Source organism: Salmo trutta, chromosome 16, assembly GCF_901001165.1.
Source record: "Salmo trutta chromosome 16, fSalTru1.1, whole genome shotgun sequence".
Classification (NCBI taxonomy): Eukaryota; Metazoa; Chordata; class Actinopteri; order Salmoniformes; family Salmonidae; genus Salmo; species Salmo trutta.
The window spans coordinates 42462065-42534153 of record NC_042972.1 but is presented as its reverse complement, the minus strand read 5'-3'; the positions used below and the strand labels follow the sequence as shown (position 1 = coordinate 42534153).

Here is a 72089-nt window from a genome sequence, read left to right as displayed (position 1 = left end):
TTTTTTACAACCAGCACTGTAGGTGCGCGATACAACTTCACCAGCATTATAGCATACGTATCGATGAATTGTTGTGACATATGAAAAGACGAGTGATAGTGTAATCAATAATCAATGTGTAATAACTATGTAAAAATTGTATGAACTCGTTAAATTATTATGTGACGTGCAGTCATATTCAGGTCCTGATTGGTCAACAAGCTTATTTGACATGTCAAATAGTGTTATTTGATGTGTATCTTTTTTGACATGCAAAGACCCAAATTACGTTCCATAGAATTCCTGGTTGAGAATGAAATGAACAACGAAACAGCACATCAAGTAAGTGAAAGAAATAGGTTTTGATTATGTTTTACTGGTAATTGGGACATACGTAAATGTCAACAAAATAACTTTTTGGTCAGTGTGTAACCTTTATTTAACTAGGCAAGTCAGTTAAGAACAAATACTCATTTATAATGACGGCCTACCCCGGCCAAACCCGGACGATGCTGGGCCAATTGTGCGCCGCCCTATGGGACTCCCAATCACGGCCGGATGTGATACAGCCTGGATTCGAACCAGGGACTGTAGTTATGTCTCTTGCACTGAGATGCAGTGCATTAGACCGCTGCGTCCATGTGTGTTTTAACTATTTAACTGTACTAGAATGCTTAAAAGGCCACTAAAATGTTTAATATCGGTTATTGGTATCGTTTTTTTTGGCAAGGAAAATATTGGATATCGGTATCGGCCAAAAATGTCACATCGGTGCATCACTACTAGTTCATTTAGCAGAAAAGATTCCGTGGCATTATTTTAAAGTATGAAGAATACAATTGAATAAAATAGAAAGGATATTTTCTCCAAACAATGAGGGAGTGCGCACATGCGGCACATGAGCAGTTAACAAAGAAATAGGTACTCCTATATGCTTAATTTATAGTTATTAATGTAACTTTAGTTGATCTACAAACATTGGGATAAATGTTTAGATTTTTAATACACTGAAAGGCTGCATGATGCGACTCTAATGATGATTTGAAAAAAGTTGCTTGAAAGGCATGAGCTCTGCTTTGGTTTTTTTTTGCGCAGGCTGTACACACTACATCAGTCACAATTTGACAAGCATTTGATAATGCCAAGAATTTCACGGTGGCATCCCCTTTGTGTGGTCGTAATGCACCCTAAACAAATCCATGCCGTTTTCGGCCAGTGGCCGTTGTGCAATTCTCCCTGAGTGCTGCGCGCTCCATCACGTGATCGGGTCTTTCTCACAGGCTACAAGTGAAGACAAACACATCGGAGACACAACTGTGCACGTCCTTATCCAATTCCGAGGTATATGTATATTTAACTGTGCACATTTACTTTTCGTTAGCCAACAAGATGAGTAGGCCTAACGAACAGCAAAAGCACTAGCCTATGTCAATCTACTATCCCCCATAGTACAAAGGTCCACCTATTCTATTGTGCGCGAGAAATAAATATTCCAAACATAGTCTGGGATAGTTGTGGGATGCGATAGATCCCAAATTAATACAACCACTAGCATCAAAAATCCTTTTTTATGCAATGTGGCTGACGCAACAGATCAGAATGTTTAGCTTAAAATGTTAATAAACTATTAGGCTATTTCTTCACATTATTAGCGCAGCAATGCACACATGGTAATGTTCCCATAGCAAAGAACACCATTATCAAGTGACCGCAAAGGCAATTATGGATGTAATGCTTTTATTATAAAGATGCATTTTTATGGTGAAAGTTATTTCCCCAAACTTGAAACTCACGTGCTGCTTATGTATGCCAGCTAGGCACTACACCCCTTGTAAAGCGGATTAATGTGTTTAATTTTAAGAAGTTATTTGGCCACTTTAGTTGTGATTCAAACCTTATTAAAACATATAGGCCTATGGGCTAGGCTACATGAGGTGGGCGACTATGCTTAGAAAAAGGTTGCAAAAAAAGGCATTGTATCTTATGCTGGGCATCATTCACACACAAGTGATAATATATAATTCACAAGTGATAAGCTAATATTGTCAATATAGACTATTCTTGATTTAATCTTGTCTTTACATATACTAAATAATATGTGTGAAATTTGTTTGGATTTAGAATGGACCTGTATCGAAACAGGGGTAGCGGGTAAAAAATACATGTCTTCTATATACTTCAATAGCGAATGGAGAACACTTTTCCATGTGGTTATTTTCATGTCAGCCAGGTAGGCTATACTCCTGTTGTAAATTTAAGCAATATGCTTAATATTAGGAAAGTTGAGAAATAAATATAGCGGGCCTTGCCTATAGAAAGCTGATCCTCCTCTTCCTAGTAGAGGCCATCACTCTGTTTTGCATTGATATCAGAGTGATTAGAGGGAGAATAGAGTGCTGAGTACCAGGCAGTTAGCAAGTTTGGTAGGCTACTAATGATCATCAGCAGCATCAGAGCTTGGAGAAGCCTAATTACCATGACTAAACGCTCACTGTACAATGTTAATTAAATATCTGCCGTTGATATAGACCATTCCAAGACCAATTCCTGTTAGTCTATGTCAACTCAGAGCCTAATGCTTGTGTGTATATTTTAATTATCTTTATGGAGTCCGATAAACATTTGAATAGGCTAAATGCTTAGTCTTATTACGAGTCACATGTAAGGTATTTATAATATTATACAGTGTAGTCGGAAAGTATTCAGACCTCTTCCCCTTTTCCACATTTTATTAAATTACAGCCTTATTATAAAATCTATTACGTAATTTTTTTTCAGAATGACATTTTTTTCAGTATTCAGACCCTTTGCTGTGAAACTAGAAACTGAGCTCAGGTGCATGCTGTTTTCATTGATCATCCTTGAGATGTTTCTACAACTTGATTGGAGTTCAACTGTGGTAAATTGAAATGACTGGACATGATTTGGAAAAGGCACACACCTGTCTATATAAGGTCACATAGTTCACAGTGCATGTCAGAGCAAAAACCAACCAATGAGGTCGAAGGAATTGTCCGTAGAGCTCTGAAACAGGATTGTGTCGAGGCAGAGATCTGGGGAAGTGTACCAAAACATTTCTGCAGCATTGAAGGTCCCCAAGAACACAGCGGCCTCCATCATTCTTAAATGGAAGAAGTTTGGAACCAACAAGACTCTTCCTAGAGCTGGCCACCTGGCCAAAATGAGCAATCGGGGGAGAAGGGCCTTGGTCAGGGAGATGACCAAGAACCCGATGGTCACTCTGACATAGCTCCAGAATTCCTCTGTGGAGATGGGAGAACCTTTCAGAAGGAGAACCATCTCTGCAGCACTCCACCAATCAGGCCTTTATGGTAGTGGGGCCAGACTGATGCCACTCCTCAGTAAAAGGCACAACAGCCCACTTGGAATATGCCAAAAGGCACCTAAAGGACTCTGACCATGAGAAACAAGATTTTCTGGTCTGATGAAACCAAGACTAAACTATTTGGCCTGAATGTCAAGTGTCACATCTGGAGGAAACCTAGCATCATTCCTAAGGTGAAGCATGGTGGTGGCAACATCATGCTGTGGGGATATTTTTCAGTGGCAGTGACTGGGAGTCTAGACAGGATCAAGGGAAAGATGAACGGAGCAAAGTACAGAGAGATCCTTGATGAAAACCTGCTCCAGAGCGCTCAAGACCTCAGACTGGGGCGAAGGTTCAACTTCCAACAGGACAACAATATTAAGCACACAACCAAGACAACACAGGAGTGGCTTTGTGACAAGTCTCTGAATGTCCTTGAGTGGCCCAGCCAGAGGCCGGACTTGAATCCAATCGAACATCTCTGCACAGTCAAGACCAGCCTTACTGCTAGAATGAATACATGCACTTATTGCAACTTCTTCACAGTTAATGATACACTTAAAACAATGTAATGATATCAGATGAATTGCTTGTAAAAATATGACACACACTGAGGGAGAGGCCATATTATCCTTTGTGGAGGTAAACAGAGATCATGTTACTTCAAATAAATGGAATTTTCCACTTCTGGCCTATACCCAGCCTTCCCTGTGGCTCAGTTGGTAGAGCATGGTGTTTGCAACGCCAGCATGGTGTGTGCAATGCCAGGGTTGTGGGTTCGATTCCCACGGGGGGCCGGTACAAAAAAGACGCATGAAATTAAATGTATGCATTCACTACTGTAAGTTGCTCTGGATAAGAGTGTCTGCTAAATGACTAAAATGTACTTTCATTGAGCACATTTGAAGGCATTGAATTTAAAACCAGGGGTCATTCTGATTTAGCTGGCTTATTAAACTACTCAGTGGATTTGTAAATGCTCTATCCATGTGCAGTCAATGCTTACGCACAATTAGAATATACACTGAGTGTACAAGACATTAGAAACACCTTATCTTTCCATGACATAGACTGACCAGGTGAAAGCTATGATCCATTATTGATGTCACTTGTTTAATCTACCTGAATCACTGTACATGAAGGGGAGGAGACAGATTAATGAAGGATTTTTAAGCCTTGAGACATGGATTGTGTATGTGTGCCATTCAGAGGTTGAATGGGCAAGACAAAAGATTTAAGTGCCTTTGACCGGGGGGTATGGTAGTAGGTGCCAGGCACACCGGTTTGAGTGTGTCAAGAACTGCAACGCTGCTGAGTTTTTCATGTTCAACAGTTTCCCTTGTGTATAAAGAATGGTCCACCACCCAAAGGACATCCAGCCAACTTGACACAACTGTGGGAAGCATTGGAGTCAACATGGGCCAGCATCCATGTGGAGCGCTTTTGACACCTTGTAGAGTCCATGCCCCGACGAATTGAAACTGTTTTGAGGGAAAAGGGGGTGCAACTCAATATTAGGAAGGTGTTCTTAATGTTTGTACGCTCAGTGTACACTTATTCTTATGTGTTTACTGTATAAATGTATTACTATCTCTACTTATAGAAGGCTAGTGCAGAGGTACCTGCACTCTATCGAACCTAGCTTTAACATAAAACACCTATAGATGTTGAGGTAAAAATATATTGCCCTGATAAACAACATGTTTTACACAAAATACTGGCTAAATCCTTTCTTGGGGCCAATGAAGTGGAAAAGGAGAGGGATAGGAAAAGAGAAGGAGAGTCTTGGCACTAATTCATTCACACTAAAAACACAGAACAAAGAATGCTGCCAGACAAAAGCTTGTTCACCAATGTGGCCACGAAACACAGAAGTCACCTTTCAAAGCTCTAACACGTTGCATTCCTATCCTGAGGCAGAACGAAAACTTTTCCAGGCCATCGCTTCTTTTATGAAATATTCTATAGTCAAGGCGTATTAAAACAATCACAGCCAAATAAACAAAGAAGTCCCCGTTCTCATCCCAACTGAAGGCTTGACTCAACCAGCACAGTGTTCAACTTTGTCTTAGAGGGTGAGGACATGAAAGATGTAAGACATAGGTAAACACCTGTTGAAAAGAAATGGAAACAAACTGTAGACACGGCCCTGTTTTCAACAATGCATGCCTTCACTGTAGTTGACATTGACTGAGGTACATGCGCAATATACAATGTTGGAATTGTATGCCACGCCCACCCTTCAGCAGAGCAGTTCGGGAGGAGGATGCATCTCTCATCACCCTGCGTTGGGCCACTGAGCAGCAACCCCTGGCCAATGACAGCAACTTGGCAGAACTGGGCGAGATTCACTCACTTCATTAAACAAACAATGGTGAGAAATGTAAATGTTAGTACACACTTTCAATAATATCTAAAAAAGAAAATCCAGGCCATCTTGTTTGGACACCTGGGTGGGGAGAGGTTGGTTGTGTGGAACTCAACAGGCACATTGCACCACACTAAAGCCTTCTTTATTCAGCACACTCTTTGTTTTCACCCTCCTCCAGCAACAGGTGTTTAGTTCATGACCTGTGTAGAATAATTGTTCCTGGTTTTCTACAAACGGGTTTTCATGGCCCACAAATCTCAATCTTTCTCAGAAATGGTGACAGTGCAGAGTTCTCAATACAATGACCCAAATTGGACAAGTTTAGAGTGTATACAAGAGATTAAAAGGGATAAGTGAAAGATATAATAGTCCCCTCAGCAGAGAGCTCAGAAGAGTGTACAAGTGGAACTTGGACTCCTTCCCAAGAGGGCTTTACTCTACCAGAACACCGTCTACCTACATCAGTATGCCTTTGCTTTCCCCCCTGTTGTCTCTCAGATCACGCATAACACCACTTAGCAAACAGCCTTGTATCTCAGGAGATGTCCAACTGTCTCTGCTTCCCATTAGCAAGGCATTTCCACGCTCGCGCACACCCGTTAGCCATCCAGTGAGAGTTTGACGGGTTGGCCTTGTTTCACGCCTCTCCGTTTTATTGTTGATGAATGGCTCAAGCAGATGGCTCGTTATCTTTGAAGATTCTAAGTAAGACAAGCATGATAAATTGTTCTGGGCCTCACAATCCCCTCTTCCAGCCTCAATCCCTCAATAAACCGACAATGTGAAAAATAGTTATTTAACACACCAACACAATTCACCTCAGCACCATCCCCTCCTTACCAAGTCCAAACGTCTTTATGCATTGCACCTTCCTTTTAACTGCCTGCACTTCCCGCTTTCATCCTGTTCCAGCTGTACAAACGCATGGTATGGTTGGTGTTAAAAATATCCATGCACAGAGAGAGGGGAGCTTCACTCATCTGGTGCACTCATTACCCCCTTTACAGGACACTCTCATGACAAACTCTCGTCCATTCTCCCATCAGTCAAACTTCACACAGACCAGAGTCAGGCATGGATGGGGGCCACAGGGTAATCAGAGGTCCAGTTGTGGTAGCCATAGCTGTTAATGCCTTCTTCACACTGTGGATCCTCTCTCCCTCAGACCGTGCAGCCACATTCATAAATCAACCGTCCATGCAGGAGAAAAAAAACCTTCAAAGCTGTTGAAATATGTCTAACGTCTGCATGTGTCTTCAGTGCCAGCCAGGAATCAGGCTACATACACATAATGCACACACGTGGTGCAGGATGGTGCAATTGACTTGTGATGTGATGGAGTGACTTTCACATTCCTTTCTTCACAGCATTTAGTAGTCATTCAGCACACCCTTATCCAGTGGTGGAAAAAGTACCCAATATTCATACTTGAGTAAAAAAAGACTCAAGTAAAGATAACTTAAAAGACTCAAGTAAAAGTCACCCAGTGAAATATTACTTGAGTAACAGTCTAAAGGTATTCGCTTTTAAATATACTTTAAATAAGTATCAAAAGAAAATGTAATCGCTAAAGTATACTTAAGTATCAAAAGTAAAAGTATAAATCATTTCAAATTCCTTACATTAAGCAAACCAGAAGGCACAATTTTTTGGTTTTAGAAATGTACGGATAGCCAGGGGAACTCTCCAACACTCAGACATAATTTACAAATGAAGCATTCATGTTTAGTGAATCCGTCAGACCAGAGGCATTAGGAATGACCAGGGGTGTTCTCTTGATAAGTGTGTGAATTGGACCGTTTTCCTGTCCTGCTTAAGCATTCAAAATATAACAAATACTTTTGGGTGTCAGGGAAAACGTATGGAGTAAAAAGTATATTATTTTCTTTAGGAATGTAGTGAAGTAAAAGTTGTCAAAAATATAAATAGTAAAGTACAGATACCCTAAAAAACTACTTAAGTAGTACTTTAAAGTATGTTTACCTATGTACTTTACACCACTGCCCTTATCCAGAGAAGCTTCCAGTATGAATATTCATGGTTATTCAAGCGTAAAACTTTGTATTATAGGTAAGAAAGACCCTTTGCATGTAAATTTGGTGAGCTATCTTTCTCTATCCTAAGTAAGAGTTTAACGACATGGTCCAGAACTTTGGTGACTAATGAATATATTTTTTAAACCTCCCGCTTTTGGGCTGGATGTGTCAATGTGAAGTTCATACACGCATAATCTATGAGCAGAATTACTATCTTAACTGAATTAGCCACGGAATCCCTAGTTTGCAATCAACTGTTTTCTGGAAGCTGTGCTGTGCCATTTTCTCTACATTTTCCTCCATGTAGGCCAGCCCCCTAGCAATTTGAGTTGTAGACAATGAGCTTCAGCCCCTCGCCATTTGAGTGACAGTTTGCAACATGCACACAGCAGAGCGAGAGAGAGCAATGATGCAGTGTACATGCCTGCACATATGTGATGTAGCACGCAAAGTTCGGGGACCACCTTTGGCTCGAGAGAGCTACTTTCAGAACTACTGTCTAAAACGTATACAAAAGTGCTGGAGAATCTCTTTAACATTAAGGTCGTGGACAAAAATTATTGGCACCCTTACACTTTTTTTCAAGTAACTCACAATTTTCCCCAAAACATTTTTTTTGTCACTGTTAATGTTAGAGAATCTTTATTTTTAATTCAGAACTTAATAGATCAATTTAAATCAGAAAATAAACAATTGGCATTGACAAAATTATTGACACCCTAGACTTAATATTTGGTTGCACAGCCTTTGGTCAAAATAATTGCAATCAAGTGCTTCCTATAGCCATCAATGAGCTTCCTGCACCTCTGTACTGGCAGTTTGGCCCACTCCCCCAGTTCTCCCAGATTTTAAGGGTGCCTTCTCCCAACTGCTGCTTTCAGATTTCTCCACAAGTTTTCAATGGGAATTAGATCTGGACTCATTGCAGGCCACTTCAGAACAGTCCAGCGTTTTGTCTTGAACCATTCCTGGGTGCTTTTTGAAGTGTGTTTGGGGTCATTGTCCTGCTAAAAGACCCATCAACTTCGACGGAGACCCAGCTTTCTGGACACTGGGTCCAACACCGCACTCCAAAATGCCTTGGTATTCTCCTGATTTCATGAAAACATGCACACATTTAAGTCACCCAGTGCCAGAGGTCGCGAAGTGACCCCAAAACATCACTGAACCTTCTCAATGTTTGACTGTAGGGAAGGTGTTCTTTTCTTTGTAGGCTTCATTTTGTTGTTTTTTGTAAACATAGAGATGGTGTACTTTACCAAAAAGCTCTAATTTGGTCTCATCTGTCCACAGGAGATTCTCCCAGAATGATTTTGGCATGTTCAGTTGTGTTTTGGTAAATTACAGCCAGGCTTTCTTATCTCTCTCTCAGCAGTGGGGACCTCTGGGGTCTCGTACCATATAACCCCCTTTCAATGAGTTGGCTACAGATGGAGTGAGTTGAAACTGTCATACCTTGTGTCTGAAGGTCTGCTTGAATCTGTGTGGCAGTTGAATGAGGTGCTTTCTCCACCATTCAAACAATCCTTCGCTGAAATCTTTCATCAAGTTTTCTCCCGCGGACACGTCCAGGGAGGTTGGCTACAGTAGCATGGGCTTTAAACTTCTAGATAACATTACGTATGTTATCTCCTCAGATAATTCTCTGGTTTACTTTATTTTCTCCATGCTCATTGCGGTACACACAATGACACAAAACAGCGGAATGAGTCCTTTTCTCTATACAAACTGGTTGAATTAGAATTTTTCTCTTCCTTTGATATTGAGGTGCCTGAAATATAAAAATCACAAATTCAACCAGTGATTTTGACAAGCTTGACATCTAATTATTTCTAACAACTTCTAGAAGGTGCCAACAATACTGTCCAGGACGTTTTTCTCTCCGTTTTTAACTAGGCAAGTCAGTTAAGAACAAATTCTTATTTTCAATGATGGCCTAGGAACAGTGGGTTAACTGCCTTGTTCAGGGGCAGAACGACAGATTTTTATCTTGTCAGCTCAGGGATTTGATCTTGCAACCTTCCGGTTACAAGTCCAACGCTCTAACGCTCTAACCACTAGGCTACCCTGCTGCCCCATTTCTTTGTGGAATAAACTAACATTTAGTAAATTATTCAGATTTTTTTGTTTTGTTCAACTGCAAACTAAAGCAATACATACAGTACCAGTCAAAAGTTTGGACACACCTACTCATTCAAGAGTTTCTCTAAATGTTTTACTATTTTCTACATTGTAGAATAATAGTGAAGAAAGAAAAACTATGAAATAACACATATGGAATCAAGTAGTAACCAAAAAAGTGTTAAACGAATCAAAATATATTTTAGATTCTTCAAAGTAGCCACCCTTTGCCTTGATGACAGCTTTGCACACTCTTGGCATTCTCTCAACCAGCTTCATGGGGAATACTTTTCCAACAGTCTTGAAGGGGTTCCCACATATGCTGAGTACTTGTTGGCTGCTTTACCTTCACTCTGCGGTCCAACTCATCACAAACCATCTCAATTAGGTTGAGGTCGGGTGATTGTGGAGGCCATGAAGGCCTGATTCATGCAGTCTCCTCATCTGTGGATCTGTTTTGGCGGTATGCAAATTGGAGTGGGTCTAGGGATTCTGGGATAATGGTGTTGATGTGAGCCATTACCAGCCTTTCAAAGCACTTCATGGCTACAGAAGTGAGTGCTACGGGTCTGTAGTCATTTAGGCAGGTGGCCTTCGTGTTCTTGGGCACAGGGACTATGGTGGTCTGCTTGAAACATGTTGGTATTACAGACTCAATCAGGGACATGTTGAAAACGTCAGTGAAGACACCTGCCAGTTGGTCAGCACATGCCCGGAGCACACGTCCTGGTAATCCGTCTGGCCCCGCAGCCTTGTGAATGTTGGCCTGTTTAAAGGTCTTACTCATGTCGGCTACGGAGAGCGTGATCACACAGTCGTCCAGAACAGCTGAAGCTCTCATGCATGCCTCAGTATTGCTTGCCTCGAGGAGAGCATAGAAGTGATTTAGCTTGTCTGGTAGGCTCATGTCACTGGGCAGCTCGCGGCTGTGTTTCGCTTTGTAGCCTGTAATAGTTTGCAAGCCATGCCACATAAGACGAGCGTTGGAGCCGGTGTAGTACAATTCAATCTTAGCCCTGTATTGACGCTTTGCCTGTTTCATGGTTTGTCGGAGGGCATAGCAGGATTTCTTATAAGCTTCCGGGTTAGAGTCTCGCACCTTGAAAGCGGCAGCTCTACCCTTTAGCTCAGTGCAAATGTTGCCTGTAATCCATGGCTTCTGGTTGGGGTATGTGTGTACAGTCACTGTGGGGACGACGTCCTCAATGCACTTATTGATAAATGTCATCGGAAGAATCCCGGAACATTTTCCAGTCTGTGATAGCAAAACAGTCCTGTAGTTTAGCATCTGCTTCATCTGACCACTTTTTTTTATAGACCGAGTCACTGGTGCTTCCTGCTTTAATTTTTGCTTGTAAGCAGGAAGATAGAATTGTGGTCTGATTTACCAAATGGAGAGCTTTGTACATGTCTCTGTGTGTGGAGTACAGGGGGTCTAGAGTTTTGTTTTCCTTCTGGTTGCACATTTAACATGTTGATAGAAATTAGGTAGCACTGATTTAAGCACTAGAAGTGCCGCCTCTGGGTGAACGGTTTCCTGTTTGCTTATTTCCTTATACAGCTGACTGAGTGCAGTCTTAGTGCCAGCATCCGTCTGTGTTGGTAAATAAACAGCCACGAAAAGTATAGCTGAAAACTCTCTAAGCAAATAGTGTGGTCTGCATTTTATCACAAGATACTCCACTTCAGGCAAGCAAAATCTAGAGACTTCCTTAGATTTTGTGCACCAGCTGTTGTTTACAAATATGCACAGACCGCCCCCCCTCGTATTACCGGAGCGTGCTGTTCTATCTTGCCGGTGGTGCGTATATCCTGCTAGCTGAATATCCATGTCATCATTCAGCCACGATTCCGTGAAACATAAGATATTACAGTTTTTGATGTCCCGTTGGTAGGATATTCGTGATCGTACCTCGTCTAATTTATTGTCCAATGATTGCACGGTGGTGAGTAATATTGACGGTAATGGCAGCTTTGCCACTCGCCTTCTGCGGATCCTTACGAGGCACCCCTCTCTGTGTCCTCTTTACCTGCGTCTCTTCCTCTTGCAAATAACTGGGATGTTGGCCTTGTCGGGTGTTCGGAGAATGTCCTGTTACTTGAACTCTGTGAGGCATTTATTTGGGCTACAATCTGAGGTGCAGTTAACTCTAATGAACATATCCTCTGCAGCAGAGGTAACTCTGGGTCTTCCTTTCCTTTGGTGGTCCTCATCAGAGGCAGTTTCATCATAGCGCTTGATGGTTTTTGTGACTGCACTTGAAGAAACTTTCAAAGTTCTTGAAATGTTCCGTATTGACTGACCTTTAGGTCTTAAAGGAATGATGGACTGTTGTTTCTCTTTGCTTATTTGAGGTGTTCTTGCCATAATATGGATTGGTCTTTTACCAAATAGGGCTATCTTCTGTATACCACCCCTACCTTGTCACAACACAACTGATTGGCTCAAAAAATGTTGATTTGTTTAACACCTTTTTGGTTACTACACGATTCCATATTAGGTTATTTTATAGTTTTGATATCTTGATATCTATTCTACTATGTAGAAAATAGTAAAAATAAAGAAAGACTTGAATGAGTAGGTGAGTCCAAACTTTTGACTGGTACTGTATGTGGATACCAAAATGATTAAGAGGTGTTGGGTTAAATGCGGAAGACACATTTCAGTTGAATGTATTCAGTTGTACAACTGACTAGGTATCCCCCTTCCCCTTTCCCTTATTAAAAAAAGTGCAAGGGTGCCAATATTTTTGGCCACGACTATCTATTGAGTGTTACATTCTTTGTAATATAAATAACATTTCATTTGATGACATGTCGTCCTTCATTGGACAAAGGTAAATTATAATTCTGTGAATGAATTCACCTTATACTTGTTATCAACTTGATTCATTTGAGCGTTTCTTTTGACAGATCCTCATGCACATTCACAGCAGCATCTGACTCCACAAGTCACACAAAAGTAATTTGCGCAACAAATCATTGAAAGAAGCCGCAGCACCAGATAACTGACTTGCAGTTGATAGGCTGTTTAATAGAGCATAGACGGTCCATAAGGGACTATCCATATACAGTGGGGCCTAACATTAAAATCAAATGTATTAATGTCTCACCCCACCTGTGGGCTACTGTTTATGCTTAGGCCAACACTTCTGATGCAATGCAAAGCAATGTAAAACCTAGAACTATTTATTCCAAAAGGAAGGAGGAACTCACAGAACTGCCTGCGGTGCTGCAGGTGTGAATATCCATGTCCCCAGTGTAGTGATTAATTGCATGAAAATTCAGGACTTATCCTAACACGAAGCGATTACAATAGGTCATACTGAGTCAATCAATAGGACCTGTCATAGCCACACAAAAATGTGAAGGGAAAAAAACTGTTCACAGGGCCAAAAGGGTCCACCAATTTATTGCAGATGTGCATTTTGTGACAAGGGGTGGACATGACTTCACCATTTGGGGAGAATTATGTGCTATCATGACACCCATTATAGGGAACCCCTAATTTGCGTAAAGATCATTCTGAATACACAGTCACTCAACTCAACTTCAAATAAGATACTTTTTTGTGTTTAAACTAGGAAAATATCAACATCTTTGCATCTAATGGATACAAATGTTAGTTTGTAAACTAAAATTGTAGCAGTACTTATGTGTATAATAACAAGTAATTACTATAGAACAATCCTTATGCCACTTGTTAATAACAAACAAAGCTCAAATCAAATTGTATTTGTCACATGCACCGAATACAACACGTGTAGACCATAGAGTCAAATGCTTACTTGCAAGCCCTTAACCAACAATGCAGTTTTAAGACAAATAAGTTAAGTAAAAAACAGAGAAGTCAAAAATGTAAATAACAAATAATTAAAGAGCAGCAATAAAATAACAGTAGCGAGGCTATATACAAAGGGTACCGGTACAGAGCCAATGTGTTAGTCTACTATGTAAGTTTGCATACTGAATGCAACAACCCAGGTTACTTGGGTACGAAAACATCAGATTTACTTTCACTTTTTTAGGGTTGAAAACTACATTATTCATAGTATTCGAATTATATATTTACAGAAATCTCACTCTGGGAAAGGAGATACAACTAAATGCTTCAAACCGAAATGTGAATCAGAGAGGTGCAGGGAAGCCTTAATCAATGTCCACAGCACCTGGGGAGCAGTGGTTGTTGGGGGTTAATCATTTCCTCAAGGGCAGGCAGATTTTTCCACCTTGTCTGCTCTGGGATCCGACCTACGTCCTTTCGGTTACTGACCCAACACTCTTAACCGCTAGGCTACCAGCTATCTTTTCTGGATGGCTATCATTAACCGATTATAGAGCTTTAACCTGGTCATTGTCCCTTTAAAACGCGGTGAGAGTGAAGGGAGGTGGTGCGGTTTCACACCCGGGGTGGGAAACATGGGTGGGGTCAACGACTGGTTGACTGGCAGTCAGAGTTTGCGACGCCTGTAGAATCCACAACAACCAGTGAGATTAGGAGTTTACCCTTTCTTCAAATTTGAGCCAATTGCAAGGGAAAATGGGAGGTTCCCAAGTGCTGTTGTGCATCCAACGTGGGACTGTGGAACTAAGACTGAAAAAAATAAAGTAAAAAAAAATAACTCATGGTGGATAGGGTCTGAAGTTGGGACTGAACCAGGCTCCGAACGCCGAGGTCTTCTGACCATAGACTGCATCTGATAAGCATTTACTAGGAACTACACTAACCCATCGAGTGTGCGCCGGAATTGGGATCAATCGGCACAAAGTGTATACTTTTTTGGGGTGTTTTGTAGCGCCATAAACGAGAAGTCAACGATAACTCGTTTTCGGCACCGATCTCACCTCTTTCGAGTGCTTCATTTGCGTAACAGAGTAACGCCGTCAAAGTTTTAGCCAACATTCCAAGCGTGCGATGAAGAGAAGATACATTTTAAAGTTTGTTTTGAGTGCCACTGCCGATGCAATCCGCATAGTATTTGGAAAATGTGTCTCACATGTATATTTGACATGAAGGTAATCTTAAATTAAGAGCCCCTGTTGATGTTTGCCATATTTTTCTCTCTGGCATTATTTTTAGGCTATTGATGTTTCCCCAAAACGAATCGCTTTGCCAAGAAAGGATCCTCATTTCAACCTTTTTATTGACAAGTTCAATTTACTTGTATGCTATTTAATTCTGGCTGCTTGACAAGTTTATTGTAGCCTTCTTGCTTCGTAAACCGCGATTCACCTTTGATTTCAGCCCACATTGGACAAAAGTTGGACGGAATTTGCGTCTAAACGACTCGGTTATTTGGAAGAGTAGACCAGTTGTACACGCCACAAGTGTTCGTTTTTTCTTCATTTTACCACAACGCAATTTGTGATATAATAGACTGCACTCTCTCTAAAACTGTACCAGATTTCCAATTTGTGGATACGACGAGAGATCAGTGGCCAGCGCGCGATTAAACTTGATACAAAATGGCGGCGACCCTGGGACGAATTGGATCGGTTTCTCACTATGGTTTTTATTTAGTTTTGTCGCTGGAACTGTTAATCAATTACGGCTTGAGTTCAGCTTTACCATGTGCTCAGAACTGTACCTGCACTGGAGATTCTGTGGACTGTAGTCATTTGGATTTGACAGAAACACCGCTGGACCTGCCCATTCAGACAGTTGCCCTGTAAGTAGCCTCGAGCCGCCTTATTAATTGACCACCCCATATGAGGATGAGATTCAATCCATAGCAGGATAAGAGACAATGTTGCCGAAGTAGCCCACACCAACTCGCGGAGCCTTTGTTGCAAGGTCATAAGCGAATGTATCAATTTGCTTTTATGTTGTTGTAATTTTCTTGATTGCATGGTTGTCTTATTATTTTGTAGCCTATGCCTCACATGTAAAGCATTGCAGAACACCAGAACCTAATAGGCTATTTATTCGTGGACTACAGGGGCGGACTGGGACCACACCTGTCCAATTTCTTCCTTGAGGCCCCCACAACGGCCCAATATTTTCATTGGGGCCCACATTTTGTGCCCGGATGATAACGATAATTGTGCTGCAAAAAAGCCCACTGTAGGCAGCTGGGCTAAAAATGGACTTGTCCATCTGGCAATTGGCCAAAATGCCAGACGTCCAGTCCATCCTGAGGGACAACTATGGATAATGTCAAAACGCGCGCAATAATTACTGTTTGACCATTATCACACTATGGTATAGAATTACAGCCTACTAAATGTCTCTATAGATTTTTGTCATTTACAAGGAATCTGAAACTGCTTAACAAGTTGCTTTAATTTGTTAAAACTCTTTCAATAATAGACTTACTGTTACTCCCAACCTGTGTACACAACTTCAAAGGTGACCAGAAATATATTAATTTGAGAGGAAATAGCCCAAATCACCTTCATAACCTAAACTATAACTAGGCCTACATCATGTCAATTAGAAATATATGATTAAAGAGTAGATACAAATTCAGATGGGAACTTTTTCAACTACCAAAACAGTCAATCAAAATGATCTCCTTAGTTATATGGGCAAAACATTTTTCAGAGAAATTGACTGACTAAATCTCATTGGATTTAAACTCTTCATTGTGTCTAAACATCACTTCATTCAATTAGATCTATGACACATATTAGCCCTTAATCTTCTATTTGGTTCTGTGGCCGTGGCCCACAAATTGGATTTCTTGTAAATTAGGCATGGATTCTCAAGAGAGTGTTAGCCACAATGGGGACACTGTCTGAACGTTCGTTTAGGAAGTGAGCCAGTTGAGATTTTTTTTAAAACTGAGAACATTTCAGTCCTCATCCCATTGAAGGATCATGTTTTTTTTATAGACAAGACAGCTTTCTTTTTCTCAATCATCATTTTGGCTCAACCAGCAGTGTGACCACAGTTTCAATGGCAATTGTTTTATTTAACCTTTATTTAACCAGGTTAGACTCCAGAGATGAACGTCTATTTTTCAAGAGAGACCTGGACAAATGTGAATCCTCAAGGACAATTCAACTGTTTCATTAACAGGAATGTTTTACCTAAATGACCAAATGGTCCATTTTAGAGTGAGGGGAAGGGGGGACTCTTTGTACAACAGGCTTTTTTTCTGCTGGGGGGGTTAAAGAGTGAAGGCCTCTGGACTTCTCAGGTTCCTGTGTGCGGCAGTTTGATTTCCCCTGGGAAGTGACGAATGCTACTTTTTTTAAAGTCCTTGACTTTAATAATGATGCCTGTGTACAGGGTGCCTTATTGCCCTTAAACACCCATTTGCCATGTGCAAGTGCTGTTTATGGCTAAACGTAACACTCATATGTAGGTAATGGTATTGGGTGCTTAAACAGAAACACAAAAAACACAGCTGGGCAGTGGGGACAAGTTACTCATCTGAAATGTCTAAATGCAAACATTGTTGTGTGATACCTGGTGCCTGTTTACTGCACACATTGTGTCGGGAGAGGGGTGGCGATCGCTTGTCGGCTGGAGCTACCTCTATATTTTAGGATCAAACGAATATATGCCCCATGGTTTGGTCTGGAGGAAGGTACGCAGAGACTCGTTGAATGAATCACATAAGGATGAAGAGGATTAAATGTTAACATTTGATCAACAAATAACTTCATCCTCAATCTTAATCCTTTTGCAATGGCGTGAGCCATAAGGCATAATGATTGTTTAAAAAATAGTTAGGCCTACATTTTTTGGTTTGTTCATTTGAGACAGTGGACTATATATATATTTATTATTATGACATGATTTTTAAAATGAAAGCTTACTAAGATGAATTAAGAATCTTGTTCTGCATCTATGTGTGAGTGTCCTGTCCAGTTTGGCGATGCTGGGTTTCACACCAAATGTGTTTGTCTCTCTGAACCTCCGGGACCCTGTGCCAAGTGAATTAGTGGGGGGAATAAAGTGTCCCTGTTATGTTTAGCCCTTGCTTGTGTGGAAGCTAGCAGCAGTAGCGGTCGGTCATCAGGCAATGTGGAGGCTGAGCGGACATTACTGTTGGATGTCTATAAAAACAGGCTTGGTCCACTCTCACCATGAGCTGCTGTAGCTCTGAACTGGCTCTTCTGTAAAAGAACGCTAAAATCCCCTCAGTGTTGGTTAGGACATGATGGACAAGTGTCAGCTTGTCATGGTGGCTTGAGTTTTCAAAATTGCTGAGACCCCAGATAGCAGTATCAGTAAGAAATCTATAGGCTATTATTTAAAATATCTTGAAATGTATAAAAGAACTAAGATAATTATGTTTTTCTCACATTTTCTTCATGTACTGCTAATGAAAAAAATGGTGACCTCGTGTTGCTGTGGTCGTTCTCTTTATATGTGCTTATATATTGTGAGTATAGTGCTGACAACTCCTACAGTAGCTTGGTTTTGTAAGGGGGAGACAGGGCAGAGACTGGGTGCTTGTCTGCAGTATATCCGTCAGTAAGAGGGAGTTTTCTGAGGAAACTCTGGACACGGCCTGTGTGAAAAATCAAGCCTTAATGCCTTCCAGTTGTCAAAATAGTTTCCATGTTCTGCCCTGTTTTTACAGCTCCCCTGTGACATTCAACCTTGATGGGGATAGTAGGAAACAAGCGGGTGTTGGCATATTCAGCTAGAGCAGGGATGGACAATTGGCGGCCCCCCTTTTGTAGGCTTGTGGATCAATTTACAAAAATGAAAAAAAAAAAAAATAACTCTGTCGCAGGCTCCACTTACTTCAGAGTTCGAATAGTAGAATACACAAGGTGAAATTTAGAAATTTGGTTGTGCATCAGCAATTTTCTCATTATGTCTGTCACTGACAGTCACTCAATTAGCCCATGCCAGCTAACAATTTTGTTAGATTGGTAAATTAGTCAAGTCATGTATCTAAACTTGTAGTAATCATGGTTGAATTACCGACCGAGGGGGGACCCATTGATTTTGTTATTCACCTTCACTCAGATATATTAAAACTGCAAACATTTCTCTCCACCCCAAGGCAAAATTGCAGAAAACTTATTTAAAACGTCAACATTTTCTCTACGCCTCAAAGAAAATGTGTGCAAAATGTGTAGAATTGCAGGAAACTAACTCTAAAATGTATTTTTTTCCCCTTTCATCTGTCAAGAGGGTGGCCGCTAAAATCTTTTGCTCGCAAGGTTGGGGGCCAACAAATTTTTCACTTTGGGCACCAAAAAGGCTAGTGCATGCTCTGACTGCATGTGTGGGTATGGATGTGGGTACGCAGACTGGGGAGCCACTGCGGCCCCTCATGATGGGTTGAGATATTTTGAGGAGATTGAGGGATTGAGAGAATTAGATGGGGGGGGGGGGGGAATTGGAGTATGTGACCATCCAGGATATTTTGATATGTTAAATGGCAATATGGGGCAGGTAGCGTTCTCCTGGCATCCTCCAAACCCAGATTATTCCGTCAGACTGCAAGATGGTGAAGCTTGGGGGTTTCCCCTGCTCCAGAGTCCAATGGCGTCGAGCTTTACATCACCAGCCGATGCGTATCAAGCATTGCTAAGAGCTGCTGGCAAACGCAGAAAAGTGCTGTTTGAATGAATGCTTACGAGCCTGCTGCTGCCTACCACCACTCAGTCAGACTGCTCTATCATAGACTTAATTATAATAAACACAGACATACGAGCCTTTGGTCATTAATATGGTCAAATCCGGAAACTATCATTTTGAAAACAAAATGTTTATTCTTTCAGTGAAATACAGAACAATTCTGTATTTTATAGAATGGGTGGCAACCCTAAGTTTAAATATTGCTGTTACATTGCACAACCTTCAATGTTATTTCATAATTACGTCAAATTCTGGCAAATTAATTACGGTCACACAGTTCGCAACAAGCCAGGCGGCGCAAACTGTTGCATATACCCTGACTCTGCTTGCACTGAACTCAAGAGAATTGACACAATTTCCCTAGTTAATATTGCCTGCTAACATGAATTTTTTTAATGAATTATGCAGCTTTAAAAAAATATACTTTTGTGTATTGATTTTAAGAAAGGCATTGATGTTTATGGTTAGGTACATTTGTACAACAATTGTGCCTTTTTCGCGAATGCACTTTTGTTGAATCGTGACCCGTTTGCCGAAGTTGAAGTAGGCTGTGATTCGATGATAAATGAACAGGCACCGCATGGATTATATGCAATGCAGGACAAGCTAGTTAACCTAGTATTATTATCAACCATGTGTAGTTAACTAGTGACTATTGATTGATTTTTTATAAGATGGGTTTAATGCTAGCTAGCAACTTACAGCTCCTTGCAGCCACAAGGTCCTTTTGACGCTGCACTCACGTAACAGGTGGTCAGCCTGCCACGCAGTTTCCTTGTGGATCGCAATGTAATCGGCCATAATCAGCATCCCAAAAGGCCGATTACCGATTTTGTTATGAAAACTCGAAATCGGCCCCAATTAATCGGCCATGCCGATTAATCGGTCGACATCTGGTCCACATAGTTGTGTGTGTGTGTGTGTGTGTGTGTGTGTGTGTGTGTGTGTGTGTGTGTGTGTGTGTGTGTGTGTGTGTGTGTGTGTGTGTGTGTATATATATATATATATATATATATATATATATATATATATATATATATATATATATATATATCTCAGTTGAAGTCTGAAGTTTACATACACTTATGATGGAGTCATTAAAACTCATTTTCCAACCACTCCACAAATTACTTATTAACAAATTATAGTTTTGGCAAGTCGGTTAGGACATGTACTTTGTGCATGACACAAGTAATTTGTCCAACAAATGTTTACAGACCAGATTATTTCACTTAAAATTCACTGTATCACAATTCTAGTGGGTCAGAAGTTTACATACACTAAGTTGACTGTGCCTTTTTAAACCGCTTTTAAAATTTTAGAAAATGATGTCATGGCTTTAGAAGCTTCAGATAGGCTAATTGACATCATTTGAGTCAATTGGAGGTGTACCTGTGGATGGATTTCAAGGCCCACCTTCAAACTCAGTGCATCATTGCTTGACATCATGGGAAACTCAAAAGAAATCAGCCAAGACCTCAGAAAAAAATTGTAGACCTCCACAAGTCAGGTTCATCCTTAGGAGCAATTTCCAAACGACTGAAGGTACCACGTTCATCTATACAAACAATAGTACGCAAGTATAAACACCATGGGACCACGCAGCCGTCATACTGCTCAGGAAGGAGACGCGTTCTGTCTCCTGGAGATGAGCGTACTTTGGTGCGAAAAGTGCAAATCAATCCCAGAACAACAGCAAAGGACCTTGTGAAGATGCTAGAAGAAACAGGTACTAAAGTATCTATATCCAAGCCGAAGAACACTATCCCAAATGTGAAGCACGAGGGTGTTAGCATCATGTTGTCGGGGTTCTTTGCTGCAGGAGGGACTGGTGCACTTCACAAAATAGATGGCATCATGAGGGAGGAAAATTATGTGGATATATTGAAGCAACATCTCAAGACATCAGTCAGGAAGTTAAAGCTTGGTTGCAAATGGGTCTTCCTAATGGACAATGACCCCAAGCATACTTCCAAAGTTGTGGCAAAATGGCTTAAGGACAAGAAAGTCAAGGTATTGGAGAGACCATCACAAAGCCCCGACCTCAATCCTGTAGAAAATGTGTGGGCAGAACTGAAAAAGCATGTGTGCGAACAAGGAGGCCTACAAACCTGACTCAGTTACACCAGCTTTGTCAGGAGGAATGGGCCAAAATTCACCCAACTTATTGTGGGAAGCTTGTGGAAGGCTAACCCGACACGTTTGACCAAAGGTAAACAATTTAAAGGCAATCCTACCAAATACTAATTGAGTGTATGTAAACTTCTGACCCACTGGGAATGTGATGAAATAAATTAAAGCTGAAATAAATAATTCTCTCTACTATTATTCCAACATTTCACATTCTTAAAATAAAGTGGTGATCCTAACTGACCTAAGACAGGGATTTTTACTAGGATTAAATGTCAGGAATGGTGAAAAACTGAGTTTAAATGTATTTGGCTGAGGTGTATGTAAACTTCCGACTTCAACTGGATTGATAGATATAATAGAGTAATTCTAAACAAATGGAGATTTTCAAAGGTATTCTGTATTTTTGCTGTTGCCTTTTATTAAACATTGGTGATTTTTCATGCTCATAAGGCTGTTAACGGATCACATGGATGGGTCCCTATGTTAGTACTTTCGTAGTCTTCTGATTTGAAGACTGGCCTAATGATATCCAGTGCAAGCTATCTCTCACTCAGTCAGATAATCTCTCTGTGGTGGTTTATCGTGTTTGTGGTCACCCTAATGTGTGTAAAGAGTGTCTTTGCCTGCAGTGCCATCCATGTAATTGGTTTTCCAAGTAAATAAAAGCATAAACATTATTAATGTTGGCTTTGATCGATGTGGTTGGATATAGAGAGAAAGCAGAGACCCTGTGTCTGAAATAAATATTTTCTGCTTCATCCGTCATTTCCCCTGCTGTGGTCTACAGTGTCACCTAGCTAGATTCACTCTAATAGGGATCCAGTCTCTGGATTGATCCCTTTACAAGAAAGCTTTTCCTAAGTGGTTTCCTATATGGGAAAGAAATGTCAAGCCTGACCGACAACCAACCACGCACTGCCTCTCTTTGATTTTGACAAACGTTCTGTTACTGCATTATACACCTCCGCACGTAATCCAGTGGTATTGGAAAACACCCCCAGAGGTTGGTTTTGGCTTTTGCCCACAGGAATGGGTTTGTTTTGGTAGTTTCATGACAGGCTCTGGTCAGGTGGTTCCTCTGGTCCTGGGTGCAGATCATCTGGCCTGAGGGGGTATACTGAGGGGGTGTTGGGGTGGAAATGTTTTGTCACGGTCGGGTTCCATTGGGTAAAACTTCAGTGGTCTGACCGAAACAAACCACAATTAACATGCAAATAAACACTAATAAAACGTTGAGGAGCGTGGTGTTTTCTGGTAATCAACATTGTTGCCATTGTGTGTCTATCCACGGTTACCATGCATTATCAGCCATGTGGTAGGAATGACTGATAACGGATGAAACTGCCCTAATGAAATGAAACAAAAGTAAAAATCGAACTGGTTTCCTCCATTTCCTTCACCCAATGTAGACATATCCACAGTGTACACTGACCATAGGACTGAGGCCCTTGTGGTTTCAATGGCAGTTCTTACAAAGCAGTCTTGTAATCTTTTGGTATTGAGAATGGTTTTGCTGAATTAGTTTATTGTCATGTATTCTTGAGCCTTGTGACTATAATGTCCCTAGGCTGAGTTTTATAAAGCAACAGGATTGCCATTATTTCCTGGGTTTAAGATTATATCGATAGTGCTCTGATTTTATCATTGCCCCCAAAAATAATGATTTCCCCCTTTATGCGAATGTTTGATATTGATGGTAGATGCACAATAAATCATCAGTGCTTGCTTGGGAAAGTATCTCATTCATTTATTGTACATGTCAACTTTTAGACTACGGTTTACATTTTAGCAAACACTGTTATCCAGAGCGATTTACCGGAGTAATTACGGTTAAGTGTCTTGCTCAAGTGCACATCGACACATTTTTCACCTAGTCGGCTTGGGGATTCGAACCAGACACTTTTCAGTTACTGGCCCAACGCTCTCAACCACTAGGCTACCTGCCTCCGGTATGCATGTCTACATAGCTTTAGACAGAAAAGAATTAGCAGCAATAAGCGAGTAAAGATGGAAGTTTACATCTACATGAAGTTATGTAGTGAGCTCATCGCAGTGTTCACTGTAATGACAATTGAACGGCTACTGCCAGAAGTCATTCCACACAAATCGAGTCAACAGAATAGATGGCCTTTTTGTTAAGACACACTGGGGCGCCAAGTTCTTTTTTTCTTTTTGTTTAAGCCGCTGTCTACAAAGTGGGTTTGATAGATGAATCATCTGTGAATTCTGTACATCTGGTAAGAGTTAGGACATTTGGAGAAGACATTAGGAAAAAAAGAGAGTTACTTGGAGAGGTACTGCGAAGTGGAGAACCCCCAAAACTGGCTGTCTGGCAACCAAGAGCATTCTTACCTTTCAAAAAACCTGCAATGGCCTGTGTCCACTGATTTAGTAGGAAACAGAGGGGTTCAATACCTGCACATACATCCGCACACACATAGGCCTACATAACCTTATTTATTAAGTTTGGCCCAGTATTTGGCCCTATTCTCTTTCCATGGATGATGGTGTAATTATTGCAGATAGTTTCTGTTTGCAAGAATAAAAAACATTTAGGCAGGGGAAGTCCGTATTCTAATGATCAGTCATTTTCTTCACTTTGAAGTACAGTACATACAATCAGCGGCCTGTGGAAAGGGAACTGAAACAATACCCCCTCCAAAATATGACTTATGTTCTTTCAGATTAATTGGTAAGGCTAATTTCCTTTTTTAGTCTGGCGACCATATAACAAATTAGGATTTGCTATCAAACTCCAGTGTGTTTGTGTGCATGAGACTATGTATGTGTGCTCCCCCCTCATGCGTCTTGGCTGGCGTCTTCGGGCCTGAGTTCATGCTAGTGTGGACTGTGCTGCAGCCCCATACCCCCTCTGTTTGGACTGACCACTCCGTACTGAACCAGGAGCACCCTGGGAAAGGCCCTGCATGGCTCCAAGATGTGTGCCTGCCTCAGAGACTTCAGAAAACAGAGACATTCTCCCTCTGGCTTAACTTTGCTCACAGGCCGTAGCCTAGCTAGCAGACCTTTTTTGTTGCCTGGAATTGCTGCCGGAAAATGTGCAACGCAAGCCGTGCTGTTGAAATATCCTGATCCCACCAGCCCACATATCTGCTGCTCTCAAATGTGCTCTGTAGAGATGTGCCGACTACAGCACATTTAGCACATCTAGTAGGTGTTTGCACCAGGCTGAATTGTGATCATAGATACTACTCAGGCATATTGTGCCACTTTTTAAATCAACTTTTTAAATGTTTGTTTGTTTGGCTGCTTTCACTGTCTTGTCCCTCTCTCTCTTGCCTATGTTTTGCTGAAGTCTAAAATGGTGGGGTGGTGTTGGTATTACACCTGTGTACACGGGGGTGCTCTCTACGCCTCTGTCTGGCTTTCCCTCTGTTTGGCCTATGGGAGCTCTCTTCTAGCTGCTCCACACACACAAGGTTATTCTTTAACTATTTTATGGCTGTTTGAAAACGGACCACATTAAAGCTCCACTGTTTCCCAGCTGCACCACAAAGGCCCTATCGCTGACATCACTTCACACTTCCAAAGAGCGAAGTTCACACTCATCTTATCAGCAATAGAGATGGGTAGATAAAGACGATTCCAGTCTACAAACCCAACCCCCCTTCACTTCCGCATTCTGCCCTGGATTATGAGGGCATTGTCATAAGAAATGATATCATTCTCTTGCTTTTTATTTCATTTAACCTTTATTTATTCTTTGACGGCATACAAAATAAGGAGATTTTTCTATATATTTTTTTAAGTAGTAATGATGGGTTTATGTTGCTCCAACAGTGTAGTAGTGTAACGGTTTAAGTCTAGTGCGGTGGGAGTCTTAAAGTATTTTCAGAGGTTTTCGAGGCAGGTCAGTGTACTTCATCACACAGGTTTTATAGTTTTATCGCTGCTTTTAATGGTGTCTCAAAGTGGCTAAGCTAATGTTGCTATAGCTGACCTCTACCCTTCCGAGCTCTGCCAAACTGTGTTGCTATTGATTGATCTGAGCTCTCTAGAGTAGACTGCTTCAGGGCAACAGGTGGACTGGGAAGTGGCAGTGGCTAAATTGGCCAGGCCCAGTATGTATTATGCATTCAAAAACTATTCAGACCCCTTGACTTTTTTCACATTGTTACATTACAGCCTTATTCTAAAATTGATTTTATTCATCAATCTACACATGATACCCCATAATGACAAAGGGAAAACAGGTTTTTGGAAATATTTGCAAATGTATATAAAACAAAAAACATACCTTATTTAAATAAGTATTCAGACCCTTTGCTATGAGACTAAATTGAGCTTAGGGACATCCTGTTTCCATTGATCATTCTTGAGATGTTTCTACAACTTGATTGGAGTCCACCTGAGGTAAATTCAACTGATCGGACATGATTTGGAAAGGCACACACCTGTCTATATAAGGTCCCACAGATGACAGTGCATATCAGAGCAAAAACCAAGCCATGAGGTCGAAGGAATTGTCCGTAGAGCTCCGAGACAGGATTGTGTAGAAGCACAGATCTGAGGAAGGGTACCAAACAATGTCTGCAGCATTGAAGGTCCCCAAGAACACAGTAGCCTCCATCATTCTTAAGTGGAAGAAGTTTGGAACCACCAAGATTTACTAGAGCTGGCTGCCCGGCCAAACAGCAATCAGGGGAGAAGGGCCTTGGTCAGGGAGGTGAACAAGAACCCAATGGTCACTCTGACATAGCTCCAGAATTCCTCTGTGGAGATGTGAGAACCTTTCCAGAAGGACAACCATTTCTACAGCAGTCCACAAAACGGGTCATTATGGTAGAATGGCCAGACGGAAGCCACTACTCAGTAAAAGGCACATGACAGCCCGCTTGGAGTTTGCCAAAAGGCACCTAAAGGACTCTCAGACCATGATGAACAAGATTCTCTGGTCTGATGAAGCCAAGATTGAACTCTTTGGCCTGAATGCTGAGCGTCACTTCTGGAGGAAACCTGGCAACATCCCTACAGTGAAGCATGGTGGTGGCAGCATCACGCTGTGGGGATGTTTTTCAGCGTCAGGGACTGGGAGACTAGTCAGGATTGAGGGAAAGATGAAAGGAGCAAAGTACAGAGAGAGCCGGAGTGCTCAGGTCCTCAGACTTCGGTGAAGGTTCACCTTCCAACAGGACAACGATCCTTAGCACACAGCCAAGACAGGAGTGGCTTCAGGACAAGTCTCTGAATGTCCTTGAGTGGCCCAGCCCTATCGAACATCTCTGCAGACCTGAAAATAGCTGTGCAGCAACACTCGCCATCCAACCTGACACAGCTTGAGAGGATCTGCAGAGAAGAATGGGAGAAAGTCCCCAAATACAGGTGTGTCAAGCTTGTAGCATCATACCCAGGAAGACTCAAGGCTGTAATTGCTGGCAAAGGTGCTTCAAATAAGTACTGAGTAAAGGGTCTGAATACTTATGCAAATGTGATATTTCAGTTTTTATACATTTGCAAAAAAATTTTTTTTACTTTGTCATTATGGGGTATTGTGTGTAGATTGATGAGGGGGGAAAAAAACGATTTTAATACTTTTCAGAATAAGGCTGTAACGTAACAATATGTGGAAAAAGTCAATGGATCTGAGTGATTTCCAAATTCACTGTATATTTTGTTATACGTTTTTATTTTATTTAACTAGGCAAGTCAGTTAAGAAAAAAATTCTTATTTACAATGACGGCCTACCACGGCCAAACATGGACGACGCTGGGCCAATCGTGCACCGCCCTATGGGACTCCCAATCACGGCCGGATGTGATACAGCCTGGATTCGATCCAGGGACTGTAGTGACACCTCTTGCACTGAGATGCAGTGCCTTAGACCGCTGGCACGCTCGGGAGCCCCACTGTAATTCTTAGACAAGTCCGTTTTAAAACTTCAGGGCCTGGCCATCGTCCACTCCCACCTTCACCTCAGTTGATCCTGGTTGTAGAAGTCGTTAAATGCTTTAGGAGGATAGGAGCTGGGTCATGTTTAACGCCGGGGTCGTTGGCTGACTTGTGGCTTTGAGGGTGAGAACCTCAAAGTCCTAAGGCCAGGACTTGGCTACACTAGACTAGAGCAGGCCAAGTCTTTCAGTATTTTGTTGAAAGCCAGGCATGAATTACCTTGCTAAGTACATTGGGCTGTGGTCTTGATCATGCTGACTAATGTTAAACAAGCCTGCTCATTTAGATAAACAGTGCCATGCAGTGGAATGCACCATTCCCGAGTTTCAGCAGAGGAATATATTTATAGCGTTCGCCACACTCAGATTTATCCTAGCTTTCAAAATGTGTTTTTGGACTGTTAAATTGACCACGCAGATAATTGAGCATATTTCTTAAAAAAAAAAAATTCTAAAAGAAAATCAGCCCTTACACACGCTTACTTTTTAATCTCTAGATCTGTTTGCTGAGTTGGACTTTTTTTCTGCCCCCTAGCCTTCCACTCTGCTTCGCTGCTATGGTATGGCAGGCTCTGGAGAGCATTAGCTCCTGTCATTGGGGCGTAACCCCACCCCCTCTACTCGTGACTGTAGAGGAGAAGGAAATGGTGGCATTATCACCGGCTGCTCATACAGTAGGTGTTAAAACACAGTGAAAGTTATCTGATCAGATAACAAGAAAATGAAGCACAGTAAAGAGAACACAATTCTGAAGTTGCGTAAACACTCCCTTCCCCTTGGCCTATCGGTATACTGGGAATAGACACACACACAGTTTGTTTGTTATTGTGGCCCCCCCGGCACCAGTAAGGCAGGTTTTGTTCTCAAATGTGACCTTCTTTCTTCACTCTACTCTAAATGGACAACAGCAAACAATGACATGCTTTACATTTCTGTAGTATCATATACCACTATAGCACGAGCCTGTTCTTACTCATGGAACCTGTTTCAGGGGGCATGACAGCAGCCTTCCTCTCTGAGTTGTTGTTTTATTGGTTATTTGTAATGAGGAGCCCTCCAGTTAGGCCTAAGCTTCATTATCCTCCGTTTGTACCAACCGGGGCCTTGTTAAAGGCTGGCGCTGTTTTTCTGTGGAAGATTACTGCTGCGGTCGGTGTTGCTCGCTGCCCTGCGGCGGTGTTCTCAGCTATATTCGTAGCCTCGGCCCAGCCTGGCGGAGAAAACCCTGGGATTTTTCACTTTGCTTCAGTATAATGAGGTAATTGCCTCCTGTAGCAGGGACAGCAATTTTGCAATCTGGCACAATGGTGGCAGGAGGCCCCAGCCAATGATCAGCCCACCGCCCTGTCAGAGCTCTGCCTGCGGGGCACACGCTACCATTTATCTCCTCACACACACCTACTGTAGAGAGAGAAACTTATCTCCACAGACACTGGGAGAGGGAGCTAGAGAGCAGGATATGTGTTGGAATAGAGAGGTAAAAGGGGAGGTAGAAAGCTGGAAAGAGAGGAAGATGTGCAACACGTGGGACCTGGGACTGTTTGAAGAACGCCTTTTTTATTATCATTCCAATTTTCTCTCAAGTCTGATGGGTTCGTTTAACCTCGTACCCTGTGGCAACCTGTAGTGAAAGTGTGTTGGAAAGAGCAGTTCACCCAGACCCAGTTTAGAGCAAAGCGGTCTGCTGAGGCTGTGCAGGCTGCCTGCCACCAAAGGAAGCAGCAGGAATGTGGTGCGTCAGGTGAATCTGTCCCCAGACTCTGGGAACAAGCAGCCATCTCTCCACAGGCTAGTGAAACATTCCTAGCCCATCTCTCATGTCTGGAGGCAGCTAGGGCTGTGGGCTCCTTTTGTCTCAGAGCAGACCTCACTAAAACACTGCTTTCCTTAGTAGACTGCAGTCCCCACTGTCTTTTGACAAGAAGTAGGAGGTTAAACGTGTGTGTGTGTGTGTGTGTGTGTGTGTGTGTGTGTGTGTGTGTGTGTGTGTGTGTGTACGCCCATTTGTTTGTGAGAGACATTTTGTTTATGAGTGTATTTGGCTCACAGGGTTTTCTACAGTTTGATGAACTCTGTCTGGCTATTAGTAATCTCTCGTGGACAGATCTATGTAAACATAACTGATAGGCTACCGTAGAATCTGTCACCATCCTTTGTGAGGGTGAAGACTTCGCAAACCAGAAATCTCCATCTCTAACACGCTTATCACCAGAACCCTAATCAAGCGTCTGACCAAATTACGCACAATTTTATTTCTGGATTAACCGAGAATAGGCTACTAGTAACACTATCTCTGAACAAATCACTATTTAATGTTAATCACCGTGCCAGTGAAGTGGTGGCTATTTAATGCATGGTCACTCTAAACTGAAAATTGACTTGTACACAGATTGATGGCTGTGGGCTACATTGAAGGGGGTGGGGGCCACAAAATATCTGAAGTCATCATGAGGCCGCAGTTGCTTGCGGGTCTGCATACCCACATGTGCAAAGTTAATTGTGTGTAATTCTACACATTTTGCCATGGGGCATAGAGAAAATGTTGCAGTTTTAAAGCAGGTTTGTTGCAATTGTACACATTTTGCCATAGGGTGGCAAGAAATGTTTGCAGTTTTAAATATATCTGAGTGAGACTGACTAACAAAATCAATGGGGGCCCCCCGGCCGGTAATTCGACAGCTGCCCGCTAGACTAATTTACCAATGTAAAAAATGTTAGCTGACATGGTCTAATTGAGTGTCTATCAGACACTTAGATAACAAAAACTGCTGCGCACAACCACATTTTGAAGTTGCACCTTGTATTCTATTTTAACTTGCCACAGTGAGTTGGGACCCAGACTGAGTTTCAAATATTATTATTTAGATTTTTTTGATTATTATTTTTGTTGATCTGAGAGCCGGCAGTTGCGTGTCCCTGGTGTAAACCAAGCCAGACACAATATTGATTGGGAACCCCTGAAACAGAACTAAAATGTGAATACAGGGTTGTCACAATGTTATAGGGAGGTGGCGCAGTTGAAAAAACACATGAAATGGAGGTTCTGCTGGTGAGTGTGTCAACAAGACTAATCAGCTTGTTTTGTTCCTCAGAAATCTTGGCCACAACAAGTTGACAGCCATTGATGTCGAAGTCTTCTCAAATCTCCAAAACCTACGAGAGCTGTAAGTACCTCAGACCTCTCTGTCTCTGTCTATGTGTGTGTTCATCTTTTCTCAACCAGGAGTTCCCCTTGGCTGTGTGTGTGGGGACTGGGCTCAGCCTTTTCAATGGCTGTCATTCAGAACAGAATAGGATCGATTGGCAAGCAGACAACTAATCTATGAATGCATTGGGGCGGCAGATAGCCTAGTGGTTAGAGCGTTGGGCCAGTAACCGAAAGGTTTCTGGATCGAATTCCCGAGCTGACAAGGTAAAAATCTGTCGTTCTGCCCCTGAACAAGGAAGTTAGCCCACTGTTCCCCGGTAGGCCGTCATTTTAAATAAGAATTTGTTCTTAACTGACTTGCCTAGTTAAAGTTAAATAAAGGTAAAAAAAATAAAATGCATCTCCTCACAATGTGCTTCACCTTCACTTCCTATTGTGTGTGTGTGTGTGTGTGTGTGTGCGCATGTCTGTCTGGCTGTGTGTCTATGCAGTGTTGTGTGTTGTGTGTTTAGGCTAATAAAATGCTTTCTTTTAGCGATAGACCTTACTGGACAGTACCCTGAACAAACTCTGCAGTAGATCGGCATCTCACACAATCACTTACACTCACCGTATTAGTCAGGCCCCTTACTGATATACGGTACAGCAGTCTTCATTGACATTTATTCTCAGTCACATGCACTATACATTATCTTATCCTTGGATGTATTGTTTTGAAATTAGTCCAATTGAGGATGTTAAGCTTTCTCCATCACCTGACACCACGCAGGCTGAAACCTGTCTTGTGAATATCTGATACGCTCAAGAGGGTCTATCTCAACCCAGGCATGGAGGGCACAGACACTGACACCTGTCAGAGCCCAAGCACACACACTAGCCTGACACCGCTTCACCCATCCATGTTTTTACCCGCAAGCAATTCAGTTGTTTATGAATGATTCAGATGCACTCTGACACCATGTGGATCCGCTTCCTTATTAGTCTACGACACTATGAGGAAACCTCATGTCCTCAAGTTCACTTCCAAATACAACTTGGTCAGCCAATTCACTGCAGTGTTCTCTCAATACAGTGTTCTGTTACTTTCTCCTTTCCATCCATTCTGTCCTCTTAACATCACTGCTTCTATGTTTCCCTCAGGCGCCTGGACCATAATGAGCTGACGTCCATCCCTGATCTAGGACCGGCTGTGTCTAAGATCGCTTCCCTCTACCTGTGAGTACACATTTAATTTACCACCATGGGGATGTCAAGCTGGCATCACACTGTGCCTCACCGAATTGTCAATGTTTGTTTGAGTGCAAGTTTAGTTATGACCAAGGATACTAGTGAGACACTGTTTCTAGTTGAATTGCTGTGCTATGACGGCAGTATGGTGTAACGTTGACCGTGCAGAGCATTAAGAAGGTGCTCCAGAGTTCTATCCTGGTTAAAGTTGTGAAACTCTGCCTGGGGGGACTGCCTAAGCTGGCATCTCACAGGAGATTTACTGCCCTATTTGGGAAGAGCTGCTGTGTGTGTGTGCTATGTGTCACAGCTGTGAGCCTAGTGCCCCCTTGACAGACAGACACACAATTGTGACACTGTCCTGCTTGCTTGGCCTACAGAGTAAGTAAGTACTTGTTGTTTTCCCGACAGTTCACCTCTCATGGTGGCTAAGGAACATTCAATCATCTCACTCAACCTCAAACAGGAGAGAAAGCCCATAGGTTCTGTCTTAACCGTTACCATTAAAGACAATTTGCAGCCTGCTTGTCTGTTGGTATAACACCCACTTCAATGCGCTCACTTGTGGTTGTAACAGTCCAGCAGGTTCCTGGGAAACTGACCATCACTATGCATCACTTTCAGTGTTCGTAATAGTCATCCCTACTTCTCCCTATGTATCATCCGTCGGCCCCTCAAAATAGGCTGTGTAGTGTTCTCACTGTAACTGTCTCTAAGCACTTTCTGTCAGATTGTGACAAAGTTCTAATTCGGCGATATGTGAATCTTCCTGTCAAACATTAGGATACAGTTGAAGTCGGAAGTTTACATACACTTTGGTTGGAGTCATTAAAACTCGTTTTTCAACCACTCCACAAATTTCTTGTTAACAAACTATAGTTTTGGCAAGTTGGTTAGGACATCTACTTTGTGCATGACACAAGTCATTTTTCCAACAATTGTTTACAGACAGATTATTTCACTTATAATTCACTGTGTCACAATTCCAGTGGGTCAGAAATTTACATACACTAAGTTGACTGTGCCTTTAAACATCTTGGAAAATTCCAGAACATTATGTCATGGCTTTAGAAGCTTCTGATAGGCTAATTGACATAATTTGAGTCAATTGGAGGTGTACCTGTAGATGTATTTCAAGACCTATCTTCAAACTCCGTGCCTCTTTGCTTGACATCATGGGGAAATCAAAAGAAATCAGCCAAGACCTCAGAAAAAAAATTGTAGACCTCCACAAGTCTGGTTCATCCTTGGGAGCCATTTTCAAATGCCTGAAGGTACCACGTTCATCTGTACAAACAATAGTACGCAAGTATAAACACCATGGGACCATGCAGCCGTCATACCGCTCAGGAAGGAGATGCGTTCTGTCTCCTAGAGATGAACGTACTTTGGTGCGAAAAGTGCAAATCAATCCCAGAACAACAGCAAAGGACCTTGTGAAGATGCTGGAGGAAACGGGTACAAAAGTATCTATATCCACAGTAAAACGAGTCTTATATCGACATAACCTGAAAGGCCTCTCAGCAAGGAAGAAGCCACTGCTCCAAAACCGCCATAAAAATGCCAGACTACGGTTTGCAACTGCACATGGGGACAAAGATTGTACTTTTTTGAGAAATGTCCTCTGGTCTGATGAAACAAAAATAGAACTGTTTGCCCATAATGACCATCATTATGTTTGGATGAAAAAGGGGGAGGCTTGCAAGCCCGAAGAACACCATCCCAACCTTGAGGGCACGGGGGTGGCAGCATCATGTTGTGGGGGTGCTTTGCTGCAGGAGGGACTGGTGCACTTCACAAAATAGATAGAATCATGAGGGAGGAAAATTAGGTGGATATATTGAAGCAACATATTAAGATGTCAGTCAGGAGGTAAAAGCTTGGTCGCAAATGGGTCTTCCAAATGGACAATGACCCCAAGCATACTTCCAAAGTTATGGCTTAAGGACAACAAAGTCAAGGTATTGGAGTGGCCATCATAAAGCCCTGACCTCAATCCTATAGAAAATTTGTGGGCAGAACTGAAAAAGCGTGTGCGAGCAAGGAGGCCTACAAACCAGACTGTTACACCAGCTCTGTCAGGAGGAATGGGTCAAAATATACCCTACTTATTGTGGGAAGCTTGTGGAAGGCTACCCAAAACGTTTGACCCAAGTTAAACAATTTAAAGGCAATGCTACCAAATACTAATTGACTGTATGTAAACTTCTGACCCACTGGGAATGTGATGAAATAAATTTAAAGCTGAAATAAATCATTCTCTCTGCTGTTATTCTGACATGTCACATTCTTAAAATAAATTGGTGATCTTAACTGATCTAAGACAGGGAATTTTTACTATAATTAAATGTCAGGAATGGTTCAAATTTATTTAGCTGAGGTGTATGTAAACTTCTGACTTCAACTGTATGTTGGAGGTTGAGTTTGAAGAAGAAAAATCTGCTTTGTTTTCTGTAAGTTTTCATTGCCTTTTAAAGTATTCTGCTTGATTCTAGGTCACTGTTAAGCCTCAACAAGGTTTTCAGTTAGGCTGTTTGAAGTGACTGCTAGTTCAGGAGACTGCGGTTCGTAGCTCTACTCTCTGCTCGGGACAAGCTTCTTTTTTTGGCCTGATTCTCAGCCTGTTGCTATGGGAAGCTCAGTGCATGATGGGAAGAGGCATATCTTTCCAAAGCTGCAGAGCTGAAAGGAGTAGAACTTGCAGCTGGAGCTGTCACTCACAGGGCTTACTGTAAAAAGGTGACAGGAAGGGTTGGGGGATAGGAAAAGGGCTGGCTCAGGATGACATCACTGTTCGAGGTGGGAAGTACTGGAGCTCAGGTTATGCCCACAAGTAACCCCACCTCACTAGCTCCCTGTCTGCTCCCCCCCACCTTCTGTTCTGTTTGTTAGGCAGATCCTGGCTGGATGGAAGTGGGGACTAAATTCCTCTGCCCGTGGTGGAGAGCGACAGGAATGCTGTCAGACAGCAGTGCTGTGTGAGACTGCAGCCGCAGAGCGCGGGGGGGGGGAAGAGAGAAAGGGTGCTAGAACAGAGGGTTGTCTGTCACCATCCCCTGACCTGCGCTGGCTTCTCTCTGGGCTGAGAGGAGAGGAAGAGCTGATGGCCACAGTGAGACCAGCCTCTGTGCTCCACTCTTATGTTAGCCCTTCAACCAGCTGGCCTCCTCTCCTCCAACAGAGTTTCTGAAGCAGCGTGTGGTGATTCTCTCTGACAAGACCAGGCACTTTTTTGTTTTCTCTTTGTCTCGCTACCTCTCTCTCCCCATATCACTCGTCAGACAACCCTCTGACAGACAACCCTCTGGGGCTCCCAGAGGGTTGTCTGTCACAGAGGGTTGTCTGTCACCATCCCCTGACCTGCGCTGGCTTCTCTCTGGGCTGAGAGGAGAGGAAGAGCTGATGGCCACAGTGAGACCAGCCTCTGTGCTCCACTCTTATGTTAGCCCTTCAACCAGCTGGCCTCCTCTCCTCCAACAGAGTTTCTGAAGCAGCGTGTGGTGATTCTCTCTGACAAGACCAGGCACTTTCTTGTTTTCTCTTTGTCTCGCTACCTCTCTCTCCCCATATCACTCGTTCTCTCTCCCACACGCCCAACAGTTCTTTTGATCCTCTAACTTGTGGAGTTCATCATGCAGATCAGCCAGTCAGAGCGGCCCTAACCAGCTAATCTGTGTTGCCGCGGGGCTTTGGCTTGGATTAATCACTGCTCTCAGATCAGCCAGTCAGATCAGCCATGGCCCCACCCCGGCCTGGGGCTCCCACACTCCCACAATGCACCTGGCATCCTGCTCTCCCAGAATGCAGCAGGGCTCCCACGCTCCAACAATGCCACAGCAGGCCACCAAACCCCCATAGAATCACATGGGCCAGGGGAGAGTGAGACTTCTCCATTGTCCGGCATCCGCCCTTCCAACTTCAAAGAGAGTTGTCAAAACAACTCCATGAAAATCACATGGTTAATGGGATGAAATGATTTAAAATAACTGTTCTATTGTCTTCATTCCCAACATCAAAACGAGGTAGAATCCACAAAGATCACAGTGGAAATGGGAGAATGGGCAGTAGTGTAAATGCTTTTATTATCAGCACCCTCAACATCAAAAGCGGTGTCAAAACCGACCCTAGGAAAATCAAATGGCTAAATGGATGATGTGATTTGGAATAAAGGGATCTGTTGAATGTACCCCAGACATCAAAGAGAGGGGGAAAGCCAACCCCCAATATTGCATTGGCAATGAGATAATCAGTTTTATTAACAAACGTATTGTCTGCATCCCCCAACATCAAACACAGCCCCCGTCCCAGTCCCCACCTCTCCCCTCGCCCATCCTCTGACTGTCACACAGCTGGACTATTCTGGCTGTGGGAGTTAAGGAGAGTAAGAATGAGGAACTGTACTTGGAGGGAGAAGAGAGGGGAAGGGAGAGCGGGACATTGTAGTCAGCATCTGAGAGACAGAGAGATCCAAGCCAGCCTCGCCCTCCTGCTTGAGCCAAGACTGCCTAGTTTTTCCCAGCAAGGGTCAGCAGCTGTTGACCCTTCCTCACCCTCCCTCCTCACCCCTCCCTCCCTCTTCAGTAGAGCCTCAGTTCTCCCCCTGTCAGTCAGTCTCCCTAAGCCCTCCTCTCTGTCTCTGGGCTTCCCAGGGGCTTCATGCAGGTCAGGGAGGAGAGGGAGGGCCTGAGACTCATCCTAAACCCTTTTCACCACTGTTTATCCAGGTGGGCTCTGGGCTGCTGTGGGACTCCACTCCCCTCATGGCCCAGAGTAAAGGGTCTACAGAGAGTCTTACTTGACCATCTGTGTGTGTGTGTGTGTGTGTGTGTGTGTGTGTGTGTGTGTGTGTGTGTGTGTGTGTGTTTTTGTGTTTTGCTGCAGTTTGACTGCCGGAACACCTGTCTGGAAACACCAGAGGACAAACGTCCAATTTTACCAAACACTGTTTGATGCTGGGTCTGGGAGTCGACTCTAAATGAGGTTCCTTGTGTCGTTTAACTCATGGCATGGGCTTTATTTGAAGTCAAATGTTATGTTGATTTCAGTTAGTGAAGAGACTAGGAATGGAACTGACCCTGATCCTCTTGAGGAGACAGGAATTCCAGGCAGGGATCAGCAGTTCCTGACATGTGCGTGCTGTTGGGTTCAGGTCACATGGAGGGTTGTGTGTGGTGTCAGAGAAGGGGGTCAGTAACACTAGCCGTAGTGGCAGGGAGGTGCTACCAGGGCTGGGGGTGTATACCGTATTTTAGTATAGAACGATGTTGATGCATGTACAGGTTGGGGTTTTTAACGTTACCTTGTATGACAGTATATCAATGTTTGGTTTGTTAATTGTGTTACGCTACTAAGCCGTGTGTAATGTCCGTTTTTATAGTTTGCTCTGTTTGCTACTTACGTTGTCTCTCTCTCTCCCTCCCTCCTTCCACACACACCAAGCCCCACCCGGTCACACATGGAAAGCAGGTTTTACTCTACCACGAGTCACAACTACTTGCAGTTCACATGCAGTGACAGTCTGCATGGTCAATGCTGCAGATGCAACAAGATGTTGGTGAATACTATGCTGCTTACCACTTTGCTGAATATAATTTCTTTAAAATTTAAATGTAACCTTTAACTAGGCATGTTCTTATTTACAATGAAGGCCAAACCCGGACGACGCTGGGCCAATTGTGTCCGCCCTATGGGACTCCCAATCTCGGCTGGATGTGATACAGCCTGGATTCGAACCAGGGACTGTAATGATGCCTCTTGCACTGAGATACAGTGCCTTAGACCGCTGCGCCACTCGGGAGCCCAAAATTACCCATTAGTTTGTGTATCTTACGGTCTGCAAACAGCTAGTTTCTCTTCTTAGCAAGTTGTGGCAAAAATAAATTGTCAGCCGTTAATGCTAATCCCCAGCTAGGTAACTAGCTAAATGTACTTAGTCCGAGCAAAGTTAGCTAGCTAACACAGCCTGATACCAGTGCTAGTGTAGGCCTAAATTAGCATGTTGTTTGTGCAACGGTAGATATAGTCTAAAGCAGAGAAGAAAAGGGAAAGAGCGCATATTTTAGCCACATCAAAGCTATATCAAGTAAGAGAAGGCATTTAACCTCACTAGGATAGGGGGCAGCATTCGGAAGTTTGGATGAAACGCGTGCCCAGAGTAAACTGTCTGCTACTCAGGCCCAGAAGCTAGGATATGCATATTATTAGTAGATTTGGATAGAAAACACTCTGAAGTTTCTAAAACTGTTTGAATGATGTCTGTGAGTATAACAGAACTCATATGGCAGATGAAAACCTGAGAAAAATCCAACCAGGAAGTGGGAAATCTGAGGTTTGTAGTTTTTCCAAGTGATTGCCTATCCAATGTACAGTGTAAATTTGGTCAGATTGCACTTCCTAAGGCTTCCACTAGATGTCAAGTCTTTAGAACATTGTTTCAGGCTTCTATTGCATTTACATTACATTTACATTTAAGTCATTTAGCAGACGCTCTTATCCAGAGCGACTTACAAATTGGTGCATTCACCTTATGATATCCAGTGGAACAACCACTTTACAATAGTGCATCTAAATCTTTTAATGGGGGGGGGGTTAGAAGGATTACTTTATCCTATCCCAGGTATTGCGAAAGGGGAGTGAATAAGACCAGTCACAGTAACCGCCTCAGCTGAAAGCCTTTAGTTGTTGATCGCGCACAGCCGTGAGCGCAAGCTCCGTTCCCTTTCCTTTCTAAAGGAATTGTCCGGTTGGAATATTATTGAAGATTTATGATAAAAACATCCTAAAGATTGATTATATACATCGTTTGACATGTTTCTACGAACTGTAATGGAACTTTTTTGACTTTTCGTCTGGACTTAGTGCTCGCGCCTTGTGCATTTGGAATGGTGAACTAAATGCGCAAACAAAAAGGAGGTATTTGGACATAAAGATGAACTTTATTGAACAAAACAAACATTTATTGTGGAACTGGGATTCATGGGAGTGCATTCCGATGAAGATCATCAAAGGTAAGTGGATATTTATAACACTATTTCTGACTTTTGTTGACTCCACAACATGGCGGGTATCTGTATGGCTTGTTTTGCTGGCTGAGCACTGTACTCAGATTATCGCATGGTGTGCTTTCACCGTAAAGCTTTTTTGAAATTTGACACAGCGGTTGCATTAAGGAGAAGTTTATCTATAATGTAACAACTAATTAGGGTCCATTGGAAAACACTGACCAACACTTTGGTTCCTACCCTGTCACAATAACCCCTCCCTGGCTTTTTCATTTGTTGTCATGTCAAACAACACGGTATTCAAAGTGCCCACTATATTCCAACTTTTGGTTGACGTTTTACTGAACAGTATAAAACAGAATGGACAAAGCTCCATTTCAAAACACTTAATGTGTATGTTGCCACCCTAGGGTCATGCACTACTTTTATTATTCACAAAAGAGAAAATACCGTCAAATACAGTCAAAAGTGCGTGAAATATTGTTATGTGACATTTTGGCCATATTGCCCCGCCTTACTGTGGTATGTGTATCATTGAGCACAGGCTTTCATCCCTGCTCGGGTAGCACTGGCCTTCACTGGCTCCACCTGCAATGGCAGGCTGAGGAAGAGTCAACCATTTGGACAACCTAAAAGAAGTCTGTTTCCTGTCTGTGTCTGTGTGGAATTGTCTGTGTTTTGTATCTGTCTGTTCACGTGTTTATGTGTGCATAGGTCTATATACATCTGTGTGGGAGTTTTGTCTTTGTACTGTCTGTGTGTATGTCCTTGTGTGTGTGTGTGTGTGTGTGTGTGTGTGTGTGTGTGTGTGTGTGTGTGTGTGTGTGTGTGTGTGTGTGTGTGTGTGTGTGTGTGTGGCGCAGGGGAGGTCTGTATGCACATGTGTGTGTCTTTTTGTTATTTGCCCCTGTGCCAGTACTGGGTATAGGTACACAGGGGCAAGTGACTGGGATTCCTGTGCAGCTCTGTCCCTGTCCATCTGTCTGTCTGCAGGCTGTAGCTCAGAGGTGGATTTTTCCCATTCCTTCCAGCCAACACCAAAATAAACCACAGATGTGGAGAGAGACTGTGACCGACCATTCCTGCAGAGCAGAGAGCATGCCAAAATAAAAATGAGCTTTTTAAAAACTCTTTCTCAGGCCTCCTACTGCAGGTTTAACTGGCCTGTCAGAAGGGACAGAGTTAGACAGTACTTAAAATGTATGTCCTTTCGTATAGCATTTGATTTGGAAGTAGTCGGTTACATGTAACACCAATAAACAAGTTATAAACATCATAGTCACAAAAAAGACCTTCTCTGATGAAGCTGTGCTTGGATCTAAGTTTGTTGTAGTAAGACACTGTTGCTCAGGGTTGAGTTGTCTGTTGGGTTGGGTTGGTGACTGTTGGTTAGGGTTGGGTTGGTGTCTGTTAGTTGGGTTGGTGACTGTTGGTTAGGGTTGGGTTGGTGTCTGTTGGTTGGGTTGGTGTCTGTTGGTTACCTTTACTTGAGCCCAAGCATCAGTATCAGTGTATGTTGACCTCGGCTTGTCAAACTCTCAATAAGAATTAGTTCTTAACTGACTTGCCTAGTTAAATAAAGGTTAAATATTTTTTTAAGTGGCTACAACTTTGCTTCATCCAAGGGCTCTAAGAGAATAATTGGCTCATCAATCCAGAATGTTCCATGACTTGGCTGTTGGTGTCAGTCCGCAGGTGCCCTTGGGAGAGTTTGGAGAGGACCAGGGTTTCTTTGTAGACTCTCAAAATCCACGTTTTCCCCTGAAGCAGGGATACTCTGTGGGCTCTGTTCCTGAGTGGGTTTGGAGAAGAGGAGCGTTTGTGTGTGCTTTACTACTGCTTCTATAACAAACATCTGAAATTGGTTGATAAGACTAGAAGCTTTGTTGTTCTTCTCCTGGTGTTCCTCTCCTCAGGAGTTGAACACATCTTATCCCCTGAAGGTACACTGAACAAAATATATATATATATAAGCAACATGTAAAGTGTTTCATGAGCTGAAATAAAAGATCCCAGAAATGTTCCATTTGCACAAACATCCCTGTAAGTGAGCATTTCTCCTTTGCCAAGATAGTCCATCCACCTGACAGGTGTGGCATATCAATAAGTTGATTAAACAGCATGATCATTACACAGGTGCACTTTGTTTTGGGGACAATAAAAGGCCACTCTAAAATGTGCAGTTTTGTCACACAACACAATGCCACAGATGTCTGAAGTTATGAGGGAATGTGCAATTGGCATGCTGACTGCAGGAATGTCCAACAGAGCTTTTGCCAAAGAATTGAATGTTCATTTCACTACCATATGCTGCCTCCAACGTTGTGTTAGAGAATTTGGCAGTACATCCAACCAGCCTCACAACAGCAGACCATGCCAGCCCAGGACCTCCACATCCAGCTTTTTCACCTACAGGATCATCTGGGGGGGAGGGGGGTCTAAGGAGTATTTTGGTTTGTAATAAAACTCTTATGTGGGGGTAAAACATTATGATTGGCTGGGCCTGGCTCCCCAGTGGCTATGCCCCTGCCCAGTCATGTAAAATGCATAGATTAGAGCCTAATGAATTTATTTTAATTCACTGATTTCCTTATATGAACTGTAACTCCGTAAATCTTTGAAATTGTTGCATGTTGCGTTCATATTTTTGTTCAGTATAGTTTTCTCCTAACAGTTTTGTTGTTTTTCTTCCAGACACCACAATAAGATCCGCACCATCGATGGGAGGCGGATGAGAGACCTGATCTCCGTGGAAACACTGGACCTGAGCAACAATGACATCACAGAAGTCAGAGTTCAAGGTTTCCCCGCAGGTCTCCAGATCAAAGACCTGTAAGATCATCCTCTTAGCTCTCATGTCAAACCTTCTCTCCACGTTTCTCCTGTAGGAAATAAGAAGTGCTGTGCCAACGTTATCAGGCTAGGTCTAATTCTTGTCCATTTGAGGATCCCTGACGATGTGCTATTTTTGTCTTCCAGGTACCTGAGCAACAACAAGATACAGTTCCTGGAGGCCGGTGCTCTGGACCAGCTCTCCTCGACCCTGCAGGTTCTGAGACTTAGCCGGAACCGTATCTCTCAGGTCCCTGTCAAAGGCTTCCAGCTGCCCAAGCTCACCCAACTGTGAGTACTGTGCCATACCACCCCCACAGACACCTCTCAGCTCACTGAAAAACATGTTTGTAAACTCTCCCTATTCGCCTTCTAGCCTATCCTCAACCACCATGAGATAAACAACCAAACTGACCCTGGGCCAGTTGTTAAAGAGAGAGTGTATAGTCCCCACACAGACATTGGAGGGAAAAGAACATAGGAAAGTTGGAAAAATCTATGGAGGCTAACTCGTTTGACACAGTCCCATTTGTTGAGGAGAGTGTGAACCTCTCCCCTCCAGTGTAGCAGCATTGGTAACATCAGACCGATACCATGGCTGGTTTTTGTCCACTGTCCTGTGCCCATGATAGTCTAGCGCTCTCCTCTCTCAGAGCCCTGCTCTCTGTCATTGTCTTCCCCTCCCCTGCAGCATGGGGCTAGGGCTGACCCATCCATACCTCAACACTCCCACTCTGGGGAGAAAAGACATGTAACGGGAGTCTCCTCCATTGTAGACATGGCTCCCTTCTCTCCACAGCCCTCCCAGTTTTATCAGGTGGGTATTGTTCCAACAGGTGTTCCCGGTGACACTGTATCTGAGAATGCTTGTGGCAACATGGAGGACACACAAAGACGCTGTGTGGATGTTTATTGTTCTGCTGTGCTCCTGGGCTGTGATGTTAAAGCTCACACGCCAGCGCCACCGATCCACTGGTACAAAGCTATCGCAGAACTCTTTTGATACAGAAGGCAAAGGGCTTTTTATCTCGCAGGGTCATTTGTATTTTTCCCTTTGCGTGTCCCAGTGAGATTACTCTAAGTACATTCAGAGGTTAACTGTTTACAGTCCATTCTCAACAGATGTGGTCCTATTTTAGTTTGAGAAGTGAATGCAGATGCCCTGCCCTACAAGTCGGTGCTGTTTGAATGTTTTTTTTTTGATGACTTAGTCGCTCCTCTAGTTAACCCTAGCATTGTTAATGAAGATTTGGATCATGTGTTGGGGTGCCCAGGTCAGAACGTGACCCTAGTCTGTAAACCCTCACCTCAGCTGTCAGGGGTACACATCGCTGGCCACAGGTGGAATAGATACCACTTGTGGAATGCCACTTATGTTTTTGTGGGGCCGGATGGTGTTAGTGTTACTTCAGAGTTTTGTGACCTACCTGAAGGTCCATCTCTCTCTCTCTCTCTCTCTCTCTCCTTGCTGTGTTGTCCCGTCCTCCAGTGAGCTGAACAGGAACCGTGTGAGGCAGGTGGAGGGGCTGACCTTCCAGGGCCTGGCCAGTCTGGAGGTCCTCAAGCTGCAGAGGAACAACATCAGCAAGCTCACCGACGGAGCCTTCTGGGGCCTGGCCAAGATGAAAGTGCTGTAAGTAACATACAAACATACTGCTCCTAACTCCCTGCCTGGCCTTGAGGACTTATTCAGATCAGTTGCTCTCAATAACTTGTAGGACCACTTTCTCCTACTCCACTCATAGGAGTTTCCACTCTTAACAATTGTTTCACAAGCAACTCTATGCTCTATTCTTATGAGCTAAACTATAAAAATGTGATTGGACAACCTGTAATGTCCTTTCTCTTGTTTGATACCAAACTACATTACCCCTAATGCCTAGTCTGAACCTGTTTATGTGACCAACTCCTCCCCTGCAGTCACCTGGACTACAACAGCCTGAGGGAAGTGAACAGTGGCTCTCTGTACGGCCTGTCCTCTTTGCTGCAGCTCTTCCTCAGCAACAATTCCATCTCCCACATCAACCCAGATGGCTGGAGGTTCTGCCAAAGGCTACGGGAACTGTGAGTATTCTGAGTGCCACATCAGAAACCTCCAAACCCAGGTTAACCATAGCACTAAAAACCTCCCAACCCTTGTAACTATAGCAACCAGCCCTACCTCATCCCCTAGCCTTCAGCTCCGGACCACAAGGTCTTACCCACAGCCTCCAACCATCAACCCCCTGTCTCATCTCGTTGTTCCCCTACCACAACCTATACCTGAACCTGTTCCCCGTCGCGCCCCTCCGTTTACCTTCACCAGAGCTACATGAGTCACTTAGCGTTCAATACCACACGATAAGCCTGTTTATCCCATAATAAGCGGTAGGATTGACAGTACTTAAGCCCTCTCTGTATTCCCATCTCTCAGTCAGGTTGGTAAAGAGCGTGTAACCCTCTGTTGGTATGGATACAGGGTAATTGCAGGGGGATCTCCCTGTCTAATGAAGGAGATATTATTATTACTACGACAACCTGTGGTTGTTTGACATACTTTAACCACTGTACTACTGTGGAGCTCAGCTCTGATCAGGCGTCGCTAACTGTACCATAAGGCTGTCTGTCAGGCTCCTGTGTGTCTGCGCACTGTCACTGTGTGTGTGTGTGTGTGTGAGAGAGACAGATTGCTCTGTGTATCTGTGTTGCCGACTCACTGCACTCAGCGCGAGTCCGGGGTTATATGATTTTATTAGCGGGGCCATGATGACTGTGATATCAGAAGGATACCGGAGGATAGTGGCTCGGTTAGCCCTCTGGTGTAGCAGAGAAGCTGTCTTTATGACCTGCCTGTTATTACATTCCGGATGAGACTGCAGCCTGCCTGACGGGGCATCACAGAGACTGACCACACATGACTGACCACCCTAGCCCCCCTCAGAGAGGCGAAGCCCAGTCACTCACACGACAGACCATTTGAACACGCTCCCTGATAAACAAGACATATTTATCACCACTGACACACCGTGTACCTACTTAGACAAGACCATAACTCTGGGAAAAGATGCCTTGAGAAGTGTCCATTTGTCCAACCGGAAATGTACATGAATTTTAAATGGTTTGTGTCCTGACTCCTTATCAAGCATGATAGGAAACTGCTGTGGATGAACAGATATTGAGCTGACGCCACAGTGGAAAAATACATCCAGAGGCACAAAGACATTGAATAAAGCTATATAAAGTAGAGAATAATGACGTCGGGTAGGTTACCGTAGTGCTGTGCCAACTTGTCCTTCTGGCCCAAGCCTTACACCATATGTATCTCTCTCCTCTCCTCCTGCAGGAATCTGTCCTACAACAACCTGACTCGTCTGGATGAGGGCAGCCTGGCGGTGCTGGGGGACCTCCACACCCTCCGTCTGGGGCACAACGCCATCAGCCACATCACCGAGGGGGCCTTCAGAGGCCTCAAGGCCCTGCGCCTCCTGTAAGTCGTCCTCCTGACTGCTCCCAGAGCACACACAACTATGGTTCCACACTGTAGATTCATCTTATGTGACTCATTTAAGAACAATACAATATTGGCATCTGCAAATGTATTCATGTGGATTCAATATTCAATATAGCTTCATTAAGCCCCTCAGGAGCCATTTAGAAAGTGAGGTTAGCTGCTGTTTGGTGTTTAGACCATTGCTTCAAAACAGATCTAGTTTGTGTCCATGCAATATCAATGTGTATCTGTTTACCAGGTGTGCATGCGTCACTATTGTCACAGTTTCAATCTGTGAGAACTTTTATTTTGGTGCGTCTGTTTTCGTCTTCCCTCTTTGTTTGGTCGTTGGTTCCCATCGATATTGGATGCACATGTGTTCCCTGTCATTTGCCTCCCTGGAGATTCTTGCCTTTTTTAAATGGAGCAGTGAAAAGCAGTATGGGAGAGTGACTTCTTTCCCCCCACCCTCTATACAGACTTTGAACAGGCGGAAAGAGAGGCTTCCTGAAAGCGAAGGCCTTCTACTAACGTCTTTTTGGCCCAGGATCTTCCCAGAGAAAAGAGTCAGGCCTTTGCTTTCTCACAGTGGGGTGACAAGCCAAGGCATATACAGGCCTTTCTCTGCTGGCGCAGAGGGAGCATTGGGCTGGGGGAGGGGGTTCAGCTGTGTGAGAGGCCCTCTGTTTGGCTCCCCTCTCTCAGCCGCTGTTTCTTTCTTCCTTTCTTTCTTGGTTCTTTGTTTCGCCTGTTCGTACCCACACATCCTATTTTCTCTTATCGCTGTCTTCTTTTTACTTCCTATTCCCTTTATGCTCACCCCATTTCTTCCTCGCTCTCCTTCCCTTTCTCTCCTCCCTTCTCTCTCTCTTTCTCTCTGAGGCAGGTCTAATCTAATCAGTGAAGCGCTGGGTAGGCGAGGGCCCTGGCTGTAAGGGAGCTGAGGCTGCTTTAATTGGGTAGCGCTGCTGGCCGTAGAGGCGTGGGGCTGGAGGTTCACGGTGGGTGTGAATGCCCAGAAACGTCGAGCCTTTCAGCCGGGGGGTCAGTCCTCAGGGACCCGCGGCCACAGCCTGCATTAAGAAGGCACCGGCCTTTCACGCTCAGCCAGCCAGAAAGAATAGGAAATTGGCAGCCGAGTCCGGCCATGGAGGGAAAGGAACCGAAGAGGATTAGGGAAGGGTGGAGAGGTTGGGAGGGGCTGTGGGTGACCATCAGACTCACTGGATTTTCAGAGTTTGAAAGAAAGTCGGCACAGGGAACAAAGCATGCGATAGAGCGGCGACTAATGTCTTTGTTCGGCTGTTGTTTTTTGTTTTAAATTATTATTCAAACGGTTCCTTAGGCCCAGATGACTTCAGCCGTTCGAGGTAGCGTGTCAGGAAAGCTAATTAATTGCATTCAACATGTGTTTGGAAACTTCCCGGTGGACTCAAAGTGAAAGCTGTTGTTTTATTGAGTCTCATTCTGGCTCAGCGTGGGCATGGCTAAGGTCTTTCTTCATACTCATTAGGCTCTGAGTCTGTGTTGGGACTGCCATACCTGCCACCACACTCAGGCGCTGACTGTCTGTATCCAAAGGCAATGTGTGCCCGCCAATCTCTCCATGCTGTCATGAATTATACATGATTTTGCCTGCGTTGGGTTTTGTGCCTTCACCTCCCTCCTCACAAAGGAAAGAATGTGCTTGGCTGGCCGAGCAAAGCAGGAGAGAGGCTCGCTCTTTAGACCAGGTGCAGAGGGGTTGGGGGGTGGAGTGGTAACCCGTGACTTCCAGCCCCATCTCTGCCAAGGCTACACAGTGCTTCAACTCTGGCAGGCCTGTTTTGCTCTCCTCCTCCTCCTCTATCTTTCTTATCCCTTCTTTTCTCTTTCTCTCTACAGGGAGCTGGACCATAATGACATCTCAGGCACAATAGAGGACACCAACGGGGCCTTCTCTGGACTGGACAGCCTCAACAAGCTGTGAGTACCCCCCCCTCCTTCTCTCATCTCCACTTCCCCCTCTCCCCAGAATCGGTCCCTTTGAGCTGGCTGACCTGCCACTGGTAGGTGATTGTATGCAGCTCTGTGGACAGCTCCTTCAGTCCAGAGTGAAGGGGTTTCTACTGCAATTCCATAGTTCCCTTCTGAGGCCTGTCCACTCCCTATAGTCTATATTGAGTTCTCCCAGACCTGGCTTCAGACAGGACCAGCTCCAGTCTATCGCTACCCTCTGGGCCCCACACGTCATTTGGAAGTATAGCACTGAGAGATGACTTTAAGAGCTGCTCTGAGTTTTATTAGGCTTTTTCATTAAGCTTGCAGATTGACATTTTATCGGCAATTGGCTTGAAACTTGAAACGAGCCTGAATCTGGTTTTCATCTCGGTTAACAAACTATAAACTGCTATTGTGTCCAAGTTCAGAGGTTGTCTGTTGGTGGGAGCTGAACTGCCTTGACTTGTTGGTTAAACTATGTCAATTTGTTGGGATCTCTTGTATAACCTTTTAATCACAGCATCTAGACTCAATGTCAAATGTTAGTTAAAGGATGAAGAAACTCAACCATACCACAGTAAACATAGAGTCCTAACATACTGGGGCCTAAACTATCCTATATAAAAGCTGGTGTCCAACCAAGGCCGTTCCCTGTGTGAGTGCTAGCCTATTGAAAGGGCTTTTCTATTGGCCTGCTGGGGATGAGCCTCAGCAGGTCTTTCCGTCTCTAGCCCTGCTCCTCTCTCTCTGCTCCGCGGCCCTGCCTGCCTGTTGTTAGGGACTGAGAGAGGGGGAAATTGGGGGGCGGGCTCGGTCATCAACATCAAACACCACATTGGCCCGTCTCCCCGCCCCTTTTGTCCAGTGGTGTAGTGGAGCGGCCCTCCGCAGCCCAGCGCTGGCACAATCCCTCCATCCCACCGGAAAACAACACTCACCAACCCTGGGAAAAAAACACACAGAGAGGGGGGGGGACATCCGTGTCCTCCACACGCTATATGTCCCTCCCAAATCGGATTGTGAGTATCCCCACATGGGAGAACTTGTGCTCTTAGCTTGTTCTAGGTTAACAACAACCACTATTTTCCCATTTTTGTTTTAGGAGGTAAAATATATTGACGTATTGAATGTAGATATGTTAGAGTTGGGGTGATATCATTATAGTATTGTATTTGTTCTTTCCAAAATGTGATTACTTGAAGAGAATATGATTGGAAGGAAAGGCCATGTAAATGGTAGATGTGCAAAATGATGTTGGAAATAAGAGAAGAGTCCTGTTGTTCAGCCCATCTCCCTGTGTAGGGTCTAGAACCACAGGGCTCTGGCTGACGTGACGGTCAGTCGAGGGCTGAGCAGAGGTGTGACATCTCTGTCGGGAGTTGACAGGTCCTGTCCATGACCAGTCATCTGCCTGGAGGCCCCCAGGACCCTGGGTCCCTGGCTGTCCTAAAGAACACCTGATGAATACCTCTTACCAAAAGGAAACCGAGATTGTTCAGTTTGGACATTTTCTGATAGAATTTAAGAAGATGCATCTGAGTCGTAGCTCATCTACCCCAATGGGAACCAAACAGATGCACTCCCAATGGTTTTTGAAACACAATTTGTATTTACATTGCACAGTGTAGATTTTCGGTGGGTCCATATAGAGGGGGAGAGTAGAGGAGACGTGTTCTGATGCAGGGGTCTTAACTCTGAACCAGCCTCCTGTGTCCATCCGCTTCTCCTGGGAAGGAAGGTGGAGAGAGGAGAGGAAGGCTGCAGGGACGGAAGCGGAGGAGAGGGAGGGTAGAGTGGTGTCTTTTGAAGAGCGGGGCCAGATTAGACCCCCAGAAGGGGGCATGCTGCGTGTTCCTTGCTTGAACCGGGCCATGACAAGGCTACTTTTATTATTCTACAAGCTGTGTTGTCCCTCAGTGAGACAACCTGCTTTTCATGTGCCCCCCCCCCCCCCCTGTCATCGCTATTAAATTCAAATAAAGATAAAAGTGGTCTTTGAAAAGCAGAGCAGGGCCGAGTCCCTCACCCTCCTAATCTCCACACAGTTCGGATTTCCAATACCTCAATCCTCTGCTCTTATCAGATTCAGCCCCACTAATTGTGCCTTTCTCTCCCTCTTCTCCTTCCCTCCCCTTACCCCATTCCTCCTCTCTTTTTCTCTTTCTGTGTCTGTTTTTTCTCCGCCCACCCCCCTCCCTCTCTCTCCCCCGTGTTCTCTCCCGTTTATCGGCGCCCTTCATGTTTGGAAATTGCAGAACTCTGTTTGGAAACAAGATCAAGTCGGTGGCCAAGAAAGCCTTCTCAGGACTGGAGGCCCTGGAGCACCTGTGAGTATCCCACAATGCACTGCGCGACCCCGAGATCGGCTGCCAAAAGTAGCTGCCTGAGAGTGCTGCTAGCAATTTAATAGCATCTTTGGAAAAGGAGAAGACGGGCAGTTTGTGGGGCCAGCTGCTTCCCTCTCGTTACAGAGGCAGCTTCAACTTTGGCCTTTTTTCCTGGTGCAGGGGAACAAAGTTATTGAGCATATGGTCAGTTTCGTAGAATAAATTGAATTTATATAAGTCCCTTCACAGGCTCTGGCCATTAGGAAAAAAGTGATTGAAAAGCTGAGTATCCTTGGTGTGTGATGCCTGAATCTTTCCACCTTGTTTTAAAAAAAGCCTGTATAAATAAAGGCACATCGATCCCTGGCTGGCCGTGACACAGCTGTGTGTGTGTGTGTGTGTACCCATGTCCCCTTTCCATCAGTGCTGATGGGCAGCCCTCTGTTTAATGTCACAACAGGAACCTGGGAGAGAACGCCATCCGCTCCATCCAGCCAGAGGCCTTCAGCAAGATGAGGAGCCTCAGGAACCTGTGAGTCCGCGATGATGAATACACATGCACCTTACAGTTGCAGTCATGGAATAAGTGAATTATGTTCAGATCAAAGCTAGTCTGTAAAAGAGTGAATAGATGTCGTTAGCCCTAACAGTGTCCCTCCTCTCCCAGGCTCATCCAGAGTGACAGTTTCCTGTGTGACTGTCAACTCAACTGGTTCCCTGAGTGGCTGATGACCCGGGGGCTACAGACTGGCGTAGAGGCTACCTGTGCCCACCCCGAAATCCTGAAGGGTACTAGCGTCTTCCAGGCTCCACCAGAGAGATTTGTCTGTGGTGAGTAGTGTGTGTGTGTGTGTGTGGTGGGGTTTCCCTGTGGCTCAGTTGGTAGAGCATGGTGTTTGCAACGCCAGCATGGTGTGTGCAACGCCAGGGTTGTGGGTTCGATTCCCACGGGGGGCCAGTACAAAAAATATATATATATTATAATAATAATAATAAAAATGCATGAAATGAAATGTATGCATTCACTACTGTAAGTCGCTCTGGATAAGAGCGTCTGCTAAATGACTAAAATGTAAAAAAAAATGTGGGGGGAGTACAGTTGCTTTCTGTCTGACACAGTGCAGGCAGCAGCTAAGACCAGATTGTGTTTTAGATTCCAGGGTGTTTACAGTATATGTGTGTATTTGTTTATGTTTGTGTGATTTTCCTCAAATGTCTTGATTTAGTGTGTGTCTTTGTTTGAGCTGCGATGTGCTAATCCTTGTTTGTCTTTATATTTGTGTGTTTGTGTTTAAACTAGACTTTTGTATATATATCTTCTGTCACTGAGATAAAACATTTGGTTACAAAGAATAATGCTTATCACATTTTCTTGTCCTCCTTCTGTCTCTCCACTCCCTCCGTCGCCCTCTCTCTCTCTCTCCTGTAGATGACCTGCCGAAGCCCCAGATCACGGTGCAGCCAGAGACCACAGTGACGGTTCTGGGTAGTGACGTGCGCCTCACGTGCACGGCAGCCAGCAGCAGCAGCTCACCTATGACCTTTGCCTGGCGCAAAGACCAGGAGCTGCTCCGCCATGCTGAGGTGGAGAACTTCGCCCACCTGCGCGCTAACCACGGGGCGGTGCACGAGGCCGGGGGGGTGATGGAGTACACCACCATTTTGCACCTGCGTCATGTGACCTTCGCCCACGAGGGTCGATACCAATGCATCATCACCAACCACTTTGGCTCCTCCTACTCCACCAAGGCCCGCCTTACTGTCAACGGTACGCTACCAGGCCCTGAAGGGTTAACGGTCTCCCAGTATGACTGGTTTATAAAACAATCTACTTTTATTTGTCACATGCGCCGGATACAACAGGTATAGACCTTACCGTGAAATGCTTACTTACGAGCCCTAAACCAACAATGCCGTTTTAAGAAAACAGAGTTAAGAAAATATTTACTAAATAAAGTAAAAAAATAAATGTAACACAATACAACAACAATAATGAGGCTATATGCAGGGGGTACAGGTTGAGTTCATCTGTACATGTACAGTAGGTAAGGATAAAGTTACTATGCATAGAAAATAAACAGCCAGTAGCAGCAGTGTAAAATCAAAGATTGCATTTGTGAATGTGTGGGTGTTTGTTAAGGCTGACCCCATTTTTAGTTGACTGGTCGATTTGTTTGGTCGGTAGGCTATTGGTCGACTAAGATTTCTTTAGACGAGCAGCCGCATGGTGCACAAGACACCTGTCTGATTTGCGCCTGTCTCTGTGGACTAATCCATTGCGGAGGCTACGGGGATGGGACAGTCCATCACTCTAACCCAGGGGTGGGCAACTCCAGTCCTCAAGGGCCTGATTGGTGTCACATTTTCTCCGTCCCTAGCAAACACAGCTGATTAATCAACTTACATTCTAAACTGAAGATCATGATTAGGTGATTATTGGAGTCAGGTGTGTTAGCTGGGGCAAAACTGTGACAGCAATCAGGCCCTCAAGGACTGGAATAGCCCTCCCCTGCTCTAAGACGTGATGTTGTATATGGTTATATTATGTAAAAATAATGGTGCAACACTAATAAATCTAATATCACTCTATAACAAATGCATTTTCTCCCACGTTGGATACGGCCGCTGTCCGCAGTTCTGTAACATATTCATCAGGCCGCCATAGAATTGGCGCCTTTCCCTGTCACTATGTGCATAATAGCAAAGTTAACCATCATATTGGGACTGAGAACAATGTGGCGGAGGCAGCAGAGAAGAGGAAACAGCCCTTGTCTTAACCTAATTGTCTAAGAAAATTGAGGAGAGAGGAAACCCCAATTTAATTATGTCTATAATCAATCGCCTAACTGTTAAATGTGCCTGGCGTTATACATCATCCATATATACAGTGTATTCAGACCACTTGACTTTTTCCACATTTTGGTACGTTACAGCCTTAATCTAAAATTTCTTAAAATAATAATATTTGTTCTTCATCAATCCACACACAATACCCCATAATGAAAAAGCAAAAACAGGTTTTTAGAATTTTTTGCAAATGTATTAAAAATAAAAAACGATCACATTTAGTATTCAGACCCTTTATTCAGTACTTTCTTGAAGCACCTTTGGCAGCGATTACAGCCTCGTTTTATTGGGTATGACGCTACAAACTTGGCACACCTTTACTTGTGGAGTTTCTCCCATTCTTCTCTGCAGATCCTCTCAAGCCCTGTCAGGTTGGATGGGGAGCGTCACTGCACAGCTATTTTCAGGTCTCTCCAGAGATGTTTGATCAACTTCAGGTTCGGGCTCTGGCTGGGCCACTCAAGGACATCCAGAGACTTGTCCCAAAGCCACTCCTGCGTTGTTTTGGCCGCGTGCTTAGGGTCGTTGTCCTGTTGAACCTTCGCCCAAGTCTGAGGTATGAGCGCTCTGGAGCAGGTTTTCATCAAGGATCTTTCTGTACTTTGCTCCTTTCATCTTTCCCTCGATCCTGATTAGTCTCCCAGTCCCTGCCGCTGAAAAACATCCCCACAGCATGATGCTGCCACAACCATGCTTCATCGTAGGAATGGTGCCGGGTTTCCTCCAGACGTGTCGCTTGGTATTCAGGCCAAAGATTTCAATCTTGGTTTCATCAGACCAGAGAATCTTGTTTCTCATGGTCAGAGTCTTTAGGTGCCTTTTGGCAACTCCAAGCAGGCTGTCATTTGCCTTTTACTGAGGAGTGGCTTCCGTCTTGCCACTCTACCATAAAGGCCTGATTGGTGGAGTTCTGCAGAAATGGTTGTCCTTCTGCAAGGTTCTCCCATCTCCACAGAGGAATTCTGGAGCTCTGTCAGAGTGACCATCGGGTTCTTGGTCACCTCCCTGACCAAGGTCCTCCTCCCCCGATTACTCAGTTTGGCCGGGCGGCCAGCTCTAGGAAGAGTCTTGGAGCTCTACGGAAAATTTGAAAATTGGCTTGGATTTTGCTCTGATTTTGCTCTGATTTTGCTCTGACATGCATTGTCAACTGTGGGACCTTATAGACAGGTGTGTGCCTTTCCAAATCATGTCCAATCAATTGAATTTTCCACAGGTGGATTCTAATCAAGTTGTAGAAACATGTCAAGGATGATCAATGGAAACAGGATGCACCTGAGCTCAATTTCAGTCTCATTGCAAATGATCTGAATACTTAAGTAAATAATGTATTTCTGTTTTTATTTGTAATAAATTTGCGAAAAATTCTAAACCTGTTTTCGCCTCGTCATTATGGGGTATTGTGTGTAGATTGATGAGAAACAACATTTAATCAGTTTTAGAATAAGTCTGTAACGCAACAAAATGTGGAACAAGTCAAGGGGTCTGAATACTTTCTGAATGGACTGTATATGGAAAAATAAGTTGAAACATTTTGACCAATCGTTTTGTCGAAAGAACAGAACGACTCTCGGGCGACCAAGTTTTTTATTTTTTCTTGTTGACTGGGACAGCCCTGGTTAGTTAGTTTGTTTGTGTGCATGTGGTTCGATAATGTTCCCTCTGTAATGTGCTGATTTTGTAGATATTTTGCACAATTAAACTCCATAACAGGGCTGAATGAGATTAGTGGTAATTCTTAGCTTGAACAAAGTCTCACTCTCTCTGTCCTTCTGCATCTCTCTGTGTGAGTTTCTCAGGGTGGAATTTAAAACAAATTGATTTAGGCTTGTTGTGGTGCTGCCAGTGCCCATATATTACACGCTCTGTCAGTTAGGCTAACCGATGCTGACTGATTGTTTGCTGGCAGTCTGGAGTTTGGTTTCCTGGCTGACCTGCCCACCCAAATGAAACCCTCTCCCTAGCCATCTCCCCAACCCAATTTAACTTCTATGCAATGATAGCAGAGCCGCCTCTTTCTATATGCAGACCACAGACTACACCCCAGAACCCCCCCCCCCCCCCCCCCCCAAAAGTCTCAATTTACTGTTGAGAAGTAGAATACACAAGGTGCAATTTCAAAATGTAGTAGTGCAGTTTTCCACTTATTAGTCACTCAATTAGCGCATGTCAGCTAATATTTGTTGGGATTGCTAAGTAAGGGACTCTAGCCAGCTATCTAAACCTTGTAGTAGACCTAATCATTACCAACTGGGCACACATTCAGTGCTCATTAATTTTGTTAGTCAATCTCACAGATATCATATGAACATGGCATAAGTAATTACAAAATGTGTAGAATTGCAGGAAATGTCCTTTTTTTAAAAAACTGCCATACTTTCTCTACACTCCATTGCAAAATGGGAGGGACTGTTATGTAGCTGTTGTGTTAACCTCAGATTTCTCTCTGTTGTGGCCAACCCAGTGTCTCATCTCCATTCCCACACAGTCATGCCTACGTTTGTGAAGACCCCTGGAGACAACACCATCCGTACGGGCACCACTGCAAAGCTGGAGTGTGCGGCCGAGGGGCACCCCACCCCCGAGATCGCATGGCAAAAGGACGGAGGCACGGACTTCCCGGCGGCACGCGAGCGGCGGATGCATGTGATGCCTGACGATGACGTGTTCTTCATCACGGACGTCAAGCTGGAGGACATGGGCGTGTACAGCTGCACCGCCAAGAACACAGCGGGCACCGTGTCTGCCAACGCCTCTCTCACCGTGCTGGGTAAGACTTGACTGCTGGCCATGCCCTACACCTACTGGCAATATCACCCACACCCCTTTACAATGTTTGAGGATTCATGGTTCAGGTGACCATAATATAGATACTGCTTCTGACAAAAAAGGAACACTTGTAAACAGGTCTAAAGCCAGTTGTAAACTGGTCAGCCTTGGTCATAGAATGACTGGCTTCTGGCAGCTGTGGCCTTCCTCTGAGTCAGAGGTCAGGGTAGGGGTCAGATGGGTGTTTGTTACCCTTCTCTCAGGGTGGAGGCCTCAGTTCTCCTGGAGGGGCTTCTTTTGGAAGTGTGAGGACTAAGGCTAGTTGAGATCACATATTGTCAAGTACTGTGGATGTGTAAGGGCTTGGTCTACACCACTGTATGTAGTAGTGCAGAACACCTCCCCACAGGGATATGAGATGGCAATAGCCCTCAGGAGTGGCTCTGTAATGTTTAGTCATGTATGAGGAAAGCTCAGAGCTGAGGCCTTGTCTGAAGAGGTGGGGAGGGGACAGAGGGGGAAGGAGGGTGGGCGAGGGGGAAGTGAGATCTCTTAATCGTTTTGTTTCCTGCTAAGAGGGAAAGTGTTCTGTCTAAGAGTAGGGGTGTCAAATGTTCTGCCTGCTGCACAGACCTATGGACGCTGTAGTCTAGAGCGCCTGGTTCAATTGTGCTTAGGAGCCTTTTTTTAAATCTCTAAATGGTTAAACTAGTGAGGAATCTTTTATTTTTATTTACTACCATCCTAAATTAAGATATCTAATTAATGTATACTGAACAAAAATATAAACCCAACATCAAATAACATTTTATTTGTCACATGCACCAGATACAACAGGTGTAGACCTTACCGTGTAACGCTTACTACAAGCCCTTAACTAACAATGCAGTTCAAGAAATAGTTAAGAAAATATTTACAAAATAAAGTAAAAAATAAAATCAAAAGTAACACAATAAAATAACTAATGAGGCTATATACAGGGGGTTCCGGTACCGAGTCAATGTGGGGGGGTACAGGTTACTCAAGTTAATTGAGGTCATTTGTACATGTAGGTAGTGTTATTAAAGTGACTATGCATAGATAATAAACAGCAAGTAGCAGCAGTGTAAAGGGGTGGTGATGGTGATCAATGCAAATAGTCCGCGTTGCCATTTTTTTTTTGTACAGCAGTTTTATGGCTTGGGGGTAGAAGCTGTTAAGGAGCCTTTTGGTCCTAGACTTGGCGCCCCGGTACCGCTTGCCATGCGGTAGCAGAAAGAACAGTCTATGACTTGGATGACTGGAGTCTTTGACAATTTTTTGGGCCATCCTCTGACACCGCCTAGTATATAGGTCCTGGATGGCAGGAAACTTGGCCCCAGGGATGTATTGGGCTGTATGCAATACCCTCTGTAGCGCCTTATGGTCGGATGCCGAGCAGTTGCCTTACCAGGCGGTGATGCAACCGGTCAGGATGCTCTCATTGGTGCAACTGTGGAACTTTTGGAGGATCTGGGGACCCGTGCCAAATCTTTTCAGTCTCCTGAGGGGAAAAAGGTGTTGTCGTGTCCTCTTCACAAATTTCTTGTGTTTGGACCATGGTAGTTTGTTGTTGATGTGGACACCAAGGAACTTGAAACTCTCGACCTGCTCCACTACAGCCAGGTCGATGTGAATGGGGCCGTGTTCGGACCTCCTTTTCCTGTCGTCCACAATCATATCCTTTGTCTTGCTCACGTTGAGGGAGAGGTTGTTGGCCTGGCACCACACTGCCAGGTCTCTGACCTCCCTACAGGCTGTCTCATCGTTGTTGGTGATCAGGCCTACCACCGTTGTGTCGTCAACAAACTTAATGATGGTGTTGGAGTTATGCTTGGCCACACAGTTGTGGATGAACAGGGAGTACAGTACAGGAGCGGATTAAGCACACACCCTAGAGGGGCCCCGGTGTTGAGAATCATCAGTGTGGTAAATGTGTTGTTGGCTACCCTTACAACCTGGCCCGTCAGGAAGTCCAGGATCCAATTGCAGAGGGAGGTGTTTAGTCCCAGGGTCATTAGCTTAGTCATGAGATTTGTGTGCACTATGGTGTTGAACGCTGAGCTGTAGTCAATGAACAGCATTCTCACATAGGTGTTCCTTTTGTCCAGGGGAGAGAGGGCAGTGTGGAGTGCGATTGAGATTGTTTCATCTGTGGATCTGTTGGGGCGGTATGCAAATTGGAGTGGGTCTAGGGTTTCCGGGATGATGATGTTGATGTGAGCCATGACCAGCCTTTCAAAGCACTTCATGTCTACAGACCTGAGTGCTACAGGGCAGTAGTCATTTAGGCACAGGGACTATAGTGGTCTGCTTGAAACATGAAGGTATTATAGACTCAGTCAGGGAGAGGTTGCAAATTTCAGTGAAGACACTTGCTAGTTGGTCTGCGCATGCCCTGAGTACACCTCCTGGTAATCTGTCTGGCCCCACTGCCTTTGAATGTTGACCTGTTTAAAGGTCTTGTTCACATCAATTACAGAGAGCGTGATCACACAGTTGTCTGGAACAGCTGGTGCTCTCATGCATGCTTCAATGTTGCTTGCCTCGACGTGAGAATAAAACGCATTTAGCTCGTCTGGTAGGCTTGTATCACTGGGCAGCTTGCGGCTGGGTTTCCCTTTGTTGTCCGTAATATTTTTCAAGCCCTGCCACATCTGATGAGTGTCAGAGCCAATGTAGTAGGAGTCAACTTAATCCTTTAGTGACGCTTTGCCTGTTTTGATGGTTCGTCTGAGGGAAGAGCGGGATTTCTTAGAAGCATCCGGATTAGTCTCCCACTCCTTGAAAGTGGCAGCTCTAGCTTTTAGCTCGATGTGGATGTTGCCTGTAATCCATGGTTTCTGGTTGGGATATGTACGTGCGGTCACTCATTTCTTTGTCAGTGGGCAAACGTTCAAAATTAGCAGGGGATCAAATACTTTTTTCCCTCACTGTAGGTTGGAGTCATTGAAACTTGTTTTTCAAGTCGGTTAGGACATATGCATTTGCATGACACAAGTCATTTTTCCAACAATTGTTTACAGACAGATTATTTCACTTAATATTCACTGTATTACAATTCCAGTGGGTCAGAAGTGTACATACACTAAGTTGACTGTTCCTTTAAACAGCTTGGAAAATTCCCGAAAATTATGTCATGGCTTTAGAAGCTGCTGATAGGCTAATTGACAAAATTTGAGTCAATTGGAGGTGTACCTGTGGATGTATTTCAAGGCCTACCTTCAAACTCAGTGCCTCTTTGCTTGACATCATGGGAAAATCAAAAGAAATCAGCCAAGACCTCAGAAGAAATTGTAGACCTCCACAAGTCTGGTTCATCCTTGGGAGTAATTTCCAAACACCTGAAGGTACCACGTTCATCTGTACAAACAATAGCACGCAAGTATAAACACCATGGGACCACACAGCCGTCATACCGCTCAGGAAGGAGACGCGTTCTGTCTCCTGAAGATGAATGTACTTTGCTGCAAAAAGTGCAAATCAATCCCAGAACAACAGCAAAGGTCCTTGTGAAGATGCTGGAGGAAACGGGTACAAAAGTATCTATATCCATAGTAAAATGAGTCCTATATCGACATAACCTGAAAGGCCGCTCAGCAAGGAAGAAGCCACTGCTCCAAAACCGCCATAAAAATGCCAGACTACGGTTTGCAACTGCACATGGGGACAAAGATTGTACTTTTTGGAGAAATGTCCTCTGGTCTGATAAAACAAAAATAGAACTGTTTGCCCATAATGACCATCATTATGTTTGGAGGAAAAAGGGGGAGGCTTGCAAGCCGAAGAACACCATCCCAACCTTCAAGCACGGGGGTGGCAGCATCATGTTGTGGGGGTGCTTTGCTGCAGTACGGACTGGTGCACTTCACAAAATAGATGGCATCATGAGGATGGAAAATTATGTAGATATATTGAAGCAACATCTCAAGACATCAGTCAGGAAGTTAAAGCCTGGTCGCAAATCGGTCTTCCAAATGGACAATGACCCCAAGCATACTTCCAAAGTTGTGGCAAAATGGCTTAAGTTCAACAAGTCAAGGTATTGGAGTGGCCATCACAAAGCCTTGACCTCAAACCTATTGAACATTTCTGGGCAGAACTGAAAAAGTGTGTGCGAGCAAGGAGGCCTACAAACCTGACTCAGTTACACCTGCTCTTTCAGGAGGGATGGGCCATAATTCACTCAACTTATTGTGTGAAGCTTGTGGTGTGCAACCTGACACGTTTGACCCAAGTTAAACAATTTAAAAGCAATGCTACCGAATACTAATTGAGTGTATGTAAACTTCTGACCCACTGGGAATGTGATGAAAGAAATAAAAGCTGAAATAAATCATTCTCTCTACTATTATTCTGACATTTCACATTCTTAAAATAAAGTGGTGATCCTAACTGACCTAAAACAGGAATTTTTTACTTGGGTTAAACGTCAGGAATTGTGAAACTGAGTTTAAATGTATTTGGTTAAGGTGTTTGTAAACTTCCGACTTCAACTGTATATGTGTGTTTTTATGTATGTATGTATGTATGTATGTATGTATGTTTATTTATTATATGTATGTATGTTTATTATATATGTATTATATATGTATGTTTATTTATTATATATATATACACACACACACACACACACACACACACACACACACACACACACACACACACACACACACACACACACACACTGTCCACATATATACATTTACAGGATGTGGACAGTATTTGTTACTACATTACACAAGCTGACGGTTTGACCTAATTGGGGGGAATACACCTCCCTTTTTACCTCAGATTGGTGATAAAAGTATAGAAGTTTATAGTCAACACGATGACACAAGATTGCAGGTCTTAGAACGTAGCTATCATTTCTCAAATGGAACGCATAAATCTGGGTGGTCTCTCTATATAAATACATGGATTTGAAAGTCAAATGATCCCTTAAAAGCAGCCAACCGTTGTCACTGTTGATATCCTATGGCGGGTCGTAATTCGTTGAAATCAACTACCGTAATTTCCGGACTATTAAGCGCACCTGAATATAAGCCGCACCCACTGAATTAAAAAAAATATGTATTATTTTGAACATAAATAAGCCGCACATGTCTATAAGCCGCAGGTGCCTACCGGTACATTGAAACAAATTAACTTTACACAGGCTTTAACGAAACACGGCTTGTAACAAAAATAAATAGGCTTTAACGAAACACGGCTTGTAACAAAAATAAATAGGCTTTAACGAAGCACGACTTGTAACAAAAATAAATAGGCTTTAACGAAGCACGACTTGTAACAAAAATAAATAGGCTTTAACGAAGCACGACTTGTAACAAAAATAAATAGGCTTTAACGAAGCATGGCTTGTAACAAAAATAAATAGGCTTTAACGTAGCACGACTTGTAATAAAAATAAATAGGCTTTAACGAAACACGGCTTGTAACAAAAATAAATAGGCTTTAACGAAACACGGCTTGTAACAAAAAATAAAAAATTAGCAGTAAACAGTAGCCTACCAAGAAAGTCATTGGTCACCATCTTCCTTCTCCTGTGCACTGAAACCACTGAAGTCATCTCCTTCGGAGTCGGAGTTGAATAGCCTCAGAATTGGTTCATCCGATATTGTATCGTTTTCATTGTCGCTCTCGTCACTTTGATCCGGAGGCAAATCCCCCGCTGAGCCCTCTTCAACATGCAGCAGTCCAGCCTTGCGAAACCCGTTGATGATAGTGGATTTTTTTGACAATGCTCCACGATGTCAGGACCCGCTGGCAGACTTGACCATAAGTTGCTCTTCGCATGCGGCCCATTTTAGTGAAGGATTTCTCTCCACTTGTCATCCAAGCCTCCCGCTGAACACGGAGCGCCACCTTAAATGCACGATTTACACTGATGTCGAGTGGCTGCAAATACTTTGTTGTACCCCCAGGAATCAGGGTGACAAAATGACTACCGTAATCAGAATGATGGGAAGTTTGAGAGCGCTCGATGTAATCTAAACAGTAAACAAAAAAGATGTTTGACCTTAACACGTTCGGCAATTTCATCGGTCTAATGAAAGCTTCATGCCGCCAAAAAACTGAGCACGTCACAGAATGTGTTTTTTTGGAAGAAAAAAATTGAAAGCGGGAAAAATCTATATATTAGCCGTGTCATTGTTTAAGCCGCGACGTTCAAAGCGTGGGAAAAAAGTTGCGGCTTATAGTCCGGAAATTACGGTAACAGAAAAGGTCATTTGTTTTATTTTCCGTGATGGCAGCCTCCCAAAATCAACATCCCCATTCAAAGTATAAATAGACGCCTTCTACAAATTCTCATCTAACCAACCAGGTTATTCCAAGTTTCCCTGTGGCCTTTGAATAGTGTTAGTTTAAACAGCGCTACACCAAAACATTTTCCCCTGTTCTATTGATTTCAGCGTGAAATTGATGGAAGTGATTCACAAGAAAAGTGTTGCTTTACACTTACTGCGTTGGTGACACACTTGAATCAAAATGCAACACTTCAAAATGTAGCTAACTGTTTTCAACAAAATGTCCTCTAACCAGTGAATTACACATTATTCCCAGGTTACGTGTGGTTTTTGAGTTGTGTTAGTTTTAACAGGACATGCAACTTCGCCCAATTGATTCCAATGTGATAATCGATAGGTGATTGACCAAAGAGTGTTGCGTTTGTCTTTCAATTTTGGTCGCGCCTCCACAAAACGCTCATTAGGATTATGTGCACCATATGCCCACTGTCATTGACAGCCCCGAACTGCTTGTTTTGCGTCATTAGCATTTGTGAGAATTGACGTAGCGGGTAGGATATTTTACATAGTTAACCTACTTTGGTTAAGGTTAGGAAAAGGGTTAGGGGAAAGGTTAACTGACATGCTATGTAGTTGCAAAACGCTTGTGGTTAACTAATTAGTTAAAATGCTACGGTTGTCCCCGACGTCACTACACAAAAATCCCCTATACGACACACTGTTCAGTGGTAACGCTGCTGAGAAGTTATCTGGGAAACACAGGGTTCAGCTCTATTCCAGTAGTGTACATTAATGTATCAACTGTCTTGAACAAAACGTGATGGACCATCACCAGTTGTCAAAATATTGTTTGAAGTAATGAGTAGAGTTGGGAATGACCTGTCTGCGCCAGTGGGATTATTAGACTTTGACCTTTCCCTCCCGTCTGCAGAGACGCCCCACCTGGCCCAAAAGCTGGAGGACCGTAGTGTGGTGGTGGGGGAGACTGTAGCCCTGCAGTGTAAGGCCCTGGGCAGCCCCCCACCCAAAATCACCTGGCTGAGGAACGACGAGCCCCTCCGCTCCTCCGACCGACACCACTTCACCCCCGGCAACCAGCTGCTGGTGATCGGCAGCGCCGCCCTAGAGGACGCTGGGAGGTACACCTGCGTAATGTCTAACACGCTGGGCACAGAGCGCGGCCACAGCCAGCTGAGAGTCCGCCAGACCGGCTGCGCCGGCCCCAGCACCGTCACTATGGGCATCATCGTCATCGCTGTGGTGACCAGCATCGTGGTGACCTCGCTGGTGTGGGTGTGCATCATCTACCAGACGCGCAAGAAGAGCGAGGAGTGCAGCGTAACCAACACCAGTGAGAGGGCACTCCTATAGTTATACTTATGGATGGCTGTTCACCATCCATTTTCTGGTGTTGACTGTAGTTTGTGCTGGTGCTAATGTTATCTGTCCCCTCCCCTCCCAGATGAGACAATCGTGCCCCCGGACGTCCCCAGCTACCTGTCCTCCCAGGGGACCCTCTCGGAGCGCCAGGACGTGTGTATCCGCGTGGAGGCTAGCGTTGGACCTCAGCTCAACGGACACATAGACAACACAGGTAAAGTCTTCAGCTTGGTTCCCATATGTACCTCCAATTCTCCTCCATGACTGAACTGCTGGACCGCTCAAAGTCATTTTTTATCTAACATCAGGGAATGTTTGCTTTACGTCTACTCTAAATTCATGGAATTGTGGAAAAGTGTAGGCATCTTAATAATGATGTTCTCTTTATTTGCCGGTGTAGGTTACAATGGGGCTGTAGTGTGTACAGAGTGTATGGAGAATGGAAACAGCTACTCCAAGACAGACTTTGACTACCTCACCCAGGGGCTGGGACCTGTAGACCTGGAGTACCAACAACACCCCCACCCCCACCACATGGACTACAGTGTACCTGTACCCCTAGGGGTGGACACGGGACCCCTCTGCAATGGGACCCCCAACGGAGTCAGAAGGGATGCCTCGCCACCTGAATTTCCATCACAGAGAAACCACCACAACAGAAAAGGTATTTTTTTTAAATGTATTTTTATTTAACCATTATTTAACTCGGCAAGTCAGTTAAGAACAAATTCTTATTTAGAATAACGGCCTACATCGGCCAAACCCAGACGACACTGGGCCAATTCTGTGCTGCCTTATGGGACTCCCAATCACGGCTGGTTGTGATACATCCTGGATTCGAACTAAAGTGTCTGTAGTGACGCCTCAAGCACTGAGATGCAGTGTCTTAGACCGCTGCGCCACTCAGGAGCCCAGAGCGAGCTTCCTATTCCACACTGTTGAGGACAGGATGGGGAATGCTGGAGAACCTGTGGTTAGAGCCCTTAGTTGTGTAGGTGACCCTGCCATGAATCACCATGAAGGGAATATGATGGATAGTCTGCGGCCTATATTTGAGAGTGTGTTCTACTGTAGTTGGGAGGCTGAACAGCCTGAGGATACCTCCCACCTTAAGTAAAATGACAAACAGCCTTGAGTTCCCATCACTGCCACACTCACAGAGGAGCAAGATGGGTCTTGTCCTGGGATCCTGTACCTTTTGGCAAGGAACCATCTGGGAGGATTTGGTGGTTGGAATGTCGATCTACGCTTCATCATGTAAACGTAGCAATATGGATGCATTCCATAGACCATAGCCTTGAGCTCTGTACAGATAGATGTCGTGATAAGTGTATGTGCAGTGACTGCCTGACGTGGCATTCTCTTCTCTCTCTCTGTTCTCTCCCAGGTTCCTCAGTGAACAGGACGGGACACACAACTCTATTGTGCTCCCCATCCCAGGAGGAGGCCTTCCACAAGCCGGTGAAACTCGCCCCCGTAAGACGCCACGACACACTGGACACGGATCGTGAGCCAGAGCTCAGACAGACTCTACTGTCCAACGGACACACTCCCAGAGCCTCCCAGAGTGACAGCACCCCCCTCAGGAGCGCCAGCGACTAGCAGGCCCTCCCCACCCTGACACTAATAGACTCACTAGCCCTGAGTGGACTTGTTCTTTGCACTGGGAACTGCTACCTCAAACAGAGAGGCCAAGATCTGATCCCCTCCCCTGTTTGGACTAACATGGCGGGAGCTGGGAGGGGGGTGGCATCCAGAGGTTTGAAGGCAGAGCTTGTGTGGGTGGCGTCCCATTTGAGCGTATCAGCTGTACATACTTAAAACCTTCCCCTGGGAGGTGTCAACCAATCCTAGCTCCAAATGTGACTTGCATTTGAAGCATGCAAATGTAGGGAATATTTTACAGTAATGTGTGAAAGAGAGCGAAAGATATATATATATATATATATATCATTGGACAATTAACTGTACATAAGAGTTTTCATATATATTATATAACTTTTACAAAGAGTATTTGAATTTATTCTGTGCATGACAAAGAACGGAGTGATGGTATTTTTTTCTCTTTTAAAAGCCTCTACTTACCAGCTTCAACTGCGGTGCCTTATTGCATGATCAAAGAAACCACAAACGGGACTCGTAGTATAGCAGAGATTTGTGAGAGCTATCATACACTCTTTGTCATACCATGGAACACTTTATTGCACTTGAATGTTGTTTGACAAACGCAAATGCTGCCCGTCATGGCCTTAAACCATAACTCATATTTACTGGTATTTTATGAAGGAAGCTTTAATTTTAATTTATTTTGGTACGTGATATGGTAACACCTACGAAAAGGAAGTGTTTGGGATATGAATCTAGGTTTTTGATGTTTAAGCACTTTGGTACTCATCATAAATGACCTCTGGAAACACAGACTCAGTACATGTAACCCAATAGGAATGTAAGAAATCCCAGTCAGGAAATGCGACACATTTCTGACATAGCCATGGAATGTCAAGTCTCTTCCACCTGTCAAGGTACTAACTACAGTGCCTTCAGAAAGTATTCATACCCCTTGACTTATTCCACGTTTGTTGTGTAACAGCCTGAATTCAATATGGATTAAATATATTTTCACCCATCTACACACAATTACCCCATAATGACAAAGTGAAAACATGTTATTAGAAATGTTTGCAAATTTATGGAAAATTCTTTCAAACTGTAACTCGGCCACTCAGGAACATTCACTGTCTTCTTAGTAAACAACTCCAATGTAAATTTGGCCTTTTGTTTTAAGTTATTGTCCTGCTGAATGGTAAATTCATCTCCCAGTGTTTGGTGGAAATCAGACAGAACCAGGTTTTCCTCTCAAATTATGCCTGTGCCTAGCTCCATTCCATTTATTTTTTATCCTGAAAAACTCCCCAGTCCTTAACGATTAAAAGCATACCCATAACATGATACAGCCACCACTATGCTTGAAAATATGGAGAGTGGTGCTCAGTAATTTATTGTATTGGATTTGCCCCAAACATAACACTTTGTATTCAGGATAAAAAGTTAATTGGTTTGCCACATTCCTTGCAGTATTACTGAAAACAGGATGCATGTTTTGGAATATTAAATATTCTTTACAGGGTTCCTTCTTTTCACTCTGTCAGTTAAGTTAGTATTGTGGAGTAAGTACAATGTTGATCCATCCTCAGTTTTCTCCCATCACAGCCATTAAACTCTGTTTTAAAGTCGCCATTGGCATCATGGTGAAATCCCAGAGGGGTTTCCTTCCTCTCCGTCAACTGAGTTAGGAACGATGCCTGATGCACCTTCCCAAGTGTAATTAATAACTTAACCGTAGTCAAAGGGATATTTTTACCAATCTACCAATGGGTGCCCTTCTTTGTGAGGTATTGGAAAACCTCCCTGGTCTTTGTGGTTGAGTCTGTGGTTGAAATTCACTGCTTGACTGAGGGACCTTACAATTATCTGTATGTGGAGATGAGGTATGTCATTCAAAAATCATATTAAACACACGAGTCTATGCAACTTATTATGTGACTTGTTAAGAAAATGTTTACTCCTGAACTGATTTAGGCTTGACAAAACAAAGGGGTTGTATACTTATTGACTCAAGACATTTCAACTTTTTATTTTTATGAATTTATAAAAATGTCTAAAAACACATTTCCACTTAACATTATGGGGTATTGTGTGTAGACCAGTGACAAAACATCAACCTTTAATCAATTTTAAATTCAGGCTGTAACTCAACCAAATGTGAAAAAAGTCAAAGGCTGTGAATACTTTCCGAAAGCACTGTACCAACCAGGGGTTAGAACCACATTTTTGTTCCACTTGTTTTGTTTTGTTCTAAACAGAACCTATTTTTATTTTGTTTTTTCTGTTCCGACCAACAAGAAATGTAGTTCTGAACCGGTTTGAACCCCCAAAAATACTGATTTATATCGTTCCTTACTGTTCCCTTTTAAACATCTGATTTATTATTTTTTATTTACTCCAACATTAAATTACTTCACCAATTAGTGCGGATAGAGTAGCTTGCTATGGAGCGGGTAAGCTATAGTTTTCTTTACATTCATTAGACAGATGTGTAAGGCGTGAGATGCGACTGAATTTTTTTTGTGTAGTGAGAGAGAGCAGAGGAGGCTTGGCTTGAAGCGCTTGGCATCTTGTTTATTACATGCATTTATATGATTTAGGCCCACAAAATTAAACCTACGGAAGAGTGGCTTCTATGGAGGAACATTGAATGTCTTTGAACTTCAGAGAGTTGGCTTACGTTGGACCAGAGCTAGCTAGCTAACAAGCTGTGCAGAATTCAAATAAAAACATGTCTTGCCTATTTGTAGTTAATAAATCCAATGTGAAACGTAATAACTATAGCATCCTTAACTAACATTGAAAAGTTAATACATTCTTCTCTAGTTAAAAATCTCTCTCCCTAATTTCAAAATTTTGGTTTGTTATTTCTGTAGGCTACAGTAGCCTATTCTTCGGAGGGGGAGGGGCAGGTAGCCTACACGCACGCACACACTGGTAAAGATTTCGAGCTGACAGGCAGACACTGGAATAAGTTTCTGAGTGACAGAGTGAGGGCTTTGCATAGCTGCTTTGTTGCATTTTTTGCCGGAACATAAAAGAACGTTATTAACCGATTCCCATGCTTTTAAAATAACGGTTCTGTTCAGTGTAGATCACTTTTGTTCTGATTCTGTTCCTTGAAAATGTTGTTTTCTGTTCCCTGAACTAGTTCCAACACCTGCAACCAACAAGCTGCTGCACTTCAGTTGCCTTTTTGGTTTAGGGACTAGATCTTCCACGGTGCCTCAACTCCATTTGTTTTCATTATTCTTTATTTGTCCAACTAAAGGTCCAGGTCCTTTTGAATACACATTTGTTATGAATGTGGTCCAATTCCTAGAATAATTTGTTATTTCCCCCTCCATCCCAGTATGTTATCCTATACCATGAACCTGCCACGCTGTAAAAGGGAATGTGGAATTCTTACCAGGAGGGCATTTTGAGACCGTTGTCATACTGTTTTGATTGCTGTCATGACTCACTGTTGTGTGTGTGTGTGTGTGTGTGTGCGCACACAGGAAATGGCCAGTATTTAGCCTTTGTCACCACATATAATAATACTGATAATAATAATCATCATCATTATGATAATGGTACAAAAACATGTTTTATTATTGAGGAATTATTGACTGGTACAAACTGAACACCTCTTCATTCTATCAACAGCTTACTGTTGGGAAACTTGTGAAATGTACCCCTTCCAACCTTAGGAGAAATGCCCCCTGTCTACAGGCCTGGGTAAACTGGGCTGACAAAACCAGATACTGTGAATGTCAGTTTAAACAGAATTACATTTTCTAATGTATGCATATGTTTAGCCATTTTATAGGCTAATTGTCTGTAAGCACTTGTTTTGCTATTTACTTTATCAAAAATGGGTCAAATTGTTTGACTTATGAGAATATTCTTCAGAGAGCAGGAATTCTAGATGGTCAGTCAGAAGTTGTCAGTAGAATGTCGGCCCACTATGTCAACGCCTGAATGGATGCAGGGGTGATGTGCAGTAATTTATTGAAATAAACTGTCTGAAACCATTGTTCCATTGTCAAAGCTTAAACATTGAAGTGTCTAATAAAATCACATTTTTGCTATTATATAAATGTGAAGTATGTTTTTCCTTGTCTTTGCGGTTCAATAATGTGGTCTCAAATGGGCTAGGAAAAGCAAACGCATTGGTTTAGACTACTTTGTTAAAAGTATAGAGAACTCATTCATGTTGCTTCTGCCTCAATGTAAATAAACACAGCACAAAAAGACAGTCTCTTAAAGATAATTTGTAAAAATCCAAATAACTTCACAGATCTTCATTGTAAAGGGTTTAAACCCTGTTTCCCATGCTTGTTCAATGAACCATAAACAATTAATGAATATGCACCTGTGGAACGGTCGTTAAGACACTAACAGCTTACAGACGGTAGGCAATTAAGGTCACAGTTGTGAAAACTTAGGATACTAAAGAGGCCTTTCTACTGACTGGAAAAACACCAAAAGAAAGATGCCTAGGGTCCCTGCTCATCTGCGTGATCGTGCCTTAGGCATGCTGCAAGGAGGCATGAAGACTGCAGATGTAGCCAGGGCAATAGATTGCAATCTATTGTCGCTGGAGCAGACAGGACTGGCAAAAAGTGCTTGTTCTGTGCGGTTTTGTCTCACCAGGGGTGATGGTTGGATTCGCGTTTATCGTCGAAGGAATGAGCATTACACCGAGGCCTATACTCTGGAGCGGGATCAATTTGGAGGTGGAGGGTCCGTCATGGTCTGGGGTGGTGTGTCACAGCATCATCAGACTGAGCTTGTTGTCATTGCAGGCAATCTCAACACTGTGCGCTACAGGGAAGACATCCTCCTGCCTCATGTGGTACCCTTCCTGCAGGCTCGTCCTGACATGACCCTCCAGCATGACAATGCCACCAGCCATACTGCTCGTTCTGTGCGTGGTTTCCTTCAAGACAGGAATGTCAGTGTTCTGCCATGCCAACGAAGAGCCCGGATCTAAATCCCATTGAGCACTTCTGGGACCTGTTGGATCGGAGGGTGAGGGCTAGGGCCATTCCCCCCAGAAATGTCCGGGAACTTGCAGGTGCCTTAGTGGAAGAGTGGGGTAACATCTCACACCAAGAACTGGCAAATCTGTTGCAGTCCATGAGGAGGAGATACACTGCAGTACTTAATGCAGCTGGTGGCCACACCAGATACTGATTGTTACTTTTGATTTTCACCCCCCCTTTGTTCAGGGACACATTATTCGATTTCTGTTAGTCACATGTCTGTGGAACTTGTTCAGTTTATGTCTCAGTTGTTGAATCTTGTTATGTTCATACAAATAGTTACACATGTTAAGTTTGATGAAAATTAACACAGTTGACAGTGAGAGGATGTTTATTTTTTTGATGAGTTTACATATGAGGTCCATCTCTAAAGCCAAGGGGAATTCTAGGTCTGGTGAATGAAAGTCAAGTGTGAATGAGGGTTAGTGGCTGGACAGAATGTGCATTCCAGATGGACGTTCGTCAGTTGTTGACTGACAGCCTCCAGGACAGGAGTTTGTCCTCTGGTGCACCAATCAAATGCATGGCATTGTTCCCCAACAGCTTAGTGACAGGCTGTGTGACAAACACTCCCATCTGTGTAACATTCATCTCCCTCTTGCCCTCCCAGACTTTAATGGTCTTTACCTTCCCTCCAACAGACATCTGAAGGACACAATCGAGATAAATAGTAATGGTGTCTTTTTGTGGACAAAGCCTATGGGGAAATTTTGGGATATACGCCCAAAATAAGGTCTGTAGGAGATCTTATATGTTTTCTCCTATGAGAAACTCTTCATCAGGAAATATCACTTTTTGTGAAATTTTAAGCAGTTATGTAATTTAAAAAAGCACTTAAAGGCTTCCTATTTCATAAAGTGTTAACTGACTAATAAGACCTGCCTATAGGGAGGAGGCGTGGCAGTGTGGAACCAGGACAACAACCTCCTCCTCAATGTGAGCAAGACAAAGGAGATGATCGTGACTTCAGGAAAATGAGGGCAGAGCACACCCCCATTAAAATCAACAGGGCTGTAGTGGAGTGGGTCGAGAGCTTCAAGTTTCTTGGTGTCCACATCACTAAGGACCTATCATGGTCCAAACACACCGAGACAGTCGTGAAGAGGACAAGACAACGCCTATTAAGAGTCTGAAAAGATTTGGCATGGGTCCTCAGATCCTCAAAAAGTTATACAGCTGCACCATCGAGAGCATCCTGACTGGTTACATCACCGCTTGGTATGGCAACTGTTCGGCATCCGACCGCAAGGTGCTACAGTGGGTAGTGAGCACGGCCCAGAACATCACTGGGGACGAGCCATCCAGGAACTCTATACCAGGCGGTGTCAGAGGAACGCCCTAAAAATTGTCAAAGAATCCAGCCACCCAAGTCATAGACTGTTCTCTCTGCTATCACAAGGCAAGTGGTAATGGAGCACCAAGTCTGGGACTAAAAGGCTCCTTAACAGTTTCTACCCCCAAGACTTAAGACTGCTGAACAGTTCATCAAATGGCTACCAGGACTATTTACATTGACCCCCTAATTTTATTTGTATTTTTTGCACTCTTTCACAGGCTCGATGTTCACTCACTGGATTCTAACCACACACTCACACATACTACACTGACGTTCCAACGCAGGCAGGCAGGCGGGCGGGCGGGCGGGCGGGCGGGCAGGCAGGCAGGCAGGCAGGCAGGCAGGCCCCTACCTACATATTACATGAATTACCTCGACTTGTACCCCTGCATATTGAGTTGGTACCAGTACCCCTTGTATATGGTCCCGTGTGGCTCAGTTGGTAGAGCATGGGGCTTGCAACGCGAAGGGTTGTGGGTTTGATTCCCACTAGGGAAAATGTATACACAGATGACTGTAAATTGCTTTAGATAAAAGTGTCTGCTAAATGGCATTTGTTATCTAGCCTCGTTATTTTATTGTGTTACTATTTTTCCTTTAGTTTAGCAAATTTTTCTTATATTCTTTTTTAAAACTCTGCATTGTTGGTTAAGACCTCGCAAGTATGCATTTCACAGTAAGGGCTACACCTGTTGTATTCATGGCATGTGACAAAAAAACATTTTATTTGATATCTCATAGAACAAAACGGATACGATTTTCGGACATTATTCCAAAACCCTATTCTTTGCCCATTCATTTTCCCCACAGGGATGGCAGAACAAACCAGAGGTAACTCATTTCCGGGTTTTACGACTACAGGCTAGTGACCTCTATAGGGTTTATTCACAAAACATGGCCCCGTTGTAAATGTACCACCTGTTTTGGAAAAACAATTTTATTTTTATGTTTGCTCCATACTCTGGATGTTCACCAACACAATACAGAGTTAAAGGTTGATATCTATTTAGGATGTCATTGAGTATTGACCAGTTTTTAATACTAGGTAAAGCAGGTGGTCAATTTAATTGTGGTATACCTGTAATACAACCCCTTCGATGAGAGCTGGCTAAAAGTCCATTATTGTAGTTTGTCCATCCATCTGCATTCATGTGATGACAGTTGTGGTGACACAAATCCTCTAGTAAATTAGTGTATAATCCACCAGAATCACAGGCCCTAGGCCTCAGGTCCCATCTAGCACTGATGACACAGGCACCCTTGGCGTGGTTGAAAGAAACTTGAAGCATCCGGTTTTCGGGGGAAAAGCAGAGAAGAGGCGAAGCCTGAAAACTGGATCCTTCCGGTTTCCGCCGACCCCACTCAGGCATTTATTTTATGCCTGCTACGTTAGCCTGCAAGTGGATGAGCCCATGATGCTTCTCTAATAGGCTATTTCTGG

General features: G+C 43.7%; 1 protein-coding gene across 1 annotated transcript; it reads left to right on the top strand.

The window, feature by feature from the left end:
• The first annotated feature begins 14258 nt into the window (after positions 1 to 14258).
• LOC115150774 (leucine-rich repeats and immunoglobulin-like domains protein 1) lies at positions 14259 to 65448 on the top strand. Its single transcript, XM_029694440.1, has 18 exons — positions 14259 to 15504; positions 30521 to 30592; positions 31717 to 31791; positions 41499 to 41636; positions 41784 to 41927; positions 43126 to 43269; positions 43557 to 43700; positions 44959 to 45102; positions 46990 to 47070; positions 49341 to 49412; positions 49873 to 49944; positions 50080 to 50243; positions 50842 to 51180; positions 54748 to 55029; positions 62229 to 62648; positions 62760 to 62891; positions 63078 to 63341; positions 64065 to 65448. Exons 1-18 carry the CDS (start codon positions 15302 to 15304, stop codon positions 64277 to 64279), a joined length of 3105 nt encoding a protein of 1034 aa, XP_029550300.1. The 5' UTR covers positions 14259 to 15301; the 3' UTR covers positions 64280 to 65448.
• Positions 65449 to 72089: the final 6641 nt, after the last annotated feature.

Bases quoted from the DNA above. Each gene is read 5' to 3' on its own strand.
- LOC115150774 (XM_029694440.1), top strand. From the start codon at position 15,302: ATGGCGGCGACCCTGGGACGAATTGGATCGGTTTCTCACTATGGTTTT. The intron at 30,593-31,716 runs GTAAGTACCTCA...TGTTTCCCTCAG, and splicing joins CTCCAAAACCTACGAGAGCT to GCGCCTGGACCATAATGAGC. The intron at 50,244-50,841 runs GTGAGTAGTGTG...TCTCTCCTGTAG, and splicing joins ACCAGAGAGATTTGTCTGTG to ATGACCTGCCGAAGCCCCAG.